Source organism: Pseudorasbora parva, chromosome 23 (assembly GCF_024679245.1).
Source record: "Pseudorasbora parva isolate DD20220531a chromosome 23, ASM2467924v1, whole genome shotgun sequence".
In the NCBI taxonomy this organism is placed as follows: Eukaryota; Metazoa; Chordata; class Actinopteri; order Cypriniformes; family Gobionidae; genus Pseudorasbora; species Pseudorasbora parva.
In genome coordinates this window covers 30,969,339-31,041,427 of record NC_090194.1, presented here as the reverse complement: position 1 = coordinate 31,041,427, position 72,089 = coordinate 30,969,339, and the positions used below count along the sequence as shown (strand labels likewise).

Here is a 72,089-nt window from a genome sequence, read left to right as displayed (position 1 = left end):
CATAAAGAGGCTGAATTTAGGACTGAAAACTTACAAGACACATCTACCCCAAAATAATATTACTTAAAAATATTTTTTTTATGATATTTGTTGCCCTGCCTTACTTTAATGTGAGTTAATTTGCCGTGTACACTGTACAGTAAAAAATATGACTTTCTTTAACAAGACAAAAAAGTAGATGCTGTTGACTATTTCAAGACAGTTAGCCTCATTTCTAATTATTATTATAATGCAAAAAATACATAATTTTAACATATTTATTATGATAGTATTTGCACTGCAAATGAAGAGATTTAATCCTATTTTAAGACTATTAAGATATTGGCATTGTTTTGTCATAATGTGACATTATTATCATGATAATTAAGCACATTTACCCCCATTTCTCATTATTGTAATGCAAAAAACATCTCATTATCATTTATATATTATGATAACATTTGTGTTTAATTTATATATTTATATATATATATATATATATAAACAGTTTTTAAAACAGTGAGTACGGAACAGTGGGTACTTGTGGGCCGTTTGCTAAAATCATTAGTAAAAAAGGTTTTTTTTTAAAACAAGTAAAAAAAAAAAAATCTCATTAATGTACACACAGCACCCCATATTGACAGAAAAACACAGAATTGTTGACATTTTTGCAGATTTATTTAAAAAGAAAAACTGAAATATCACATGCCCTAACTAAGTATTCAGACCATTTGCTCAGTTTTAGTAGAAGGACCCCTTTTGATCTAATACAGTCGTTGATCTAATGAGTCTTTTTGGGAAAGATGCAACAAGTTTTTCACACCTGGATTTGGGGATCCTCTGCCATTCCTCCATTATTGTATTTATTATTTTTTCATTTTTTTAACAAGACAGCACTCTAAAATGCTTTAAAAAGTATGCGGTGAAAATGTATATTGCATTTAACAATTGAATACATGAACTTGTTAAATCATATATTGAGAATAAGATCTTATTTGTAAAATATAATGGACCTTTCAAAAACGTAATCAAGAGACTGAAGATGTAGCTTTGACACAACGTGGCATTATTTTTAGGACAATTAAGCACATTTACTACCATTTTTCATTATTGCAATGCAACATTTTTTAATTTATTCTTTTTTTTTTTTACATTATTTAGATTGTAGTGTCTAAACAGAATGATTGTCAGTGCTGTATTACCTGCACAACTGAGCATTAAGTCTTTTCAGAGAATGCATTATGAATATAACTCTAATATTAGAGTAGATGAATTGCAGATTTATTTTGAGCAAAACCTTTCTAAATGTCATATTTTACAGCGATTTTGAAGTGTTAGCCTCTTTGTGATCTGTAGTCAGACAGACAGTGTGAGGTCACTCAGGAGGCCATTAGCTGTGACCGTATCACACAGTCTTGATGTGCACTCCTGGGGCGTAAACTTCACCTCGGTTCGGTCTGATACATTTCACAGGGGACTTTTACAACCTGTGGGCTGCGGTGGCCTAAACAACATTGTTTGCTTTGACTGTGGTTAGTGCAGTCGCCACAACGTTTAATGGTCTATTTGGTGTGCTGAGAGGAGGCTTTTTTGACAGAGTGGATGGGCTTTTTTTATTACGGTGAGAGTTTGTCCTAATAGTACCTCATTTCCTTTCCACACTCGGCTGACCAAAACAGAAGCAAACTGATGGCACGGTAAAGCCAAACACCTCAGATGACACCTCTGTTGTCCACATGTCCTACATAGGGGACAATTATAATCTTGAGTTATGCTGTAAAAATGGCTTTGGTAAATGTACTGTAAAAGTACTGTAGTATGTTAGTTAACGTAGTATGTTAGTTAACACAGTAAAATATATCAAATGTAACAATACAACATGTCCAGGTAACATATACTGTATATATATATATTAGTGCAGTCACATCGATTAATTGAGATTAATCTAGCATAAAAACATAAAATACACACACACACACACACACACACACACACACACACACACACACACACACACACACACACACACACACACACACACACACACACACACACACACACACACACACACACACACACAAAAGCTGATATGTGTTGATATATAAACATAGCTAAACCATAAAAAGAAAAGGCAACAATATTAATATTATAATATTTTATTTAACATTGTTAAATAATTGTAATATTGCTTTGACTGTTTATAATCATAGATATAATATTTTACGTTTTGTAAATAAAAATCCATATTCTGTGTTTATTGGGGTGGTTATCAGTTTAAGTAACCTTAAAGTAACAGTCATCGATGTTTATTTTAATTTTATTTTTTACAGAGAAATTCTGGCAACCACAAAATGTATGTTACTAAAAAATTATTTTGATTACTTTATATTATATATATCTAAATAACTTTAAAAATATATATATATTTCATTTAATATAGTTGAAACAGGCTATTGGTTGATTTTTTTATTTTATTTTGTTTTAATTCATTTAGCAAATAAAAAGCCATGTTATAATAGTCATTAGCATAACAAACATATTTTCTGGTAACCACAGCCATTTAAAAAAAAATATTCTCTGGATTTTGATAATAGGTAATATTTGATTTATAATAGATAATAATCTTATTATATACTATGATGTATGACTGGTTTTGTTATTGACATTTTTTTAATTATATTGACAATAATGCTTGAGAATGACATCAGATATCACATTCAGTAGAAATTCAGCAAATATTATTAATATTTACTTCAGGTTCTTTAAAGTTAATAATGCAGTCATATTTCATAATGACTCTTACTTGCGGTGTAATGGGATTGCAGTGATTATTGTCCACAGGGACATTTTTTCCAGTTCTCAGAGGGAAATCTAATGTGGGGATAAATCAAATCAAGCCTGAAGTGTGCTGGTGGTCAGACCTCTTGTCCATTGTTCGACTGACCCATTGATTCCCCAGGGAGCTCAACATGGGTGCAATTAGTCTGAACCCTTCCCCTCCCATCCATTAGTCAGTCCAAACAGCATCCAGCACACCAGGACTCCCCCGATCTCTTAATCATTAGTCTCTGGTTCAAACAGAAATCAAAGTCAGATCCTATACGCTTCCATTAGACAAGTCTATCTAGTTGTGTTTAGTGGCCTAAATCCACTTTAGAGTCATTCTGGAGAGCATTTGTTCCTTTACGACATTGTGAGGAACCCACTTGATCTGTGGCTTTCTTCAGGAGATCTGACACAACAAGTGGCCAACGCTATCCAAACAGGTTTATCACGCAGCAGCTTCGCAGGCACTCTCCAGCTGTTTGAAATACTGTGACACATCCTTCCGCCTTACCCCTTCTCTCAGTTTCCTTGAGGAACAAAAGAGGGATTTCCTCTTGGACTGATATATGGAGTGGCTGGATGAGTAGGAGGTGAAACGGCGGGAGATAGAATGTCTTTGCGTTATATGCTTGTCTCATCACATTAGCCCACTGACCACTGACAGACAAAAACGAAACAAGGTGATGGGGATTTACTTCGATATATCTTCGCCCTGATTGGATGAAATCATCCAATTTGTAATCTAATTGCAGTGATTCAGTCTCGTTTACCAAAAGTCCTGTACGAATAGAAAAGCTTTGTGGCTGGTTTAGTCTTTCCTTGTTCTCTGCAGGTCCGAAGGTCCAATGGAAGAGCTGAATCCGCACACAAAGAGCCAGGGAATGGAGCTTGTGGGGCCCCTCGGCCCCATCCTCCCCCAGCACCAAGACCAACTGCTACAGTCCACATAATTCCAATCCGGTTTTCACTTCCTGAAGGCTCTGCAAGGGATGGGTGGTCATTGCACAGACACTGACTTTTACACTAACAGGCTCATAAATATTGACCAGGGAACTCCTGACTGTGAATATTTCACAAGACAGAGACCACCTGTCAACTGCAGTGATGCTAATAGAATAAAAATTGTCTGTTGGAGCCTGTCCATGTGTAAATTAGTACCTAGTGTCGGATTAACTGGAATATATTCTGTTACACATTTATATTTGTGGCAGATTAGATTTTTATTGTGTTGCTAGGCTGTTTCTAAGTTGTTCTGAGTGGTTTAGTGTGTTGCTAGGCTGTTTCTAAGGTGTTCTGAGTGGTTTAGTGTGTTGCTAGGCTGTTTCTAAGGTGTTCTTAGTGGTTTAAGTGTGTTGCTATGGTGATCTGAGTGGTTTAGTGTGCAGCTATGCTGTTGCCATTGCATTCTGGGTGGTTTTAGTGTGTTGCCATGGTGTTTCTAAGGAGTTATGAGTGGTTTATGTGTTGCTCTGCTGTTGCTATGGTGATCTGAGTGGCCTTAGTATGTAGCTATGCTGTTGCTAATGCATTCTGGGTGGTCTTAGTGTGTTGATATGCTGATTCTAAAGCATTTTTGTGGTTTTAGTGTGTTGCTATGCTGTTGCTAAAGTATTTTGAGTGCTTTAAATGTGTTGCTGTGTTGTTACTAAGGCGTTCTAGGGGGTTTTATGCATTGCTATGGTGATCTGAGTGGTTTTAGTGTGTTGCTATGCTTTTATTAAGGTGTTCTAAGCAGTTGTTAAGTTGCTAAGGCGTTCTAGGTGGTTTTATGTGTTGCTATGCTGTTGCTATGGTGATCTGAGTGGTCTTAGTCTGTTGCGATGCTGTTGCCAAGGCATTCTGGGTAGTTTTGGTGTGTTGCTATGCTGTTGCTAAGGCATTTTGAGTGCTTTTAGTGTGTTGCTGTGTTGTTGCTAAGGGGTTCTAGGGAAGTTGGTGCATTGCTATGCTGTTTCTATGGTGATCTGAGTGCTTTTAGTGCGTTGCTATGCGTTTGCTATGGTAAAATTAGTGGTTTTATTGTTTTTTATGCTGTTGGGAGTTCTGAGTGGTTTTAGTGTATTGCTATGCTGTTGCTAAGGCATTTATTTTTGAGTGTTTTATGTGTTGCTATGCTGTTGCTAAGGCATTTGAGTGGTTTTAGTGTATTGCTCTTGCTAAGGTGTTCTAAGTGGTTTTATGCATTGCTTTGCTGTTGCTATGGTGATCTGAGTGGTTTTAGTGTGTTGCTGTTATATTCTACATAGCTGCCATGATAGTTGCTAGATACTGCAGTACACATTGGATGTTTTTCACTTTAAAAATGTTTGTGACAAGTTTTAGATTAATTGCAGTAAATAATGTTTACATTTGTGGCAGATCCTGGAAACGTATATTGCCATTTTTCTGATGTGGTTGACTATTTGTATCAAAATGCAAAGACATCATTATAAGCAAACCATAGCAGTGAAGTTTGTTTGAGTCATCTTTCTGCTAGTGGCACAAGTTTAGCCCACTGGAATGTGAGGTCAGCAAATGGAGAGGAAGGGATATGACTATGGCCTCCGCTGGGATAAACGGGGAAACAGAGGGTTTGTATTTATATACAATGGGCACTCACCAGCCGTTGCACGCTGGGACTGAGAGCTTTCACCACTGTGTGGGGTTAAAGGTTAATAGCCTCTTGGAGTTACATGCATAGAACACGGGTGAGAGGTCACAATAGGGAGATGAAGACAAACAGGTCCAAAGTTTCACTCAGATTGGAACGCTAGAAAGCTATAACCTGTGCCTTATAAGGATAGTTCACCCAAAAATTAAAATCATGTCATTAATTACTCACCTTCATGTCGTTCCAAATCTGTAAGACTTTTATTCATCTTCAGAACACAAATTCTTTTTGATGAAATCTGAAATCTTTCTGTCCCTCTGCTGAAATCTAAACAACTAAGTAATTGATATGAATTGAGTGGTTCAGTCAACATTTTCTGACAAGTCTTGATCGCTTTATATGATGAACAGATTTATTCAAAAAAATGTATCCACATAAACTTTCTTCAACTCACACATCAGATCGCTCAAGCATGTTCGATTGACATGCAAGAACCAATGAGGTTAATTCTCGTGTTATGCTGCATGTCCGAGTTTTCTCAAGAACCAATGAGGTTCCGTTGAGCTTCTGTTTATGTCTACTGCCTGGTCATGGTTTGAATGTTAATAAATTCCTAAATTCAATCTGTTCATCATATAAAGCGATCAAATCTCTTCAGAAAATTTGGACTAAACCGCTCAATTCATATGGATTAGTTTTATGATCTCTTTATGAACATCTTGAAGCGTCAAAGTGGTAGTTGCGTAGCTGTCAAAGGAGAGACAGAAATCGCTTAGATTTCATTAAAAAGATCTTAATTTCTGTTCTGAAGATGAACAAACGTAGCCTGGATGCCAGCCGAATTTAGCCCCGCCCACAACATATTTAGGACGTGCGGTTCGGTCTGGCCTTGCTCCATAGAGGAGTAATTATCCCCGAACAGAAACTGTTCGGACCAATGAGATCATCAGGGCGGGCTTTAGTCGATGACGGACAGATGATTAACAGTAACGTAATCATGCACGTCATCAAAGGGGCTTGGATTATATTTTTTCGAATCCTAAACGGAGAGCTTGTTTGTATATGCATTCACCTTCCCAATTTCTCTCAGAAATGATGATCATGTTGGGTAAGTACTCTGTGTATCATTAAATTATTTTATTTTTTTACAACACCGGCAAAGATCGTGTATTCCAGCCTGATACCAGAGCGCGTGCAGACAGGGTTGCCAAGTTTTTACAACAAAACCCGCCAACTACTAGCCCTAAACAATATATTCTCGGGGGGTTCTCCTGGGGGAAAATGGCATTTGGGGGGTAAAATGTGTGTTATTTTGGCAAGGTTGCCTGCTAAAATTCGCACTCATGGGTCTATATATCACATAATAGTCGCTTCAACCCGCGGACATAGAAAACAACCTGCGGGAGAAAAAAAAGTGGACTTGGCAACACAGTGCAGTTGAGCTATGTTGACATTTGACAATGCGTCGCTTCGCTGCTCTGATTGGTTGTAGGTCTGTCAAATTGATGTCTTTCCTGGTTCGGTTGAAACGCCCCATAATCACAGCCCAATGGAGCAGTTTCAGACTCATCTTCAGACTAGAATTGAGTATGACCACGTCAGGCTAGAACAAACGTCTTACAGGTTTGAAATGACACGAGGGTGAGTAATTCATTCTAGAATTTTCATTTGTTTTTGAATCCCTATAAGATGCATTTTTAGGTGTACACTTAGGCATGGTTTTTTATTACCTTGCAACACATTTTAGTAGTGCATTTTCAATTTTAAAGATGCAGTACAGCAAATTTTATCACAATTGCACTAAACATAAAATGACACACTACCATGTGTAACTGCAGGATCAAGCATACGCCTAAAGCGAGATGTTATGGCTTTACGGTCATGTCTCCTCTCCTATAGCTTCGTGTCAGTTAAGTTTTAATTTCCTGAAAGCTATAGAATCTGCACAGTAAATTCTGCTTTGATTATAGCCATTTGTATTGACGTCACTGCGTAGGCTGATCTTAAAATAAGAGCATTCGGATTTTATTAGTCAATGAACAGTCATTAGTCAAGATCAGCTGCTGTACAGGCTGCATAAAATGGCTTATTTTAGTTTAATGGGATGTAATGGTCACATATATTAAATCTATTGAAAACTGGGCTGTGCCGAGCTTTTTTTCCCCCGACCTAATTGCAGTCAAGTCATGTTAAAAAAATAAGTCAATCTTTGCTCTACACCCTTCCTTACTATTCCTTACGATTTAGAGATCTGTCAGTGCCCCTGCCGTAGTTAGCACCTTCCCTTTTCATGAATCATGAGTATGGGGTATCGAATGAGACTATGATGAAGGCTTAGTATTACATTTGTTTTAAGGAACCTCATTTTTTTGCCCATGTGGGTTCTTCCTTCTGCTTTTAGTCATCAACGAGTGAAACCACAAAGATTTTAATAGCTTCAAAATGTTCCATCAATCTTTGTCTTTAGCAGTTGGCTTTGAGTCTAGGTTAATGTCACTGCCTGTTTTGGTATGTGGTTATCCTCCCTATTTGGATGCACTTTTTGTGACAGCGAGCGAATTACTCAATGTAACATTCCAGATGTGAGTTTTGTCAAAATTTCCATATGCTTGTATGCGTTCAGTGCATAAAACTCACTCAGATTTGGCACTTTGGCTCTCAAGATGTACGACCACCGAGAAATGATCACAACAGACACTGCAGAAAACAATTAATCATTGCTGCCAAAACTGCATGATGCCGGTATAAGAGAATTGAACAGCAAAAATACAAAGACTGATTCTGGGATTCTGTATCGTCACTGAGGGGAGATTATCTGACCTGTAATTTCCACAATTCGTAACTGATATAATTCACAAAGTTTTATATACAAACCCGATTTCAAAAAAGTTGGGACACTCTACAAATTGTGAATAAAAACAGAATGCAATGATGTGGAAGTTTCAAATTTCAATATGTTATTCAGAATACAACATAGATGACATGAAATATTTAAAATGAGAAAATGTATGATTTTAAGGGAAAAATAAGTTGATTTTCTCAAAAAAAGTTGGGACAAGGCCATGTTTACCACTGTGTGGCATCCTCTCTTCTTTTTATAACAGTGAGGAGGAGACAAGTTGCTCAAGTTTAGGAATAGGAATGTTGTCCCATTATTGTCTAATACAGGCTTCTAGTTGTTCAGCTGTCTAAGGTCTTCTTTGTCGCATCTTCCTCTTTATGATGCGCCAACTGTTTTCTATGGGTGAAAGAGCTGGACTGCAGGCTGGCCATTTCAGTACTTGGATCCTTCTTCTACACAGCCATTATGTTGTGATTGATGCAGTATGTGGTCTAGCATTGTCATGTTAGAAAAATGCAAGGTCTTCCCTGAAAGACATGATGCCTGGATGGGAGCATATGTTGTTCTAGAACTTGGATATCCCTTTCAGCTTTGATGGTGCCTTTCCAGATGTGTAAGCTGCCCATGCCACACGCACTCGTGCAACACCATCAGAGATGAGGCTTTTGAACTGAGCTCTGATAACAACTTGGGTTGTCCTTGTCCTATTTAGCCTGGGTTACATGGCGTTCCAGTTTTCAGAATAGAACTTCAAATTTTAATTCGTCTGACCGCAGAACAGTTTTCCACTGTGCCACAGTCCATTTTAAATCAAGCTTGGCCCAGAGAAAAAATGCCTGCGCTTCTGGATCATGTTTTAGCCGGCATCGGCGAATGGCCTGGGGGATTGTATTTTGGAAGTATTCCTGAGCCCATGTTGTGATTTCCATTACAGTAGCATTCCTGTATGTGATGCAGTGCCGTCTAAGGGCCCGAAGATCACGGGCATACACTATGATTTTCCAGCCTTGACTCTTACGCACAGAGATTGTTCTAGATTCTCTGAATCTTTGGATGATATTATGCACTGTAGATGAGAACTATTTGCAATTTCTCCTTTCTGATATTGCTCCACTATTTTTCACCACAGCATTGGGGGAATTGGTGATCCTCTGCCCATCTTGATTTCTGAGAGACACTGCCACTCTGAGAGGCTCTTTTTATACCGTTGCCAATTGACCTAATAAGTTGCCAATTGGTCCTCCAGCTGTTCATTATATGCACATTTAACTTTTCCGGCCTCTTATTGCTACCTGTCACAACTTTTTTGGAAGGTGTTGCTCTTTTATGAAATCCAAAATGAGCCAATATTTGGCATGACATTTCAAAATGTCTCACTTTCAACATGTTATCTATATTCTATTGTGAATAAAATATAATTTTATGAGATTTGTAAATTATTGCATTCTTTTTTATTCACAATTTGTACAGTGTCCAAACTTTTTTGTTATCGGGTTTGTATTTTCCACCCCCTTGTGTGATGAAACAGAAGTAGCAACAGATCTTTTCATCAATATTATGACGTACATCTGAGTGTAGTAGATTATTGAAACCCCAAAAATGTAGGGCGGGAGTTTGCTCTATGCATTGGTTGTTGATTGGATGTTGAGATGTGGGTCTGGCACTCAAAACTGGAGGGAGATAATGATCTATAACATGCATTTAGAAGAAATTTAATACATTTTTATCCTGACTTTAAATTCAGACTATTTAAGCTAATTTGCTAATGCTTTTAGTTAGTGATATGAGTTGTAGTAGTCATTTCACTCGGCGGCCATCTTTGAAACGACACTCGGGCATGCAAATGCAGCTCCTATCTCTTTAAATTGGGAAACATCAAATTCTCCAACACTGTTCGCCCAACTTACGATTATATTTAATATTCGAAATCACCAATGAAATCTGACAGCAACTGTCTCATTAATGTTGTTTCTAAACACTCAAATCAGCCTGGACGAAGCTAATGCTAATGCTAATGAGTTTCTATAGCAACAGCTGCAGTAATGCGTTCAAATGGAGTTTAGCTGCTTTTAGTCCATAGGTCTATTTGTTAGCTGTGATGTCGTCAAGGTCTACGTATTTTCCACTCTGCTAAGGTGGTCCTAAAAGTTGACAAAATTTGGGCCTAATATTTTGGCAAAAAAATTTTTTTTAAATGGAGCTGCGTTTGATATCTCACTCACAACTTCCGGTTTCAGTAGGAAATACCTAAATATCTGCAAAATTCACCTTTTCTATTCTTAAATACATATTATAGATCTTATTGTGAATTAATCTGTGCATATTTTTCAAAAATATTATTACTCCCATGTATCTCGCAATACACAAGAAATTATCTGTGGCTACCTTTTTTTCGTAACTTTAAATTACATTAAAAATTAAATTACGTTACACAATTTTGCAGATTTTCCCATTTAAGTGCATAAAGCGTGGGGGAAAATGTCGCAAAGCATATCATGCATGCTATTCCTGTCTCACAGACTGGAAAACAACCCAGAATATGAAAATCTCCCGGCCAAACCAAGAAAATGGACATTACGATACTGTTCGAAAATTAATCACCACATGTTGTTCCATCTTCATGTAGGGTGCGGAGAGATTGTGTGGAAAAAATACCCTGAAGGATTAACATTCTCTTCTCACAATGTTTCTAAGCAGCTGTGGATTTGTGTAAAAAGAGCCGAACTGCAGCTGCATTATCCGTGCACGGATCCGCTGTGTTCTTAGAACAGAAATACCCACAATAATATGAAACAGACCGTTTGCATGGCTTGCATACTTTAATGGCCCCTAAAAAAACAGATCCATACTTTTGATTTGATGTAACTCGATAAGTGTGTGATAAGCAATCAGATGCGTCTCACTATCGGCACTGTTGTCTCATGAACAGGAAAAGTGTGTGTTTGTCTGCTTTACATTTGATCAGGTGTAGTTAATGATTCTCTACCCAGGCCTGAGCAGGATTATCTGTTAGCAGCTACTATTAAGATCAATGCTGTATATTTGTCAAGACATAAGGACTCCACATGTGGTGCTTTTGCAATATTTGTGTAATGTTGTGGCAACATGAATGTGACTGAAGAGCTTTATTTGAATGTCAAGTGTCGGTTGCATGGTGCCAATCTGTCTAGAGATGCGCTTCTAGCTAGAGAACATAATTTTCCCAGTGGGGGCGCGTTCTATGATAACCAATCAGATCTGGTCTGGAAGCACTGTTGAATACTGTACTGCATACATTAATGTGCGATTGCGAAATGTCACGTGTTCTAATCTGACAAGTATTTAAGAATTTATATCAAGAAACATGTTACAAATTCCCAAGTACTTAAGATAATAAATCAAGCCACACGAATAGGTCTACAAATCCCACAGGAACGTTTTATTGCTCAGAGGTTGCTTTTTATATAATTCATGAGTCTCTTTCAGTGTAGTCCAATTTCCAAACCAATGACTCTAATGAATCATTTCTTGAATTGTTTGTTTTAAACCTTTATTTAACCAGGGAATTAAACTCTTGAGATTTAATTTATCCTGTAATTGATTCTAATCAAATGGAGCAGCGGAAAACTTTTACCAATATTTGTGTGGATTTTCAGGATGTTTATAAGATAATAATCTTGAGAATGAAGATCATAATTCTTTACACCTTTTTGTATGATATACTGCTGTAAATAAGAGGGAAGCGAACCCAGAATAATTGCATATAAAAATGTACCAGTGCTTGAGTCTACGGAGTGACAGGGTGGGTCATCCAACCTGAGAGTGCAGTAAACAATGATGGGTAAGGGCTTTTGAATTAGTAATAAACCCTAATGCTCCTTGATAAACACAATCCAACGCCTGTAAACATTAAGTGCCTGCATATAGATAATATTGCAATAATCCAACAATGACAAGAAAGTAGCAGTTACCAAACTCTTTCTTGCTTCAAAACAAAGACAGGACTTTTTATTAATCATTGTTTAAAGCTACACTGTGTAACTTTTTTAGTTTATTCTTAGCTAAAAACACTAAGTTCTTTAAAAAAAGATGTGCTCATTAATGTATATTTACTTCTGTCAAGTAATAAAGTATTCTCGTAAGTTTATAATATGCCGTTGAAAATACATACGGGTGAGGGGTTCAAATGCCGGTCTCCATGTTGCCCCTCCATCTTGAAAGTACATTAGCCAAAGAGGGACATACCCGTAAATTCAAGCTTCGCTTTTCACGTTTTAACACTCGATGGCACCGTGTCGAATGTGAAGAGGAGGATTGCCATGTTAATATTGGACTAAATCGGCCACCGTAGGAGTTAAAACGAAATTGGAATTGAGAGGAACAGAAACTGGATGGTCATATACCTTTACACCGCTAGATGGGGGAAAATATCACACAGTGTAGCTTTAATAAAAAAAAAAACATACAGCGCAACCAGTCAGATTCCTGAATTGATGATTCTTATGAGCTGGTTATTTTTATAGAATCAGAAACACACAGCAAAACCAGTGCAGTCCAATTCGCAAACCAGACTTATGAGTCTGTTCTTTTCAGCGAATGGAAAATATTCCAAAGCCAAAGGTGCAGTCTGACTCCGGAATGAATGACTCTAACGAATCAAATTATTATATTATTATAATAATTTATAATTTTTACTGAATCAAAAATATTCAGTGCAACCAGTGTAGTCCATTTCCTGAACAAAATATCTTATGAGTCCCCCCCCCCACACACACACACACACACACACTAAATCAGAAAAATACAGCAAAACCAGCATAGTCAAATTCCCAAATGAATGAAACTTTTGATAACACTGTAAACTTTACAACTTTCGGTAACTACTTTAGTTAACATAAACTATGAATGAACAATACTTCTAAGGCAATTATTAATCTTAGTTTAAGTTAATTTCAGCATTAGGCTACATTATTGTGTTTTTTAACAGTTAATGCACTGTGAACTAACATGAGCAAACTATGAATTGAAACTATGACTGTATTTTTATTAAAAAACATTTTGGGACGTCTGCTTTTACATGCAAATGAACTTTAATGACATCTCATTCTTAATCCGTATAGGGTTTAATATGGAGTTGGTCCACCCTTTGCAGCTCTAACAGCTTCAACTCTTCTTGGTAAGCTTTCCACAAGGTTAAGAAGTGCGTTTATGGGTTTGGGATTTTTACCATTCTTCTAGAAGTGCATTTGTGAGGTCAGGCACTGATGTTGGACGAGAAGGCCTGGCTCACAGTCTCCGCTCTGATTCATCCCAAAGGTGTTCTATCGGGTTGAGGTCAGGACTCTGTGCAGGCCAGTCCAGTTCCTCCACCCCAAACTTGCTCATCCATGTCTTTATGGACCTTGCCTTGTGCACTGGTGTGCAGTCATGTTGGAACAGGAAGTTGTTGGAACATCCCCAAACTGTTCCCACAAAGATGGGAGCATGAAATTGTCCAAAATATCTTGGTATGCTGAAGTATTAAGGGTTTCTTTCACTGGAACTAAGAGGCCAAGCCCAACCCCTGAAAAACAACCCCACACCACAATCCCCCCTCCACCAAACTTTACACTGTACAAAGCAGTCAGCCAAGTACCAAACCCAAACTCGTCCATCAGATTGCCAGACAGAGAAGCATGATCACTCCAGAGAACACGTCTCCTCTGCTCTAGAGTCCAGTACTGTGTTTTACACCACTGCATCCAACGCTTTGCATTGCACTTTGTGTTGTAAGGCTTGGGTGCAGCTGCTCGGCTATGGAAACCCATTCCATGAAGCTCTCTGCGCTGACACTGCTCTGTGAGTTGCTTTTGTCCTCAATTGCTTCCACTTTGTTATAATACCACTAACAGTTGACTGTTGAATATTTAGTAGTGAGGAACGGACTTATTGCACAGGTTGCAACCTATCACGGTACCACGCTTGAATTCACGGAGCTCCTGAGAGGGACTCTTTCTTTTACAAATGTTTGTAGAAGCATCTGCATGTCAAGGTGCTTGATTTTATACACCTGTGTTCAGGAAATGATTGGAAAACATGAATTCAATGATTTAGATGGGTTTCCCAATACGTTTTGCAATAGTGTATATTGTGTAGTTAAATGAAGAAATGCTACCCCAGAGAAAAAAATTGAGAGATTAAAAAAAATCTAATTTGCATAATGTTCCTTCCACGCAATCAGCTGTCATTTTGTTTTAACCAGAGAGGAATATTTCAAATTTATGTAGCATTTTAATATGTGCAACACCCTAATGTTTTAACAGCTAGAAATAAAACCCAACGATGGAGTCTGAAGTCATGTTGTGCTGTTTCTTCTCCGTCTCATTAGAGTTTTTACTAGTGCCTGTGCAGAAAGCTGAAATAATGTTCACGTCTCTTCCGTGCCCAGAAACGTGCTGCGGTGTGCACAGGAGGGGCCTTTTCATGGATGTTAAATGCAGATTGTATTACAATTTTATTTCTGTGCTTTTAATGAGCTAGCATGTGAAAATAATAGCCAAATAGGCAAAATAACTATTCCTTTTTAATGCAATCAATTCTTTTTTTTTTGTCCTAACGACTGCAAAAAAAAGATTGAATCATTTTAATCTCATTATTTGTTCACAGTTATGCTAAACAGACCACCGTCGTTTGAAAGCAGCCATATCAGCTGGTCATGCTAATGGAAGTTTAAGGAAAACACATCTGTTGAATCAGGGCACCTACAGCGCTTCCCTCTTTGCAGGAAAATGTTTCTGTCTACGGCCCAGATGAGTAAAGTCTCCAAGCCACAACATGACATCCATCTCAGGATATTTAATGAGGATGTCCACCACTGGAGACGCTGGATTCATGTGAGGCCCACATCAGTGAGGACAAAGGGTGAATTCTTCCCCGGCCGAGCACGGCTAGAGGAAGTAGTGCAGATGCCAGTGGAGATAACTGAGTACTGTGGGTTCGAGTTTCCACCAGCTGGTCAGGCATACTTCTACCGTGCACAGAACTGGGTGTAATTGAGAGTGCGCGGACCAAAAAGTATTACGCAATTTATAAAATAAAATAAAAATTTAATGGCTACAATTTCATTAGTAGAGGGTAATGCTTAAAAATGGAATGAGTGTGTGTGTGTGGGCTGGTAATCCCACGTTATGGGGACAAAATGTCCCCATAAAGATGGCAATAGCCTAAATCCTTGTCCTTGTGGGAAATTTTTGGTCCCCATGAGGAAAATATCTTATAAATCACACAGAAGGAGTTTTTTTTTTTTTTTTTGAGAAAGTAAAAATGCAGAATGTTTCCTGTGATGGGTAGGTTTAGGGGCAGGGGCAGTGTAAGGGGATAGAAAATACGGTTTGCACAGTATAGAAACCATTACGCCTAAGGAAAGTCCCCATAAAACATGGAAACACTATGTGTGTGTGTGTGTCTGTGTGTGTGTGTGGGGGGGGGACAAAATGTCCCTACAAAGATGGCAATGTCCGGAATCCTTGTCCTTGGAGGGGTCCCCATGAGAAAAACATTAATAATACTAAGTGATGTATTTTTTTAAAATGGAGAATGTGTTCTGTGATGAGTTGGTTTAGGGTTAGAGGATAGAATATAGTATAAGTATAAACATCATTGTTTATTAAAGTAGCCATAAAACTGTGTGTGCGTGCATGTGCGTGTGCGTGTGTGTGAAGTCAAAAAGTCAAGTCCAGCATAGTATAAATCATCAAAAATCATCCGCCTTTATTCAAATATTATAAAAATAGTGTTAAAGATTTTGTAAGCATATTGCTTAAAGTCAATCGTTTTATTAATGATAACAGAAATAAAAACATAAACAGTGTGGACATCATTTTTGGCCAGTCTCTCATTCAAAGTTTTGAGAGCACGAAATTATCAGCACATGCAAAAATAAGAGAGAACCAGCAAAATATTCATAAATCTGTTTTTCTTTGCATTTTTTTTTTTTTTTTGCAAAGTAAAATAAAAACCTGTAGCTGTAGGTTGCATTTTTGGATGGATGGATGGATGGATGGATGGATGGATGGTAGTATTCCACAGATATGTAGATTCCTCATTAGTGCCTGCCTGATTCGGACGAATGGGGCCTCTATGTAAATATATCTATGATCGCGCCAGTATTTTGACCTTCTTCGGTGGAAGTAAAATTCCCCATCTAGTGCTGGGGAATACTAGATGAGATTCATCTGATAAGAGGTAAAAAATAATATAAATACTGTTCGGTTTCTGGCAGAACCTGCACTCGTTTTGTGTCTTAAAGGTCCCGTTCTTCACGATCCCATCTTTCAAAATTTAGTTAGTCTGTAATGTTGCTGTTAGAGCATAAATAATACTTGTAAAATTATAAAGCTCAAAGTTCAATGCCAAGCAAGATATTTTATTTAACAGAAGTTCCCTTTCAAAGCCTACAGCGAACGGCCGGTTTGGACTACAGCAGGAAGTGCAGGGATGTAATGACGTCACTAGAACCGTTTGTTGACTAACCCTCCGCCCACAAGAACACGCAATAAATGGGGCGTGGTCTTGTTGCTCTCCCACGTGGAGAACAGCGCACATTCAGCGCTTGCATCTCCCCGTTATGGTAAGAGGCGGGACCTTTCCGGGCAAAGTGTGCTAAGCTGCTGTCCATTCACAACACGGGAAGCGCTGGCCCAATCAGAACTCGTTACGTGTTTCTGAAGAAGGGACTTCGTAGAACAAGGAAATCATCAGGCCGTTTTTAGGACAGAGGAAACAGCGGTGTACAGATAAGTAAATTGTGTGAAAAATACTGTTTGTTGAACTCATGTTATATTGCACACTGTAAACATAATCAAAGCTTTGAAAACACTCTAAGAACGGGACCTTTAAGACATCGGTGTCGCCACGAGCCACAGGGTTTAATGTGGATTCGTATGTCTATGTGTTTTTTACTCTCATAGAATTACACCCCATTGACATGCATTATACGACTGGCACAGCAACGGTTGGAGTTAAAAGTCTTCATTTGTGTTCTACTGAAGAAACAAACACACCTACATCTTGGATGCCCTGGGGGTAAGCAGATAAACATCAAATTATCATTTTTGGGTGAACTATCCCTTTAAAATATGTCAATGTATAATTCAATAGGAGTGAGGGGTTATGCTATTCTAGTTCCTCTAAAAAGGTTTTAATCTACTTTTGGCAATCAGTTTGGACTTTACCCACCAATACAAGCCGTACTTTACAATCCATACAAGCAGATTAAAGTGAACCCATTGCAGTGCACTTTAACTGCTGACTAACATACCTAGCATACTTAACAGTTTAGGCAACATGACAGTACTTTGGCCAGTACTGTCCTCATAAAAACCATACTGGTTGAACACTGTACATACACTGGTTATATGCTGATTCATCATCTACCAGCATAAACCAACCTAGCATGGAAATGAGTTCAAGTCAAAGTAACAGTGACTGTCACCATGGCCAGTTAAAAAGACACCACATGGTACGTGAGATTAGTAAAGAGCGCTGAAGTGTAAACCAATCTGATATCATGACTAATTGTTTTAATAAGGCTTAGAATTCCTTAAACATTTTAATCCAATTCAAAGTAGACCACATGAGAACTGGAGCGCTGTAAAATACGCCAATGCCTTTGAACTTTAATCCATGGATTCAGATCATGTCTGTTGATTCGGAGGTTTCTCTGAGCCTGATTTCCTGCGAGGTGTGTCCTATAGGTCAGAAGTGAGTGTGAAATTCAACAATCAAACCTGACCCTGTTTACTTCCTTAATGCACATTCCTGTTCTCAGTGTGAATGAATCATCTGTGCACAATCTTTATAACCTTTCATCGAAATGTGTCATCGTGTTCTTGCTCCGTAATGACTTTATTATCCGCTGACATCACTTTACCCATTGGATGATGTGAACAAATTACACTGCAAAAATGATGGGCTATCAAACAATTACTCGCATTCAAAATAAAAGTTTGGGTTTACAAAGTATATGTGTGTACTGTCTATAATTCTTATTTATATAAAATACACACACACATGCATGTATATATTTAAGTTTTTTTTTCTGTTTTCTAATATGTAATACTTATGTGAAACACAATTTGTGGTGGATAAAAAAAAAAATCTCCTATATTCTTCATATTAAATATTATTTTATTTGGATATATATTCCATTACAAGTGATACTGATTTTGAATCAAATATTATACTTTTGTTATCCATACACTAAAAAAAACAAAGTATGTTGGATGTACATGATGTAATTGTGCACATCGGCCCACATAAATCAATTAAGTTAAACAAACATATTTTTTTCATGTAACTTCAACATCATGGATTTAATACATTAAAAGTCACTCAAGTAAGTAGTTTCAAAGTGAATTTCATATGGTTCTCTGACATGACTCAGGCATTCAAAATCATTTACTCATTCTACTTCAATTTCATATATTTTAATGTTACACAATTGAATTATAATACTGAACCAGCTTTTTTTTTTTTTTACAAACTTTTAGTTGCAACAGCACACACCACAATCCCCCTTCCACCAAACTTTACACAGTGCAATGCAGTCAGCCAAGTACCAAACCCATAGCACCATTTAAGATGCTAATCTTAACATTAGCATCTTAAATGCTAAGCATTAAAAGCTCTCAGCAAAGCTGTTATGATATTAGTTGTATTAGTCTGCAAATGCTCCACTCATCTCCACAATGGTAACACACAATAATTTTAATTATTCTAACAATTCCAACATAATTGAATATTAAAATGTTATATTATATATATATTATTCAAATTTTATATATATTTTTATATTAAATTATAACTCTATTAAACACAATGAAGAAAACATAAAATAACACTTTTACATATTTAATAACAACATTTACTCTCACTTGATTTAGCCATATGCAAAGAATGCTGGGCATTAACAAGCCCAACCCGGTTTCAGTCAATGCAACACAAGTCATTAATGTAATCTCAACACAAATGGATTAAGTTCGACTTCAATCTGATTTATAAGTGGATTGAACATAATCAGATTAAGTTAGGACAAAATGTATACAAATTGTGTTGCTTTAGCTAATTTTAATCAAGCAATTTGAACAAGCAGTAAAAAAATTCAGTGTACTTTTGCAACTGATGTTGTAAGGCCTGGCGTGTCATTCACTGCCTTAAAATAAATTCTTAAAATACTGTACATAAATACTCTATGATTACGCAAACACTGAAATCTTCGCTACGAAGCGGCCTAACCATAAAATATTATACTGCAGCATCCACAGAAGGTATATATATATTTATTTTTTTGCATCCTATAGCCGTTTTTGTGTCTTTTACAGCTTTGACTTTTTTTACATCCTGTCCAGGTGAAACTGCACTCTATTATTTATGGCTCATATAAAAATGTGCCTGTTCCCACGTGCTGTTGAAAGTTTTATTGTGTTAATTATACTTTGGCTCGAGTCTGGAGGCCTGCTTAGAAAGTGAAGGTAATTATGTCAAAGGGGAGATTCAACACGTGTGCAAACGCTTTAGAGTATTTGCATCTTTTCCCCGCTGTCTTACAGTTGCACGGATTGTGCATGACGAAACATGTCATGAGTGACGAACAGTTCTCATTGGTGGCTTTAATGGCTGGATAATGGGTACACAATGTCTCTATATTGAACTATTAGATCTGGAAATGGCCATTAAAGGGCCTGGAAGATGAATCTGTATTTAAACTGGGTCATCAATGTAGTAGAAATGTGAAATTATTTTTGAATTTGGTGCCTTCTAGACTGAGAAAAGACAGAAAATGTATTTTTGTCTCATGGGGATGAAAGACTACAATTCCCAGAATGCTTCGCTGCCCAGTGAGGCCATTCCCAAAGCCACCTACTGGATTATTGTGACTGAGTTGGAGAAGACACTACAATTAAAAACTGAACGTGTCTGTTCAATATAATGAGTGAGTCACCGCGCGAGTATCACAGCGATCAGCACTAACTGCAGGAGTCAGATAAATGAGCTGAATGAGCTCTCATGATGAGAGCTGAGATAATCGTGACTACACTCGCGGCATACATTCACAACGCGAGTTCAGTCTGGCGCGTTTCAGTTCATGCCTTTGCAAGCTTAACTTTCATAGAAATTAATTTGAGAAGTTTAAAGACTTACATTGCTCACCATAGCTCCGTTTAAATGAGTGCCTGTAGCTGTGAGCTGAGCTCTGAGTGTGATCTCCATCCCCCATGCGCCGGTTCAAAACATGCAGAAATGGCTTTCTCTGCTGGCTGTAGTCTTTAGCCTTTGGCCAAGCATTCCTCCTATGATGCAAATATCGTCATTTTGCATCATTGGAGGAATTTTTCCAAAAATAAAATGCATAATTCTCTTGTCTCAGGGGGATATGAGGGGGGAAAGCACAATCATTTGAATATACTTCAGGGTTTCTACTGATACAAAGCCATATGCTAATCGCTGAAGTAACCCTTTAACAGCAGAAGATAGAATACAGAACTGCAATGCCCAAAAATACATACAAAAATATGTTCAATACAGACACAGATTCACATTAATCTAACAGTAAATCTGAGAGCTCTGCCTGATGCAATAAGACTAGAAGTGGCATATAAATAAAGCGAAGCTTTTCTGATTGCAGGAATGTCACACCTTATTATGTTTTATCGTGATCGATTATTATGTTTTAAAGGGTCACATTTCAAGAAGTATTGCACTCAAAAACATTTATCATTATGTTCAGAAAAACAGAACTATATTTTTACATTTTCTGTAAAAATGTGTGTGGTGGTAACTACAATAGCAAACCTCCTAATACACTACTATTTATAAATATTTTGAATATAATTTAAATTGGTTGTTTTTAACCAGTTTTTATAATATGATTTATTATTTTTATACATATATATATATATATATATATATATATATATATATATATATATATATATATATAATATATATATATAACCAATATAGTCCCATCAGTGAAGCATGGTGGTGGCAGCATCATGCTATGGGGGTGTTTTTCAGCTGCAGGACCAGGACGACTGGTTGCAATCGAGGGAAAGATGAATGCGGCCAAGTACAGGGACATCCTGGACGAAAACCTTCTCTAGAGTGCTCAAGACCTCACACTGGGCCGAAAGTTCACCTTCCAACAAGAGAATGACCCTAAGCACACAGCTAAAATAACAAAGGAGTGGCTTCACAACAACTCTGTGACTGTTCCTGAATGGCCCAGCCAGAGCCCTGACTTAAACCTAATTGAGCATCTCTGGAGAGACCTGAAAATGGCTGCCCACCAACGTTTACCATCCAACCTGACAGAACTGGAGATGATCTGCAAGGATGAATGGCAGAGGATCCCCAAATCCAGGTGTGAAAAACCTGTTGCATCTTTTCCAAAAAAGACTATATATATATATATATATATATATATATATATATATATATATATATAAAATGAAAATATGTTTTTCATCATATGGGGATACATGATTTTTTTTAAATACTTGGGAATAGAGGTTTGTTCAAATCACTAGCCCTTAGTATGAGCAATGATATCTGTCTTAGTAAAATTATAACTGTATATCATGTGACAGATGAAACTGCAAAAGTTGATCATGTATTGTCATAAGGATGGGTCACAGAAGATAAAAGCAGAAGAAGCCAGCGGTGAACCTAGGATTGACCTCTCACATTTGCAGAATGAGGGAAAGCTTTGTTTCGGATTGTCTTAAAATAGGAACCAGTTCCTCATTTTTCTCTTGGATTATTCAAAATATAACAGTCAACAATTTGCTGGTGGGAAACAAATTTTGTCTGCCTTACAAAACCGAGAATCCTCATCACATTGGGTTTGGTTGATTTAATACAGCGCTGATGTGGCTCATCTCTTCTCATTTTGCTTTGATTACACAACAAAAGGAAAGAAATACACATTGAGGCAGAAGGTGTTAAAACATGAAAGCTCCCGAATTTTGTGGCACAAAAAGTAGGGTAGGATGAGAGAGAAGAAATTGCAGGTAATGCAATATTCATGCGCACAAGGCAGATTTCCCTTTAGTTCTCATGATTAGAGGAGGGGAATATGAGCCCAGCCCATCTTCTTAGTTCTCGGGGGAAGAGGACGGATGCATTAATGGCAAGTTGTTGTTTTTTTGTTTTTTTGTACTTTCAGAGAAGAGAGAAGATGTGGCTTAATCAAGGAGATGCACTTCTCCTTTCCCTGCTCTTTGATGTTGTGAAAAGACGTCCACGGTTAACCCTGAGTGTGCAGCCGCTGTGTACTTCTCTTTCAAACCTGAGATGATGAAAGTGACGGTGCTGTGGTGGTGCTGTATCAGGGGGTGTCCAGGTTCTCTTGAAAAAGAGATGTGACCCTGATTGAAATGAGGAACATATTTGATCTTGAAATGAAGTGCTTCCTTGCTTTGCACTAATGCACTCGTCTTTGATCATCAAAAGTAATTGATATTACCACATTGCCTTTAAAGCTCACTGAATGGCAACCAAGCATATTGTCCTATTGGAGAATATTGGTGTCATTGGCGGAAGGATGCTCATTTTGTATAGGCCATTTGCAAATGAGCTCAGTATCCGATATATGAAATAGACCAAATTGTGATTGCAAATTAAATGTAAAAAATATTGTTCTATATGTATTGAATAAAATAAAGATTATCAGAGTGTGTTTTAAAAGAAAATATAATTTATATTTCACATTTCAGGTTTAAGTCAATGAGTGTTCAAAATGGTTTCAAAGTAAATCCTACACCAATATTTTTCAGTATGTGTTTGTAAAATAATGATAACAGTTATATTTGCTAACATTAGTTAACATGACCTAAGAATGAACAATACTTGCAGCATTTAATCTTAATGTTTTTACCTTTACTAATACATTTTTAAAATCTGTTAAAAGTCAATGCACATAAACAAACAATGTTGTATTTTTATTAACCAAAGGTATGTTTACGACAATGATGTACTAAAAACCTAATCAGTTTTACTTAGCATTTTTGAAAAGATATGCGTACTGATGGCAATGCTGTCAAAATTCTTATTCACATGAATCTGTGAAAACAATTAAAATGCTGTATTGTTCATATCAGGCCAGTAGTTGGCGATGTCTCTTTGTAAAGAAATACTGCGCGAAACTAAACACATAATATGCATACACATGGCGTCAACGTTTTCACAAAATTCATTTTTCTAAAAGACATAGCCTCTACGCCATAGCTTCTACAACATAACCTCCACGCCATAACCTCTCCGCCATAGCCTCTACGCCATAGCCTCTACGCCATAACCTCTACGCCATAGCCTCTACACCATAGCCTCTACACCATAGCCTCTACACCATAGCCTCTACGCCATAGCCTCTACGCCATAGCCTCTACACCATAGCCTCTACGCCATAGCCTCTACGCCATAGCCTCTACACCATAGCCTCTACGCCATAGCCTCTACGCCATAGCCTCTACGCCATAGCCTCTACGCCATAGCCTCTACACCATAGCCTCTACGCCATTGCCTCTACGCCATAGCCTCTACACCATAGCCTCTACACCATAGCCTCTACGCCATAGCCTCTACGCCATAGCCTCTACACCATAGCCTCTACGCCATAGCCTCTACGCCATAGCCTCTACGCCATAGCCTCTACGCCATAACCTCTACGCCATAGCCTCTACACCATAGCCTCTACACCATAACCTCTACACCATAGCCTCTACACTAGAGCCTCTACGCCATAGCCTCTACGCCATAGCCTCTACACCATAGCCTCTACGCCATAACCTCTACGCCATAGCCTCTACACCATAGCCTCTACACCATAACCTCTACACCATAGCCTCTACGTCATAACCTCTACGCCATAGCCTCTACACCATAGCCTCTACACCATAGCCTCTACACCATAACCTCTACACCATAGCCTCTACGCCATAGCCTCTACGCCATAGCCTCTACACCATAGCCTCTACGCCATAACCTCTACACCATAGCCTCTACACCATAGCCTCTACATCATAGCCTCTACGCTGTAGCTTCTACGCTGTAGCCTCTACACCCCAGCCTCTTTACGCCGTAGCCTCTATGCCATATAGGCTCTACACCATAGCTTCCAAGCCGTAGCCTCTTTGCGCCGTAGCCTCTACGCCGTAGCTTCTACGCCGTAGCTTCTATGCCGCAGCTTCAACGCCATAGCCTCTAAACCGTAGCCTCTAAGAACAGGTAGAACAGATTTTGTATAATCCACAAGTGGAAATGTGGCAACATTGAAAAACCTGAGGGAGGGGGTTCTAGCAGACCATTCACAAAGCTTGTGGTCCGCATAAAATTGATTATATTTTTGGAGAGGTTTGGACACGCTACACACAACCTATGACATAAATTCAATGCAGAAGTGTAAATCAGCCTTTACTTGTTCAGGTTTTAGGTGTGTGGTGATTTTTGTTACAATGTGGCATTGCCACTTACTGACCTGGCAGCATTTTTTGTCATTTTTGTGGATCCAAGTTAACGAGGATCATTTTGATGGTGGTGTCGTTTGTATGCAAAAAAATGCAAAGGATAAACTTATGTTTTTAGTATACATCGTTGTCATGTAAATGCACCCTAATTTGCTCATAGTTAGTTTATGTTAATTAACTAATGTTAACAAATGAGACCTTATTGTACAGTATTTAATAATTTATGTCTTTTTAAGGTTGCTTGAGGTTATTCAGGATCTGGTATATTAAATTCATGAGTTCTGCCAGTCATTCAACTGTTTAACACGTACCTGTTCACTGTGCTCGTTTTGATTAACCTCTTTCGTTTTATTTATTTGGTTTCAAATCTATTCAAATTTTTTGGTTGGATGCAGAGATAAGGCTGAAGATGTGCTATTTATCCTTGGTCAACAGAGAAGAAATCTGAGCGTGAAATTCCCATGTCGCTGATAACCACTAAGTCAACAAGTCAATAATTCATTGCTCATATGATTTAATATATCAGCATTTGAATTATTCATTTTCTTGGTTTCTCTCTCTCTCTACCTGACAGTCTACATCTGACTCTCCCAGTATTTCATATTCATTTCAATCAGATTGCCGCTGAATGATTTATGGGCGGCTGACTTGGCCATGCACTACATGTAAAAGGCCATCCGTGTTGATGGAAAAAACAAACATGGACACAGTCTGGAGTATTTGAGCTGCTCTTACCGGGAGCCAATGAACACTCTAGATGGGCAGGAGGATATAGAAAACCACACAGGAGACTAAAAATATCATACAAGGCTAAATAGAGCTAAATCAGAGACAAACATGCAAAGATTGTACTCAGATAAAGCGAGGTTTAGCTCACAAACTCTTAAGCCACAGCGGGAGACAAAAACCCCGGAAGGTGGTCGAAGAACGGACTATAGCCCTAACCTGAACATAGGCTATAAGAGAAAGACTGACCCTCAAAACAGTCTGTTCAAAACCAGATGCAGTTTAAAGAGAATGTTAAATAAAGACAGAATATAACCTTGACAGCCACTGAAGTAGGCTAGTGCAGGTAAACAAAGTAGCTCGACCAGTTGCAAATCAGATGAAGCATTTTTTAAACTGTATGTTTCTATATAAAGTTTTGTTGTGTATTTCCATCCACCACCTTCTCCCCTATTTATCTGCCAACATGGAAAATGTCCCGTATTGTAGCCTATACCAGCACAAAACAAGACGTGGGCTGAGGCGGCCTTGGAGTTCCTGCAACATCTGAACAGACTAAGATCATCTCTTGATTAGAAATGATTATAAAATAATCTAAATTTAAACAGCTGAAATATGATAATGATTTATGATGATGTGTATATAGTGAAAAAAGTATGTTTGTTTAGATAGATAGATAGATAGATAGATAGATAGATAGATAGATAGATAGATAGATAGACAGACAGACAGACAGACAGACAGACAGACAGACAGATATATAGATAGATAGATAGATAGATAGATAGATAGATAGATAGATAGATAGATAGATAGATAGATAGATAGATAGATAGATAGATAGATAGATAGATAGATAGATAGATAGACCAGTGGATGGTTGGATGGACAGACAGATAATGCATTATGTTATATTGTTTAAATAAAGATTATTGTATTGAAACTTATTTGTTTCAATTCGTAAATATGCATATAATTATCACATAGCCTACCATTATTATTAGTATTTGTATATGGTTGCTGATGTTGTAATGAATCTTATTGTTTCAATCCAGGAGGTCTTTCTTTCAGAAGCGTTGACTGTCTCTTTAAGAGGGTTCGTCTTGTGAATAGAGTGTCGGTTTACATCTTAGACTCCTCCTCCTTCGTTCTGACGAGGGTGTTTCTTCCTTCTACCCCACTCCACTTCTATCATCCAGGGATACAAATGTTTCTTGATCCACATTCGAGTCTGTCATCGGAACTGAATTATAAATATTAAACATACAGTCGGGAAGTTCGCGCGTCTTCAATCAAACCATGGGGTTGACACACTGACACGCGGAGAGATTTGGAAGAAGAGCAACTCTGAGGCAACTGGACTGCCTGAAACTTTAAATCCGCACCTTTGTTTCGCGAAACTTTTTTCGTGCATGACTTCTCGTCCTGTGCAGGAGTATCGGGAGATTCCAAGCACGCGAATGGATATTAAATGATGGACTGTTTGGGGGTTTATTTCAGCGTGCTTTAGTAGGAAGAAAGCCCCAACCCACAGGCTTCTGATCTGATCATGGGAAAACTGGGAATGTCTTGTTTTTTCTAGCCTCGGCACATTCGCGCTTCTAAGATTTGAGGTTAGTTCGGATTACAGGTCTTGCGGAGAGACGAAAGTTTTGTTTTAATCAGACTTTTGGGTTTTTAAGTGCCAACATGCCTCAACTAAACGGAGGAGGAGGTGATGACCTGGGAGCAAATGATGAACTTATTTCCTTCAAAGATGAGGGCGAGCAAGAGGAGAAAATATCAGAGAATGTGTCGTCGGAGAGAGATCTGGACGAGGTGAAATCTTCTCTAGTGAACGAGTCCGAGAACAACAGCAGCTCGTCAGACTCCGAAGTAAGCAACTATCTGTACTATCATACATTATTAGTGCTCATTATTAGTGCTAAAACTAAACCGATGCTTTATTTCCCAAATGCAAGCAAACAGAAAGGCGACCTCGACCCAGACCAGACCTAGAAAGTTATGAGAAACAGAGAGAACACTTTGCGGAAGGTAAAAACACTTCGAAACGTATTCTTTGTTTTGAGTGTGAGTGATGTATGCCCAATAGTGACAATTTATTCTTTTGCTGTCGCCCCTAAAGCTTTGAGACGACAACAAGATGGAGGATTTTTCAAGGGACCCCATTATGCTGGTTATCCATTTCTTATGATCCCAGATATTACGAATCCATACCTCTCCAACGGATCGCTATCTCCCAGCACACGAACGGTATGTGCCATTTCGCTTTAAACGAAAATTTCGCCTTCGTGACGTCACGCTGTACTCTTTATTTTTTGTTGTTGCAAGACGCGCTTTCATAAGTCCCATTTTAGAGCGCCATATTCAACCTCAACCTTCAGTTATTCGCGTTTAGAATCACTTTTTAAGACTCCACCGCTGGTAAACACCCAAGCAAGCTTAATGTTTCAAGAGTTTTCCCTAGTTTGTTACCACTTGTTGAGTCTGGAGCATGCATGTATTAGGAGGCCATTCTGGTGCATTGCACAATAAGTCATTTACTTGGGCTCACCCGAGCACAAAAGAAGCCTTTATTTGCCGCCTCCAATGGCACGAAAATGGACTTTTCGCAGTGAGATGTCTGCACAATTAATTTAGTATTATCATAACAGGCGACAAACTGGAGGCAAGCCCAGGCAGATATAGGATTCATCCAGCTTTTGGTCTCAGGAATGTGTCTTTACTACCTTTGTTGTTGTATGATAGGATGTGGGTTAGAGAGTTACGTTTATGACTGGGCGCATTGCATGTTTTAACTTCTTATGTCATAAAGACCTTTGACTTCATTTGAGCCACATCAAGATTTTCTAGATAACCGCCATAGAAGTTCTTCCCCATCAGTGAAACTGTCTTTCAATTAGAGGGCAGTTAGGCAACTATTGTTATCATTAGTTACCGCTTGACGGCCCTGTCGGAGGTCTCTACTGGATGCCCATTATCTTAATGACATCTTCACCTAGGGGGGCGGTTTGGCTACCTGAGCAGCAAGCCCCCACCGAGGTGTTTGAATCGCAGGCAAATTGCTGCATATGTTTGCCTTCCTCCATTTAGCTCCATTGAAGGATGTCTGGAGTGTTTTTTTGTGCAGTGTTTGCCTGTTGCTCACTAAAGCAGCCATGTCAATGTATAAGTGATGAGGCATGCGAACGTAGGCTAACATGTCATTGTGGAAACATTTCTGCGAGCCTGTGGCGATAAACATTCGTTCATTGTGTCCATTGTGCTGCTAACTCACGAGAATGCTTGAATCTGTTGGTCATGCACTTGGATATTAGATGTGGCATTAGGTTTGCTTGTTTGCAAGACAATGGTTTTTTCAACTCGTCAAATAGCATTATAGCCAGAGAATGGCTGCTGCTGCATGAACGGTTTGACTAAGGAAAACAGGTTACCTTTAACAGCTGTAACAAAGAGCGACTGTGATTCTAGTAGATAAGATGGATAATAACATCTGACTTCTGGCCTGCTCGTGTGTATTTATGTGTGCGTGAGCCCGAAGGCGACTGAGTCAACCATGTCTTCCTCAGTGTACAATAGCAAGGTTGTGTATAGTTTTGGAGTACAAAAGTTAGTGAAGCGCCACTCAGTCTATGAGGGGAAAAAAACCATGTAATGTTACTGAACCGAAGCTGAAAATTGTTTACAGTAACTGTTGGCACTGGATCTCGAACGTAAACACAACCTGCTATGCAAAGATTTTTTTTGAGGGAACTTTATTTTCTCTCAGCCTTTTTGTTTTGTTTCAGTTTATGTGATGGAAAAACACGAAAGGGTTTCTTGAAGAGGAGTTATCTTCTCTCTTCCAGTTATAAAGGACCTTTATATGCTTTTTCTTAACTGAGTTAGCAGGCTTTAACAAGGTTTGCTTTGACCCCAGGTTGAAGTTTCTTAAGGTTTTATCATCCACAATGTCCTCTTTTCATAAATGCTAATTCAGCGCTTTTGTAGTTTTCAAAATCCCCATCAGTTTAACAGCATTGTTCTTTGTTCGCTCATTATCACTTCCTTATTTAATAATGTTTCTTAATTGATTTAATTATATTCTAGTGAGTGTAAACGGCAGGGTAAAAGTCCAAGGCTATTGTGTGCTGATTAGTCAGTAAATTGTTGTTAGCGCTGTGAGGCTAATCTTGTTTGTTTTTCTTACTTGGTTCTGACTGAAGTGTTTTGTGTATTAATTTGGTGTGCTGACGTTTGTTAGATGCTAACATATTTTATGATAGCTTAAATATTCCAAGGCTGCGTTCAAAATCGCCCCCGATACCCTCATTTACTATTCCCTACATTACTCCACTAATGTGGTTCACTTAAAGGAGTGAATGAAAACGAGTGAGTGAATTCGGACGCTTTTGCATAGCTTGTGTTTAGGGGTGTCCATGGTTAACCGATTGACCGATTAACCGTTAAAAATTGCGTAACCGAGTGAAACATTTTGCTCGGTTAAGTGGCGTCAATGACGTGCCTTGAATTTAGTTGTAATATATGTTTGCACCCCTAGAGACCGCCAGAGCGCTCCCAGACATTTGTAATATCCACAAGAAGAAGTCATGACCAGCTTTCTAAGCGGGCAATGAAGCGGGCAAAGAAAGCGTGGGAGCACTTTAAAAATGAGAGTGACGGGGCAAAATGCAAGTATTGCAATGCAGTGCTTACCACATTTTTCAGGCTATAAGTTGCTCCGGAGTATGAGTCGCATCAGTCAAAATATGCGTCATGAAGAGGAAAATAACATACGTCGCACTGGACTATAAGTCGCATTAGGGCAGAAGCAGAGCGGGAGCCGCGCGCGCTGTGCATAACGGATCAGAAGAAAGAAAGTTTGAAGTGAGAAACTTGTGAATGACTAGAAAAAAGCAGACGTTACTTTAACTGTAATGAAGAAAACAAAAAAGCTAATGGCGGACTGAACGCAAGATGGCCAGAGCTGAAGGGACGAGTCCACAGATGCTTGAACTCTCTGCTGGGAGAGGCTCAGCCGCGCGAGTCAAACGCTGTCTGTGTGAATCATTCTCGGCTGCATATTTTACTACATGCCCTAATCATGCAGGCGCCCTCGCGGCCACTCGCATTATTCGTGAACTGGAGAGCGCATCTCATCCTAATTTAACGAAACTCAGCGTAGGCCTCACAGACATGAAATATATCTTAAGAAACTTGAAATGTCTTTTAACAATTTAAAACGAAAAGAAATAGGCTACTCTGATTATGTAATCCATGATGTGCATTTCTCTATATAGGCGCGTTCACTACGGAGATGGTGGTCGTCAAATTAATAAGCTAAAAATAACCCTGACGCACACTATGGTTAACCGAGTATTAACCGCTAAGGGCCTCGGTTAGCGGTTAATGAAAAACTTGAAAACGTGCAGCCCTACTTGTGTTTGTGGTTTAATAATCATTTGAAAACTTAGAAAACTGCCAGCTCCAGTAGTAAAATGTGAAAAGGTTTATCTTGAACTCATGGAAACTAGCACCTTAATTAAACAATTTAATAATCAATAAACAAAAAAACATTTGGACCAATGGTTTGGAAAATGGCTGGATGATTTAGCTGCAGTTGCCATCTTTTTATTATTTATTATACCTTTATTTAACCAGAAAAGACTCATTGAGATTAAAAATCTCTTTTCCAAGAGTGTCCTGGCCAAGAGAGGCAGCAGCACATTTAACAAGGTTTCAGACATAAAAACATATAACATATGACATCAACATATAACAATTTGTACAAGTAATAAATAATTATAAAGTCATAAGAAATCAGAATTTCACATATTATCGCAAACGATAAACAACGGCAATGATCTTCCGTCATAATTGGGTCAATCATAACATCTACAGCCAGTATGTGTAGCTTCCATGTTTTTTAAAAGTAATTTAAAAGCAACCAATGAAACCGGCTCCTTAAGATTCAGCACATACAGCACATCTTCTGGTCATATGCGGGAATTCATTCAGCACGACCCTCACAGTGCGTTATGGGTATTCTCTTGCCATTGAGTGAACATCGGTTGTACACTTATTATTGCAGTGCATTATGGGATTGAATGAGTGCACTCAAACATCCTCTATGGTTTCGGACACCCCTACAAATGGCTGTCCCCTTAATAATGCCCTATTTAAGGGTATAGGGTTGATTTCAGACACTGTGCTAGTGTAGCCTAGCACAGTAGCTTACAAAGCTGGCTTTGCAAAAACTAGCTTGACAGGGTGTTACAGTTTGCTCACCATGAATGATAACTATATTAGCATCCACACCAAGGCATGATACCATTCTGTTTATTATAGATGCACTCTGCAGTTTTGTCGGACGGGTTCTGGTTGGCTGTCAGTATGGCTGTGCGATATTGAAGAAAAATTCAATATGCAATATCTTGTTAAATAATCTTTTTCGCAAGGTATTACGTTTAATAACTCTGTTTAACATCAAGCAAGTCACATAAGTAACAGTAGTCGTGTGCCCACTATATTCCCTGGTATATGCTGGCCCGACCTAAAACATACACTTTTCACAATGTTAACTAGCCTATTAAAATCGTTCATATATTGCGTGCCGTTGCGATTTGCGTATCGCGATATGTACATTTGCGATATTTTGATCATTTCTATATATTGCGCGGCCCTAGCTGTCAGTGTTCTTATTGAAAGTGATTCCAACGATATGGTTCCTCTGTGCCGTTAACGTTATAGTTGACTTCTCTAGTCTCAGAAGAGTTGTCTTTATGTGCCACAAACAACAACAGAGGTAAAAAGCGAGCAGATGAACAATTTTGAAGCGAAAGCATTGTTTTGAAAGCGCTTCCCACTTGTGTATCCACTTGTGTAGAGGGTCGATCCACGCTAACCCACCATATTAATTCGACTAAAGTGCACTTATTGCACAAAGTAGTACTAGCGAGCGAGTGGCAAGCCCTTGATCGCATAACTGCGCTGTCAGAGCATGTCAGGCCTTTTTGACTGGCGTTCTCTTCCCATCCATCTTTCTTCCACTCTTTAAACTCTCTCCTCTACAATGGTATTTTAAGACCTAGAAGACAATGTAAAGTAAACAGAGGAATTGTCCTGCGTACAAGAGGGCCTCATTTCACATAAACAAACAGTGCTCAGGAGAGCGGCCCTGTCAACAGCACAAGCCTTTTCCACACACTCAGCACTCAGAGACGGGGTGGGGGTAGATGGCGAGAGAGAAACCAGGCACCCCCCTCCAGCCCGTCCCACCTCCTCGTCTTCAGCTACAGAGGGGACATTGTCCAGGCCTTTAAGTTAAGACAGCATTCCTGTAGAGCAAGACGCTTCAGGAAACCTGAAAACGGGTGTTCGAATGTTTGCACAAATGACCGAATAAACACAGATTTTCAATTTTATCCTGAGTTAATGCGTTATGGGCTAGGATGTTTTTTCTCTCCTGTAAGGATAATCTAAACAAATCCAAATTAATTTAGAAATATTTCTTTCTCTCTTTTGCCATTGCACTATGAATGCTCTGTCTTGTTAGGAGGCCAGGAATTACATGAGACATAAACCAATTCTCCTTTTAATGTAACTCTTCAAGACTGAGTCAACCGTTTTAAAAACGTTCCTGCAGTTGGACGCGTTCCACTGAAGACCCTCTCTGGTAACTTGATTATTGACTGCGATTAAAACCAGAAAGTTCCTTAAAGAAAGAAATGTCAAGCCAAACATTATTTTCCTCTGGTTTTCCACACAAGCTTGGCGTCGCTCTAGACATCAGATTATACTTCTTTTTTTAGAACCATGCAAAATAAAGAGCTAATTTACAAACGTTCCTCCTGAAAGGAGAGCGGTTTATGGATCTGTACGTGAGGGCAAACCACAGGGGCTGAAGAAATGCTACAGGAAGTAGATAAAGGAATGCAGGGAGCCGTTCCCAAGGCCAGAGTCGTAACGCAGATCTCTTTCCTGTTGATCATATCACGTCCTGCGCTGGCCGAATTGTATCGTTCTGAATGTGCTGTATTTTTGTGATGACTTTATCTCTTTGGCCAATTATCTTCATAAAGCCTGGTGTTTACAGTAATGTAGATAGCAGGAGCTCCGTCATTACACTGTGTTTTTTTTTTAAAAAAAATGTTTGTTTTGGTTGTAATGAAGCAGAACTGAATGCATCTGCTATTTATTTTATTATTATTAATTTAACTATTTGCCCATTTTCCTCATACAGTCCTATTTTTTTTTATATAGTCTGTTTTTTATTTTGAGAAAACTGTAAGGAAGCTATCTGTAAGTAAAATGTAAACTCTTTAAGGTGCTGTGTGTAGTATTTATGAGGATCTATTGACAAAAATGCAATATAATATACATAACTGTTTTCAGTGGTGTATAAAGACCTTACACAATGAACCATTATGTTTTTATTACCTTAGAATGAGCCATTTCTATCTACACGCACTTCGGTCCCCTTACGGTGGAATCGCCATTTTGTGCCGCCATGTTTCTACTGTAGCCCTAAACGGACAAAGTTCTCTACAGAGCACTAGTCACTCTCTTTTCTCTCCGACGATGTCATTTTTGTCCTCTGTTGGCCACTGTAGCTTCTGTGCTTTGAAAGGGAGGGGTGAGCGATGGGTGATTGCAATTCACAACCTCACCACTAGATGCCGCTAAAATGTACACTGCAGCTTTGCTGCCCGCCACAGCAACATTGTTTCAGCCAATGGTGTGAGTTTGGGGTGGGGCTACTTTTCTGAATGACCAATGGCAGAAGGGGGGTAGTGAGTCATTTTTTTGCTTCAGAAATTACCTTTTAGACATTTTTATTTATCTAAAAAAAGAAAGTATTATTGTATAACTCAGAATGGTTGGCTTTATTCATACTTCATAATTTTAACTATTAATCTGAATTTTGCCATTATACTATCTTTTTTTTTTAAAATGCAGCTTGTTTGTAACTCACCTCAATATTCAGGTGTCTTTACTTTTTCTTCATTGTAAAGTAACTGTTTCATTTGTCTGCCATCACATTCATTTGTCCTCATGGGACTAACTATTCAGGAAACTGTGGGCCGTGAATCAAAATGATTACCAGTGTCCGCAGACAAATCAGGAATCTAAAACGAACGCCGTTAGTACGATCTTTTAGGGACGTGCTCCATTGGGAGCAATAAAACAGCATTTTATCATTCCAGGCAGAATGGATCGGAGCCTCGCTGGAGTTTCTGTGTTGGTTTAGTGAGTGTGTGTGAGCTGCTGACGTCATTCTCCATTGATAAGATTGCGCTGGCAGTGGTCAGTGCTCATCAAAACCCACTTCATGTTCGGTTGCATGTCCTGCAGTGAATTTCACACCCCCACGCACACACAAACACACACACACACACCCCTTTCAGTCGCAAAAAACAGCGAGCTCTCACTCAGAGCTGCGTACTGACTTCATGCATCACTCCATGCTAATAAAACTTGATTGTGCCGGGGATAAAGTTTAAGGGGGTGGGGGGGCTTCAGGCTTCATCAGTCTGGTATTTTTAACAGCTGTTTTCAGTTATTACCTCGCAGTCAGAGCTTCCTGGGGCCTCGGGAGGGGGAGGGAGGGAGCGGGGTGCAGGGGGGGTAGTTAGGGGTAAAGCATTATGGGAAAAACACGAATCAAGCTGTGGGGATGAGGGTGCCAGGTGGGTGAGAAAGTGGGCATGCGGCCAGGAAGCTTGTATGTGTATGCGTAAGTGTGTGTGCGTCCTGTTGGCTCGGTTGGAGCACGTGAACACTGCGATAGCTTATCTCATCGCAGCCCTCTTCGGTCTCACATGGCCTTGTTGTGCCCGCTGCTTCATGCCAGGCTGAAAAGGCCTAGGGGAGATCTGATATCGGCAGCATCAGGATTTTCTTGTAGGGTGAGGTGTACTTTAAGTTAATTCCTTGTGTGATCAGTTGCTTGTGATATGGTTAACATGATGCAGTCTTTCCCTCCATAATGTTACCTTTAGTACATGAGTAATGCATATCGTGTGACAGGCAAAACCTGATAAATAAGTGATTGGCTGATATGGAGTTTTTAAAGGCAGATTTCATCATTGTTGTTACGGTTTGTGAAATTCAGCTGGTGTAGCTAGAAGCATCTTCATTCACATACTCATTTAGTATGTTTCTTGTCTTAACTTTTTTGTTGGTGTGTAATTTATCAACTGATAGTGGAGATATATTGACCAGAAATATTATTTATTTAATTGTGCATGATGCCATTTTTACATTTTGATAACCATTGCATCATCTAATGCTCAATTAAAGTTAATTTACTAGCACTAATAATTTAATAACCCGTTTTAAACATAATCTTTAAAGGAACTGTATCTAAGAAATGTATTTCAATTAATCATAAAATGGTCTTCTCTTCCTTGTTTGTGTTCAAACCTCAAATAAAGATTCAACCGGTTGTGAATCAGTGAATCGATCAATGATTCGGATCGCCAATGTCACGTGATTTTTGGCTGTTTGGCATGCGATCTGAATCATTGATCAATTCACTGATTCACAACCGTTTGAATCTTTATTTGAGGTTTGAAAAAACAAGGAAGAGAAGACAATGCTGAATTAAGTTGTAGTTTTTGTTATTTTTGGACCAAAATGTATTTTCGATGCTTCAAGAGATTCTAATGAACTAACTGATGTCACATATGGACTACTTTGATGATGTTTTTATTCCCTTTCTGGACATGGACAGTATAGTGTGCATACACTTGGATATGCTGTCGGACTAAATATAAAATATCTTAAACTGTGTTCCAAAGATGAACAGAGGTCTTACATGTGTGGAACGACATTAGGGTGAGTCATTAATGACATCAATTTCATTTTTGGGTGAACTAACCATTTAAGAAATCATGTTAATTTCACATACTTATATCACTGACGGCAGTAGTCCGGCCAGGATATTGTCATTTAAAAGTTGTTGTTGCAGCCCTCAACTGATGTTGATGTTTTGGCCTGAAGCTCCACCCTCCACCTATCGACCAATTACAAAGTCAGTTGTGTTTCTGCATCCGGGTTGCCAGCTCTGCTCTAGTAACCACAGCTGCAGCGACAAATGTTTCTGCTGGATCCTGCAGCCTATCTGGCAACCTCGAGTCAGGGGGGAGGGGGAGAGGGGATACACCTGCAGTACCACACATGGCCACAATTTATATAGACTTCCTTTAACAAATTTCAAAAATAAAATCCATTTTAATACTGTACATTAACAATTAGGGTGGGACAAAATATCGATAGGGCAATATATCGTTGTCCTTCTCCGTGTGATACAAGAATCTAATACAATGGTGCAAAATATTGATATTTTAATTAATAAAAAATAAGGCACTCCCTGCTCCAAGCATTGCTACTTCGTGGCTCCTCGAGGTGCCGCTCAACACATGAATGAGGGAAATGTTAACTTTAAGTTAACTAACCTAAGAAAATGTTGATGTATCATTATAGGATTGTCTAGCAATATATTGATTATCACAGAATTTCTGTATCGCGATTTCGTGATATTATCGGTATCGTGAGCCATGAATCGTGTATCGTATCGTGATTCCCACCCCTACTAATAATATTGAATTCTAAACTCGATAGGATTTAAATATTGATTTTAGTTTTAGTAACACCAGAAAACATTTTAGAATTTCTGTTTTACAATTCGTGATATTATCGGTATCGTGAACCACGATTTGTGAATCGTATCGTGATTCCCACCCCTATTAATAACATTGTGAATCCTAAACTCAATAGAATTTAAATATTGATTGTAATTTATTTAGTTACTCTAGAAAACATTTTAGAATTTCTGTTTTGTATTATGCTGAGATGTCTCATATGGTTTTGTTAATTGTATATCTTGTATTATTTATCGTATTGTTAAGCCAATAAACAAACAAACAATCCATTTAATTTATTTAGACAAAATATAATATGATTTTATTATTGACCATGTGTTATTTATTGGACACAATGTGGAAAGTGTTATTGTTTTATTAGCATTGGGCATTTTAATATCAATTAATCGCTATTATTATTCAGTGACAATGCTTGTTGGTAGTTGGGCTGAAATTCCCTAGAGCTTTAGTAGTATCGACTCCCTCCAAAAATGGTTTTAACTTCAGTGTCTTCAAAACAACAATTAAGCTCACAAATAATTGTCCAAACATTGAAGGGCGTCGCTAGCATTAGTAATGAGTGTATGTATTATTGTCATGGTGTCAGCCGTAAGCTTCACCCATATTGAGCGCCTTTCCTTGTCTTAGGGAGTCATCGGCGGAGAAGCTCTTTGTGGGCAGGGGCTTGGGGGTGTGCAGGCAGCCCCGATTCTCGTGTGAAATGAGGGATGTTCTATAGTGACTCTTGGCCGAGGCGGTAGGGAGTGTATGGGAGCTTTTATGAATAGGGGCCTTTCAGTCGTTCAGTATGGCTCTGAAAGGCTGAACAAAAGCCTAGAGGGTGGCGACTGAGAGCTACACGGTAGATCCACAAAACACTTCACTTTGCAGCGGCATAGTCGTAATCCCTAAGACATCAGCCATTCCAAATGCACGCATTCAAGAAATGTCACGTAAACAAAGTGGACGGCTGACAAATCTTCGAGAAGTTTAATGCCATAATTGGCGTTCAATTGACCAGGCTTATGGTTGTCAGAATGCTGGATTTGTTGACGGTCTGGGAGTCTCATTCAAACACTGCGGCTGCTGATGTTTTTCTGGGAAGCTGTTTCCCTGTACACTAGATTGAGTTGGGTCGTTTTTCCATGCGTTTGACAGCGAGATGCATCTTCGCATTGTTTCAGTTAGGGGTGAGAGGTCAAAGTTCACAGGCTGTTGACGTGACTCACAGTTGAGTGGGCACCAAAGTTCCCAGATTCCAGCAGGGGGGTCATCGTTGCGCTCCAGGGCTGGCAGCTTTCTCCCGCCTCCTTCCCATCTAAACTCTCCATTCGGATTTGCTCGGAGCTGTCAGACAACATGTAGCGTAAAAACCAGCGGAGGCCTCACACACACCCTGCCGCTCACTTCCTCCCAAAAACGATGGTCCGTGGCGTGATGATTAATTAGAAAAGAAGAACAAAACAAAACCTTGCTTCGGTTCTTTTGGCTCCAGACATTCATTGGCCCGCCACAGTCTGGGTCATTCAGATTGGTGGAGTGGAAGTGACATAACCGCTGGTACAAAAGAGCAGCCATGCGATTGGAGGAGAATGCGCATTGTGTACCTTTGGGGGGTCCGCCACAGACGCAGCGCTTCTACCGCTCTCACCCTGACCACAAGGTTGAGAGCGGCTCCATTGTCACATGACATGTTCACACTGGACCACAAGCTTTTGTGTGTGTGCGTGTTTTTTTTTTTTTTTTGTTCGTACGTGAGAGTGTATGTCTTATCCAGCTGGGCCTTGTCGGTCGGGGCATGGGCCGCCCCTCCCCATGCACAGCTGCAGTTTGGACCCAGAGGCGCAGTTGAGAGTTTGTGAAAACCCCCTGAGCCTTCCTCATTTCTCCAGATGAGTACCTCATTGTAATCGACTGAACAGGAGTGCACTGAAATTTTTTTTCTGTTGGACTTTTTACTTTTTTGTTACTTGTCTAACAGTTACACCCTTTACCATTGTTGATGTAGTCACTCCCAACTTGTGTTAACAAAAAAGTTAAAGGGTTAGTTCATACAAAAATGAAAATTGTCATTAATTACTTCGGATACAAATGTTTTTGTTAAAATCTGATGGCTCAGAAATACTTCCATTGACAGTAATGTCATTTCTTCTCTCAACACCCATAAAGGCACTAAAGACGGCGTTACAAAGCCCATCTCACTACAGTGGCTCTACAATCCTTTTATGAAGTGACAAGAATAGTTTTTCTGCGCTAAAAAAACAACTAAATAACGACTGGTATAGTGATGGCCGATTTCAAAACACGGCTTCACGAAGCTTTGGTTCGGATCGCCAAAGTCACGTGGTTTCGACAGTCTGACGGTTTGACACGCGATCTGAATCATGAATCGATACGCTGATTCATTAAACTCCGAAGCTTCGTGTTTTGAAATCAGTCCATCACTATATAAGTCGTTATTTAGTTTTTAGCGCACAAAAACTGTTCTCGTCACTTCATAAAATGATTGTAGAGCCACTGTAGTGAGATGGACTTTGTAACACCGTCTTTAGTGCCTTTATGGGTCTTGAGAGAGGAAAGGACATTTGTGTCAATGAAGGCCTTTCTGAGCCATTGGATTTCAACAAAAATATCTTCATTTGTGTCCTGAAGACGAACGGAGGTCTTACGGGTGTTGAACGGCCTGAGGGTGAGTAATTAATAAAAGAATTTTCATTTTTGGGTGAACTACCCCTTTAAGGGATGTAACCATTTAAAGGTTTAGGGGGTGTAACTGTAGGTCACAACCTTTAACTTTTCCAATAGTTACATCCTCTAACTTTAAATTCTGTTGTCAACCCCCCCCCCCCAAAAAAATTGAGCTCTTATAGACTTGTCGAAAGTTGTTATCTTTCCAGTAGTTGCGTCTTCTACTTTTGTTGACATCGTAGTCAACCAATACTTCACTTCACATAAACTTGTTGAAATTGGTGACGCAGCAATTGTAATGGGTACCAGGTGCTCCCAGTTTGGGTCGGGTAAAAAGCTAAGGGATGTAACTGTTAAAACTTTTCCAGCAGTTACGTTTTCTAACTTTGTTGACTATGTTGTCAACCAAAACTCATTAGGAGACGTAACTGTTGGAACATTAACCAATTTTGACAAGTTTATAAGAAATGAAAAATGAGTTTTTGTTGACTACAATGTCAGCAAAGTTAGGGTATGTAACTGCTTGAAAGTTTATAGGATGAAACTGTAGAAAATGTTTCCAACAGCTTTTCCAACATTCACTTTTCCAACAGTTACGTCTTCTAAGTTTATTGATCCTGCAATCAAATCAAACGTGTACATCATTTAAGGTGTCTTTATATATTTGGAAGTTGTAACTTTTCTAATAGTCCTTTACCTTAGTTCTTGTGAAATTTAGTGAGGTGGCAGTTGGAATGGTTACCATCATCGAGTTTGTAGGGACTGGGACGGATTTATGCATGGGCCTACTGGGCATGTGCCCAGGGCATTATATCAAAGTGGGGGCCCTATTGGCCACCCAAAGGAATGTGAAATCAACCGAGGGGAACCCCTCTACCCCTCTAGGAACGCAATCTCAACCAAGGGGTCTGTGCCCAGGGCACAGCCTCGTCATAATCCATCCCTGGAAACTGAAGTATGGAGTTTGATGTAAAATGTCGGAGAAGCTGGGGGACGCTATTCTTTTGACATTGCCAACATAGTCATCAGCCACAACTCTTCCTCCATTGGTGACATTCAGTTGCAGTATGACGGTCATGATCAATATTCATGTTTTTTATTGTGCGACCCAGGCGCCAGTTAGCACATTGTTTAGGTTTTATACTGTTTGTCTGCGATTGTAAACAATTCCTAGGATCACATCTCGCCCTCTCTGAAACACTCCCACAGTTTGTCATGGCCAATGTCGTCGGTGCGTTCTCCTAAGCCGCCCGGCTCCTAGACCCAACCTCGTGAAAAACCACACAAACACGCTGTGTGTACTTTAGAGCCAGTTACAGCTGCGAGCAGTGAAATCTGGATTGTGTTAGCCCATGCACTGTGATTTATAAATTGTTTCTCAGGCCATAAATTCCCACTATAATTGCGCTCCAAGCCCCCTTCCACTCTCCTCACTCTTTCTTTCCCCCCTTCTTTCCCTCTCCATCTTTCGCCTCCTGCCCTTGCAGAGGCGCACACACGATCCGGAGGTACGTGGTCCGGCACTAATTGTTTGCAGGAGGGAACTGGTTTGACAAGGCAGAAAGTTTTTGAAATTAGGCAGGGCGGTCACCATTGTGAGTCAGGGCTGTACGTCGCAGGTATGTTGTGTCAGGGCTCTGTATCGTGCCCCCCACCCCCCGGACTAATATTGCACAATAGGAGTTGTAAATGTTCTAAAGATAACGCTTCAGTCATTTAGTGCAATTTCGCAAAAATCTGCATATTTCCTCTCCTGCATTAATTGCAGAGGGATTTTTTTTTTTCCCCTCCTGAATGCCAAATTCGCTCCCTCGGGCCTCTCTGTGGTAGATTCGAGTTTTTATCCTTCGCAGCCAACAGGTTATAAAAAATATCCCTGTTTATTTGTTGTGCCTCGAGTTAGGTCTCCATATGGAGGCAAGCTTATCAACAAATCCGCTTTAAACGAGCCAAACTGCAGTGGCTGCTGTGTGAAAGTTTTCCAGTTCTGTTGCAATTGGGTGACATGATCTTTTTTTTATGGTTTTGACACTGGTTGGACTGGTTGTGTTTTAGCAGGAGGGGTATACTGGGGAAGGGGTGACGTTTGAGGTGTGTGTGTGTGTGTGTGTGTGTGTGTGTGTGTGTGTGTGTGTGTGTGTGTGTGTGTGCGTGTGCGTGTGCGTGCGTGCATGCGTGCATGCGCGCTGGGGGGAGGTAGTCTACCAAGAGAACACAATAAGCTCTTTGTCTTCATTATGCACTTAGCATTTGAGAAAGACATGAAGGTTTCTCTTTTTTACTATCTTCAACTGTCTTTAGGGCTAGTTCATCTCTATTTTATTAGAAATATGTAATTTAGTCTTATTCACATACTCACAGTCTGCATTGTTTCAGTCAAATTACTTATGTTATTATTGCAAAATATAGTTCTTATCATAAGTTGGATGAAGTTGTAGATTACTATAGCGAGCACTTTTGGGTTATAAAATGGCTTTGTTATCCCTCTTGGCTGCTTGCGGGTTAACAAGGCCCAGGCTGTTCATCGTAAACCTGGGTAAGGTTTGGACTGCGGTGTTGTAACCAGATACCGAAATACTGGAAACCGCATAACTGACTTGTAATTGACTTTGAGGAGGGTGGCTGCCTTTCGCCTTTGCAGAAACAGAACTCTCAACAGACAGCTTATTACTTTCTCGTGGTCGTAATTATGTGTTGGGTTTTATTTGACCTACTGTTTTGTCTTGCGCCACAATGACACACTCATTCCTTATGTTGTCAAGGTTTGTGCTTTTCTGGCGAAACAATATAAAAGAGTAATGTATTGCACCTATTTGAAGTGTATGCATCTTTAGCGTGTACAATCATACATCTAAAGAGCTTTTTGTGATCCGAAACTGAAGGTGTCTCCCAAAGGTAGTTCCTTTTTTCTTCTGCAACCGCACGGTTGATGAATGCAAACTTGGTCTCTGTTGCCGTCCCCAAATGGGCCGCATTGCCATGGAAACCCCTGGTCTCCGGATGGCTGACCTCTGAACCAGTTCTTTAAGTAGGCAGTGAATGGAGGGAGTAGTGTTATCAGTGAGGTCACAATAGTATCCATGGGAACTCGGAGAGCAACTGTCAGTCATGAGTCTTGAAGCCCAGTTCTGTGTGGAAGCCACTGGCTTGATGAAAAGAGGCACTTTATCGCAACTAATGTAGGCAGGTCAGCCAGCGCCACTGAACTCCAGGAACAAACCACAAACATGTGCTCTGTTGCATTAGGATGATTTGTGCTTGGATCGGATTTATAAGTAAAGGGTGCACTGCATTTCGGCCTACATTTTCAACGCCAATAGCAGATCATTTGACTTGAATTATTCATGGTGTAGAAAAATAGTATACTATTTAAACTAAATTTAAGAAGCGATCATTTAATTACAAATATGGCCCATAATTGTTATAGTGGCTAATATTTTGTATATTGTGTTGCCAGTTTTAAAAAGTCACAATTTACAAGTGTAAAATAGTTCAGTAGTTTTATAACATAAATATACTATGATACTGATAATGGTTTGAAAATATGTATTTGTATTATTATTTCCAGTTTAAAGTAGATGTATATCTTATTTTTACATTTTATTTAAACATTTTTTTTATCTGCTTCAAAAATTTGGTCTAATAAAACTGATTTGCATCATTAATGATAATAATAATAATAATAATAATACATTTAATCTTGCACTATACCAAATTATATTGTGCATCTCTAATAAATAAAAATGCTGACTTGTTTGTCCTGAAATGACATTGCAGATGATTTTGATCAAGGTAATATTTTGTTTCAAGGAAATTGTATAATTTGGGTTGAATTCATTTTAAGCTCTGGCCGTTTATAAGCGCACGGATTTGAATCCAATTCACGAAACAAAATTAGCATCTGCTGATCTGATCCCTTTTACCTGAATGTTCCCAGAAATTACTTCCTAATGTGATCGGTGGATGAATGGGGGATTTGTTGGTTAAATGACTGCAGTCCAAACGATTATTGTTTCTCTAATAAGATAAGTCTGCTTTAATGAGCTGAGTTTAGCCTCTGAAATCAGACATCATAATTACATAATTATGATTATATGTTTTCCTTCCCATCAATAGAAAGGCTCAGATCTCTAATTCATATTTGGAGGCGGTTAAGAATTTCTGTCCTTCCCCTGCAAATTAATTTCCAATTAGCACAGATAGGGGTGTCGTTTGCCTATGAATTGTTTACTTAATTATCGGAAACTTTTGCAGCTCTTAAACTAACAATAGGCCTGAATACCAACCTACGGTGAGGGAGGGCTGTAAACCGCCGCCTCTATTGTCTTTTCCTCTGGCGGCAGTGAAAAGAGCAGCAAGAGGTGTCGCTCGCATAAATAAATGAGCCAGGTGATGTCAGACCCCTCTGGCTGCTTCAGGGCACTGCCCTATAGGCATACATGCACGTAATCCAGAGCCTTTGTCTGGCTTAACTGTTCCGATGCTGAGGTGTAATGGATTCCTTTGTGCTCCTCCAGCATTCTGCTCCATTCTAGTGGAGGGTTTGTGTGTGTGTGTGGAATGGGTGGAAACATCGGGAAGAAATGTAGGCCATGCTTTGAATGATTGACATGACCTACTTGCCCCCCCCCCCCCCCCCCACACACACACACACACACACACCTCCTTCCAAGAACGATGTACTGTTTTGTGGAAGCTCTTGCGGTTTGAGGTACAGTGTCTAAAATCCCCGGTATCCAAAACGAAGCCTGCGGTTGCAACAACACATGTCGAGGCTTCCAGATATCCCCTTAAAGAGGTGTCCTCTCTGTTTTGACAGAAGGATTCATTTCATCCAGCATATGACTGTCAAGAGTATATTTGTGAAGTTCTAAGTTGTCATAATCCTGTTAAAAATCCACATCATCTTTGCTCAGCGGCGCGGAAAGTATTTACGCAGCATTTCAATCTTTCTCTGTGACCTCTTGACATCAAGTAGACAGCTACAAACTCACTCCAGGTGTATTTAAGAAATTAAACCGCATGAATCTGGCTAGAAGTATGTCTGGGCTGAGCCTCCATAGGGTAATGAGTGAGTGACATTCATTTTTTTAATAATTCAGTATCTTATTTTACAATTCAGAATTTTTTTAATATTCAGATCAGTATGCATGTCAGCTAGACAGATTATTCTGCAGATATTTGGCCATTTTGAGATAATAGTTTTTTATGCATATGTATAAATATTAACAAAATTTAGATATAGATATATTTAAAAAAATATATAATCTCATTTTCTCTAAATTTAATTTTTCATGTACATATTTAGACATTTTTAGGAGTGTATTGATACACTCGTCACGATTCGATATATATCACGATACTGAACTCACGATACGATATGTATCCCGATATTTAAAGCTAACAAAAAGAAGAGGGTTTTTTATTATTATTATTAAAATATTATTATTATTTGTGTATTATTATTATTATTAGGACCCACAAATATTCCCCCATAGCATCATTATACATTATATTCAACATTGTTATATAGTCGTTTAAATGTAATAATGTCACTGAAACTTTTGACCTCTTCCAAAGCTTAAATTTTCCCCCCTCAGGCATTACTCGCACTTCCATCACAGTTCTAATCTCAAGAAAGCTTGTCAAAATGACCGCTCTCAAACTGTAAATGTTTAGCTTATCCAAGAATTTTAATTCTGCACTTACTCACTCTCATGTTGTTTCCGCCATAGACTGTAAAAAATATGGACGTAGTGTCCGTGACGTCACCTATAGGATTCCGATAAGCCGTTCTGAAGTTTAAAGTGGAGACGAGCTGGGCATCGCCATCTTGCAAGCGCGTCATTGCGTGTCACTACTGGAATAACAGAAAATGGGCAAAAAGGCAGGGTGTGGGCGGAGCTTGTGACGCTTTGCATATAGACGGCGGATAAATGGCTATTCACCTGTCATTCAAAGTAACCATGCCCTTAATTATGCAGAACTTAAATTCTTTATATAATGTAGAAAGGGGCGCCAGTGGCTCAGTGGTTCATGTAGGTTGTCTACAAGCCAGAAGGTTGGTGGTTCAATCCCTGGTTCCACCTGACCAAGTGTCGAGGTGTCCATGAGCAAGACACCTAACCCCAGCTGCTCCCGACAAGCTGGATGGCGCCTTACATGGCTGACATCGCCGTCGGTGTATGAATGGGTGAATGTGAGGCAAAAATGTAAAGCGCTTTGGATAAAAGCGCTATATAAATGCAGTCTATTTACCATATAATGTAAACGAATGAATTATAAAGAAATTCACCCCCCTCACAGTTGTCATGAAGGTCAAAATTAGCCGTATAGACCAAAACCACAATTTGTACCAGGCAGTTTTTTTCTGCTGTAAATTTGGGAATTTCAACATGGGGCTTAATGAGATTGTCTCTAGTGGCCAGTCGAGGAATTGCAGTTTGCATTACTTCCGTATTGGCTTCAAGAGAGATCGCGGGAGGTTGCCGCTTGGTTCATCATCACGCAATCATCTGAACGTCCGTGTTTACAACAGCATGTGCGTCGTTGTAAATTTGTTCATCATAAGCCATCGTTCGTGTCCCTTCAGAAGACTTGAATTTGGATTAGACATTCGATTAGTTATTTTTACGATGTGTTTATGATTTTTTTTGTATCTTTTAAGTTTGAGAGGAATAATGGACTTTAAATGGAAGGACCGAAATCCCTCAGGTTTCATAAAGTATATCATATTCATTTGTGTTGGGAAGTTAAACGAAGAACACCATGATGGTGGTGAGTAGGATGACAGTTTACATTTGTGGTAATACAGCAAGTTGAGCCTTGGATAAAACAACTCTATATCGCAAATCATATTGTTTCCATCAACGATACATATCGTCACATTTTATAATGCGATAAATTGTGTAACACCCCTAGACATTTTTTTCTCTAAATGATGGTATCAGCCTGTATAAAATCTTTTTTGCTGAACACATATTTTCAGGTTGCAGGTATAGAATGCATTTTTTTTTTTTTATTGTGATCAGGTTTTCTTACATAGCATTGTTTTTTGTTTCTTAGTGAGACTTTGATTTATCATGTTGTCACTGCATTTAACATGCATTTTGGGAGGGTTTATGTCTGCACACAGGTTCTTTTCTCAACAAGAAGTCAATGTTGCATCTTGCTAAGCATCTGCTCCTGGAGTTGTAGCTTTCAAATACAAATCCCCAGACCCCACGATTGTTTACTTTGGCCGATCTCCCTTTGTGTCTCCAGAAAAGCAGGGCACAGGTCCCTGCAGCCCGGTAGTCTGTGTGTTTGTGTGGGAAGGCAAAACTGAGATAGTATTTCAAGATAGTATGTTAAGTTTTCAGTCAAGTGATGGCGGTTATGATGAGGAAGGTAGATTGTATTTTTTCAGTCATCCGTCCACTTTAACTGCAGCTGCAAATACCAGAAACATGGTACGTCTTCCCGACAAGAACTAGATTTTTCTAAAGTGGTTCTTCTCAAGAATCTTGCAAAAGCTGACCACAGACATAAAGGAATAGCTCACCTAAAAATGTAAATTCTGTCATCATTTACTCACCCTTATATCAAAACCGCATGACTTCTTTTCTTCTGTGGAACATAAAAAAAAGATGTTGCTTGAATCCCAACATTCATCAAAATACCATATTTTATGTTCCACAGAAAACCAAGTCATACAGGTTTGGAACAACATGAGGGTTAGTTCATTTTTAGGTCAACTGTCCCTTTAAGGACATTCATTTTGACTGTCTGGACAAATTCGATGTTGAACTTACTGCTGTCGTTTATCAACTACACTACAGACAATAGAAGGTGAAAGTGAACCCAACATTTTTAATAAACAGGGCACAAGGTCTCAATTCATCCTGCCAGCTGTAAGGAAACTGTACCAGTCCCTGCTTATAAACTACTTTTGTTTTCCGCACCACCTAACCCTGCAACTCCGTCCAACGGACCATGATGTCTTTTCCATTTTTAGAACACAGTCTTATCCAAACTTCCTCACAACAATTCCGCTTGCGATGAATGAAGTTTAAAGGGAGGAAAGAAGACTTATTAACCCTGATGTACGATGATGGTTGGTTGTAGAACATGTTTGGGTTATTTAATATGATATCTGGTTGTTTTTTAGCAACACGCCACCGTTTTTAGAAATAAGGCTTATTCAACTTCTTTCCTACATTTAGATTTGTGGGCAAATGTATTTTTGTCTCAGTGCATGCATTGTTTAGTTTGGCAGGGTCGCCGTTAGCTTAGCTTAGCATAATGAATGGAATCCTATGTTGCCAGCTAGCATGTCCTGAGTAAAAGTGATCAAAAAAAAAAAACCCACCTAATTACTTCTTGTGGCCTGCGTATTCACAACAAGTACAAATAGCGATGCAGATTAAGACTAGGTGATTTCCTAGGCAGATATTGACTTTGGACTATATTATGGGGAAGCACAGGCGAAGCTCTGCTACTTGGGCGCAGAGATATCACGGCTCTCGTCCTCCAGCTGTTGAGCGATCACAATGTGTTGCGTGACATCTATAGTCAATATCTGCCTAGGGAATCGCCTAGTCTTAATCTGCATCGCTATTTGTACTCGTTGTGAATATGCAGGCCACAAGAAGTAATTAGGTGGGTTTTTTTATGACTTTAACTCGGGACATGCTAGCTGGCAACATAGGATTCCATTCATTATGCTAAGCTAAGCTAGCGGCAACCCTGCCAAACTAAAACAATGCATGCACTGTCAAAAATGCATTTGCCCACATATCTAAATGTAGGAAAGAAGTTGAATAAGCCCTATTTCTGAAAACGGTGGAGTGTTCCTTTAATGGTGGAATCTGCAGGAGTTTTGGTGTTGCAGTGTTGGATGATATCTAACATATACCTATATGCAGGATTACAGTGTTTTGGGATTGCAGTAGTGTTGACTGCACATTTGTGGAACCATTGTTGCCAAGCGTATTTTTTTAAATGATACTTAATCAAATTACGGTTTGCATTCATTAAGTTAAAAAGAATAGAAATGTTAGCATTCCTGCACTATTTTATCAATTGCATTTCAGGCAAAAATAACTGTATTTTGATATTCTGTTACTGTGAAACGAGATTTTGATCATATAGCCCACCCGTAGTATATGCGCTTTTATGTCGATGTATAAGGATTTGTCTACATTTGTGACCGTTAAGTAGAACTATAAATTTGAAAGAGTTCTTGAGGTATACATGTTCACTACAACCGCAGATGCTTTCAGCCCCTTGACTCAAGAGCTTAGATACAGGGATGATGACTCCACAGGAACATCTGATATGGTTTGACTTCTACACAAACCAGATGACCGAGCCAGACGGTGAAGCTCCGTGAAGGGATAAAAAACTCGATTTTATAAATCGCTCCTGAAAATCGTAAGCGCTGGATGCGAGGGGCCCCAGAAAAGCTGAAAGGCATCAAACTTTGACACGCGCACTGAGCAATGACGGCGTTCACAATAAATGTCTCCCTCTGTATAGGAAGTCCAGTCATTCATCACTGTGTCTCCTCCCTGCTCCTTCTCTCATTCCATACCACACTCGCCCTAACAGCATAGCATTTGTGTTCTCCATACAATCTCATTGATTTATAGAGGGGTAAAGTTAGAGAAAGGCAGATCTCTGCCTCTGCTCCATGCATTCTGTAAGGCCCCTTCCTATTCTCCCAGTGCGTTATGGGACTTCCTCCCAGCTGTTCCTCATACTAACATACACACATATTATCCATCCAGCTGGGCATTTACTATGCTGGGACCTGCAGTCCAAATCATATTTAACTTTCACGTTTCGCCCCCTCCCCTGGGCCTGACTGCTCTTGTCTCGGCCCTGCAAACTGTTCCAGCTAATGCTCCCAGGAGCTAAACGGCACCCGAAGTTCATCTCCACAGCTTTCGAATGAATTAAGACAAAGAACAGCTGGATTGCTGGAATACGTTGATGACTCAGAGCTCTATTCAATTGGTTTCTTCCATTGAATCTCATTACCTGAGAAAGGAATATTCCATGTTAAAAACAGATCTGTGTTTGCGTATAGAAATGCTATGTGCTACACTTAATAGTTAACTCTATGAAGTTTTTTTTTTTATTCAAGTACATAAATTGAAGGTCTGAGATTGAATTATTCCCTGTGGCAAATATATAACTTGATTTATTCATTTAATGCAGTACAAAACCTTGACTTTCAACCCGCTTGTTGAAGGTGAAAACTCAAAAAACTGGTTTTGGCTGCTGATTTTTTTGTTTTTGTTTTCAAGACAGACATTCTACAACATCACTATGTCCATTTGAAGTAATAGAAGTATTTTTGGGTATGCAATAATGTGTAGACCACCTGTCAAATGTGTTAATGATTGTTTGTGATTTTCTCTTTTGTCCTCTGCAGTATCTACAAATGAAATGGCCTCTTCTTGACATTCCTGGAACAGCAGCCCTCAAAGACTCCAGATCACCTACACCCGGGCACTTAGTAAGTCCACCAGCAACCTAATTTTCCGTATAGTTCACAATGCAATCAAAAAGCTCTTAAGATAAGTTTGGTATAGACTAACCATTCTTATGTTGTGCTCTTGCATGACATGTATGCCTAAGAAACAAATGTTTAAAAGGCAACATGTTGATCTGAAACCTTTAAAACAACAGTAAAATGTTGTAATATACTGATATTTCATTGACTAGGTTGGTTTAACTAGGTTTAAGAGCAAAGGTAACTTCTTTCGCAATGAACAACCGGGAATATTTTTGCCCACACAAGCACAACTAGCTTTTAGCTGAAGCCTGGCTTAGGCCGAGGGCTTAAACTTGTCGTACTAAGTGTCAACAAGCAACAGCCTTTTTTTCCTGCCATTCCACCCCCTCCGGCCACTCATGCGACCCAACTTTTGACCTGCTTCACCCTTTCCAGACACCACGGCGGAGAACCTCAGGAATGCTCGCTCCAAATGGCAGCTAATCCATTCCGGAGACAGGTTTTTTTTTCACCCTACAAACATGGAGGTAGTCAGTTCAGAACGAATGGGGTTCTGCCACAGCGACAAAGTGATCACTGACCGTGGTCCGAACGGGAAGATTAGAGCGTTTGCCCAAGAGATTCCCAAACAGACCTTCGGGTCAGTTCTGTCTAAATAAGAATCCAATTTCGAGTTCTCAGGCCAAAGATTACGATGACCTGATAATGGGACCGGTACACTGGGCCTGTTGTGTCTGCCGTCTTGTCTTTATTTACTTAGCACGTGTTTCATAAAGCACCTATTATCATGCTTGGGGACTCCAGACAGACTGCAAATATGCAGCGGGGGAATTTCAATCCAATTATACGGAGATGAGTTGACCACCGAAGCCTGTTGATGCTGACTTTGCTTTAACACTCAGTATTGTGTTGTCCTTACAAAATGTAGAAACACTGAATGCTACTGTTGTCCAGCCAGGAAAACAGACTTCGCTTCCTCATTAGATGTTGGCATTTGGGATTAATTTCTGGCATGTAGATCTGGGGGAATCTCTTGTGATTGGAGGATTAATTAGTCAGTAAATAATTAGGTGACATGCAAGAGGGTTTATTGTGTTTCTAATGAATGGCAGGGGCTGCTGAATTCACACCAGGCTGTCCGAGAGGGTGTGAGTGACCTGTGGAAACCGTTTCTGTGGCTGCACAGATTGGGTCCAGAAGGCACACATGCTAATAGGGTGAGCCAGAATGGTCCGAAAGGCTCAATTATTCAGGAACCGGGTTTGTTTAGCATTCCATTGGCATCCCTTTGAGCGTGTGTGAGTTTGATATTGCAGCACCGAGCCCACCTCTTCACATTGCTTTCCATACAATGCATCTGGACCCTGGCTGCATGAATAATACATCAAACCAGAACAGAGGGGCAGGTGATGTGTGAGGCATTGTGAGAACTTCAGATTTGTCAACTCCTCTGGGAGCTGTGTGTGAGAATTTTTTTGTTGTTGGTCAAAATCTTGCTAAAATCCTGTAGTTCATGTTTCAAATAGTAATACAGTAGTACTTTGAAGTATACCATTGTACAATTTGATTAGCATATTCATTTACCTCAGTACTGTTAAGTCCAAAAACCATAGTATTAGCATGATGTTTTCACAACGTGTCTGTTATGGTAAAAACATGGTACTTTTCTTAATACTCCCAGACTCCTTAAAGTGTCTTTTTGAGAGTCCGTACACTTTACAGACAGAATTGATCTTGATTTCTAAGTAGTTTGACTGGATGTCCTTTAGCATTTCTGGTTTTTCAAACTCAAACAGAAAAACATAACAGGTTTTTTTCAGATTATTTCAGATCAGACACAAAACACAAAACTCCCTGTGACTGGATTCCTGAAAATCTTCTTAAAGGGTTAGTTCACCCAAAAATTACAATTTTGTCAATAATAACTTACCCTAATGTCGTTCGACACCCGACATTTATACCTCAGGTAATCTACAAGCGAAAAGTTAAAAAAAAAGTTAAAAAAAACAGGCTTTGAGGTGTTTTTCATTGAGCGAGTCTTTAGCAATACCCACCTCTCAATCAAATAAACCTGTCATGTTCTAAAGAAAACATTTGAGAACTTCTAAAGATTTTTTAAGTAATTGTATTTAGGAATATTTTTACTAACTTCTAAACCTTTTTTAAAGGTGTAGTTCACCCAAAAATGAAAATTCTCTCATTAATGACTTTACTCTAATGTCGTTCGACACCTGTAAGAACGGCGGTCTTACAGGTGTCGAACGACACTATTTGTATTTTTATTTTTTTAAACTTTTGCCTGAAGATTACCGGAGTTATAAATGTCGGACTATTTTAGTTGCGACTGGTTTGATGGGAGTTAATCAGCGTTGCGTTTTAAATGTGCCGTACCAAATTTAAAAACTCTGAAGTGACACCTATCAATCATGAAAACAGTGATCGCTAGAGTAGTAATATGTATTAAATGTAACTTTAAATGCTTAATATTTGAAACAACCCAATAAATTCATTAAAACATAAATTTGGGTATTTAAGAATGGTTGGAGGCCATCCTAACTTGTTTACGATGATTTTTAAGAACATTCTTTCCAGCAATATGAATACTTCTTAAATTTTTAATCTTAAGAAAATATATATGAATATTTTATATTCCCAAAAACCTTTAAGAATGTCCCTATCTTTTTTCCTTAAGATTGTTCTTAAGTTGGAAAAGTTTTGTGAATCCGACCACTGGTTCTTAAAACCCACATTCAGTCACAGTGTTTAGCAAACACTTACATTAGCAACAGCCGACACCGCAATCGCACTTATAGCTAGCCCCCGCCTTAGCTGTTGTCTTGAGGCATGCACGCACATTAGGCCTAGTTAAGAATTTATGGTTTAAATAATTGATTATAAATGAATAAAGTTAATTAGTCATGAGTACACCAGTCATTTTCAAATCATTTTCAAAAATTGGATTACAAATGGAAATTCCATTTAAATTGCCCGCTAATGACATTGACAATTGATGTCTTTAGTGAAGGCATGATGTTTTTGCTGATGGGAAGTGTTGCATGTTCATGCAAAATCCAGATAGATGCGTCATATGATCATATTATGGCCTCCATTTACAATGCCTGGTAAATTATGAGTATGTAAACCTATGTGAAACAAGTTGTGGATTGTTAAAAATCAGAAAACGGTTAGTAATGGAGATGCTGAAATGTAATTCAAAGCCATGTGTACCCCTTAGACTAGATGGTGATTAGTGTAAATTGTGCCCCATTGTTAGGGATCATACTGTTTGGCTTATATTGCTAGTTTTGGCTTGTCCTCTCCCCTGCACTATTTCATTATCCTTCGTTTGAATCTGTGTTTAGCCTCTCATTCTTCCAGCGCTAAAGCGGTTCATTGTGTCTTGATCCCTCTTGCTCAAACGCCTGTTTGCTCAGTAACTCAAGTCAGAGATGGAGGAGGTGAAGCCAAAAGAAGAAGAAGGAGAAAAAAAACAACAGGCCACATTTGCTGCTTATGCCACAATGTGCTTGTTTTAGCAGAGCTCCAGTTTTAACAGCTCCATGTGGTGGCACCAGAAGTCGTCTTTGGGCGGATTCCTTCGCTAGCAGGCGGAGAAAAGCAACAGAATAATCAGCAGGTGTAGAGCACTGACCCTGCACTCCGTTTCGTACGGTTGCGACTTTTGACGTTTTCAAATGGTTGCAACACCTTGTGGTGCGTCACTCCAAATAACTCTGAAGATAGCATTGTACATCTTTGAGCTGTTTCGCTAACATTATTTTAACTTGAGTTCTGAGTGTCTCATAAAATAATAGCCGTTAAATGAAAGACTGACCTAGCACAATTGGTAAATATGTGCTTGAGAACTCTGGAGTCAAAGGTAATTTAACTGTGTAATACAAAAGGTGGAACAATGTTTACACAATGACTCACTTTTTCTGTTTGGAGAGGTGTTTTGTCAGCTGTTTTTCATTGTTTTGCTGGTCAGGCGTCTTCTCCTCCTACAAACCAACTTACAAAAGTGGATTTAGGGAGATTTATCAGGCTTCACCCTTGATGAACTGCAGGACTTGTTTGAACATAAGCTAAAAAAGCCAGGTACCTGTTGACAGACCACAATTGAAGAAGCACCCAATTCTGCCATCTAAAGGTTGATTCCTGCATATTGCAACCAGATTGCTTTGCTGAGAAAGCGTTATTGTTTCCGTATTATTCTTATGTTACCAAACCTGTGACTCAGCTTGCACATGTTTTCAATGCTCACCAATGCTGTGTTCCCCCCCAGTACCTCCTTTAAGACTCAAGTTGTGTTAATCTAGTGGACACTTTCATTCCGCTAGCTGCAAACAACAAATAGGAGTAGTCTGACCAGGTGTTGATATGGATCCTTGGGATGCTTGGAGTCGGCCAGTCCCATCCAGTCCATTTGTAAGGGAGGCGAGGGGCCCAGTCTGGCGGCACTTTACGCTTGGGATGGTGGTGTTGGAGGCAAAACGGCTGGCGTGTTGACACAGCAGGGATTCTTGGCAGAAGGATAGTGAGAACGAGAGACTATTAGCCTCAACAGCTAATATCATAGTGCAGTGGACAAACACCATCTTAGAGGATTCTCGTCCTTTCTCAATCGGCCTATTGACAGATCTTTAAAACTATCCTTTGGTGGACCTTGCAGGGTTTCCAGATGTCAAGCTCAGCTTGTCTCTGAAAATGCAATGCTAAATTATGTACAAACACCAAGACAGACAGTCAGACAGATAGATGGAACGAGAAGGGCGAGGGATAGAGAGGCAACCCAGAGATCTGGATGTGTTTGGACTGTGGGAAATGAGAGCCAGCCTTGTCTCAATGCAAGCCTTGTTCATGTTCACAGAGTGCTGGTTGGAGCAGAGGTCAAACCCACTGCCTACATAGAGGTGGGGGGAAGGTTAGCATGGAGGAAACAAGACGGCATTCTCCAGTCTTGCTCCCTTGTGACGTCCTGAGCCAACAAGTACCCCATTCAGTCTACATCTCACCACCTTGCATTGGCTTGTGTACACATCATAGCAGTGCTGCTTCTGATATTATTATTATTATTATAGTGCTACTGCTATATTTATGTAGTTGGGGTTTTGCTAGTAAATTATATGCTAATATAAGTTCCTCTATTCAGGAGGGGGTGGGCGATACCTTTATGCGTACTTAAAATTGATTCGTTGTAGTCAGACTAACTTAAACTACTTTTGTTCAGCAAACTGTTAGTATGCCATGAGCTGCAGCAGTTGACCTGAAAGAGAAAACTGACTAGACAGTTTATCCTAATGCAGCAAGCATTAGCATAGCGCACATCTTTGCTGGAACTCTTAGAATATTAAACATGAAATTGAGTTTGCTTAGCTTAGCATTTGCCTATTTTCCAGGTCTTAACATATGGGTATGTGTAAGAAAAAGCTGAAATGGTCTTTATGGCTGGTTTTGGCCAGAATATAGGGAACTTTTTAAGCAGCACTCCCCAGAAAGTCATTAGGCTTTAACTCAAAGGTCCCTTTAGGTAGCAAATACTGCTCCTAGAGGGCTTCCTTCCTGCAGACTTCAGTTCTATTCTTGCTCCAACATACCTGCCTGTTATTTTCAAGTAATCCTGAAGACCCTGATTAGCTGCTTATGGTGTATATGATTAAGTTTTGCTTCCACTGGCCTAGCAGTTTCCAATATATTGTGCCTTTTAAAACACTCTCAAATGTAGTCCTGATCTGTAACTTTTGCCACCTTGCCAAAAGAGAAGCATTGAAGTGTTTGTTACAACAGGTGCCTCTTGATTCCTAAGAGTGTAGTGACTGTCACTTCCCTTCAAATGCCAGGTCTGTCCTAGCGTCAATTATGACCAGTGGCAGCTGGAATTATCTCTCTTGTCGATAGTGTGCTAAACGAGAGAAACGCCGCCTGCTAGGGGTGTAAGGTGCGATTTCTCCCACCCTCCATACAGCCGGTCAAATGCCCAACTGGTGTTTATTTTCCTTTGGGAGAAGTAGGGGAAAGTAAACCCTGCTGCCGAGACCCATTGTTCTTTAAAACACTCTGGCGCCGCTCACGAGTAATGAGGTCTAATGGCGAGTTTCTTCTTTTCACTTGCCTTTTTGGTTGTTTAAACTAAACGTGCACACTCATCTCTTTCCGCCCGTCCCTCACCTCTTTCGCTTTCTCTTTTTGTTTTTCAGTCTAATAAGGTTCCCGTGGTACAACACCCCCATCACGTTCATCCCCTCACACCGCTGATCACCTACAGCAATGAACACTTCTCTCCAGGGACGCCTCCCTCTCACCTCTCGCCCGAGATTCTCGACCCAAAGACAGGTAAGCCCCACCAACTGCATTCCCTAAAGCTTTGAGTACAATCTTAGTTGTTTTGAATGGGGTTATTGCAACTATGTGGGTATAGCAGTAGTTACTGGTGAAGTGTGGGGGGGTTTTGTTCCCCTAGTGGCACTTAACGGAATTCCAACTAAACCAGTGGAGTGATTTTTTTTTTGTTGTTGTTTGTTTTCCCCCTTTAAAGACAGTCAATATATTTCCAATTCATTTGAGTGCCAATAGCAGCACAGAAGTTACACACTTCACCCTCAAATTGACTTGTGTTAATATTTGTCTTCGGTTTTCATAATCCACAACTGTTTCCTCAGGCATACCAAGGACCCCTCACCCTTCAGAGCTGTCCCCATATTACCCTCTCTCTCCTGGGGCAGTTGGACAGATCCCTCACCCTTTAGGATGGCTGGTTCCTCAGTAAGTTTGAATTCTGTGGCCTTAAAATGCATAACATGAACCTTATTTTACCCATGCAGATGGCATAAGCAAGTCAGTAGCTTTTTTTTGTTGCTGTAATTTCTCCTGGGAAAAGAGCATCTGTTTGTGCTTGATTTTGCTGTAGCAAGTTGTTTGAGTGCTGTTCTTCTATCTTCAGGCAAGGCCAGCATATGTACTCCATCCCTCCCGGGGGCTTCAGACACCCCTACCCTGCGCTCGCCATGAACGCCTCCATGTCTAGGTATGTAACGGGGGGCAGGACCTTCTTTTCTGCACCAACATGTTGATATAAAGTTAAACTCGCATCTATTATTAGACGTGAGAAGCAGACAGCGCGATTCCTCCCTGAAGGCTCAGAGAAGAGTTAGTACAGGAAACTGCTAATGTATTTTTTTGCTTGATAATGGCGCCTCAGTCCCTCTATTTCTCTTTCAACCTTGTGCAATGTTTTTTTTATGCAACACAATTTGGTTTTATCTCACTCGGATAAAAATGCCACTTAATTGCTAGTGCTCAGTGCTAAGAAGGCAGTTCAATTATTAGATAAAGCTGTAATGGTTTTAGCATTGGATTTTCAAAGTATACCATGGTGCTAAATGATTATCATATTTATGTATTGTGACTATTTAAAAAATACCATGGTGCTAATCAGATAAACATGGAACTTTTTGAGTCTGATGAAGGATAATTGTAATATTATGCAAATTTCACCAAACTCCCAACCAAGAGAAACTGACGAAACTTATTTTAGTTAGATAAAACCTGTACGCAACTAGAGTTACTGTCGCAGAAACTTAATCCCCCCCCCCCACAGTTTCTACCATATTACTGTAGATATGCTTGTCATTATATGAAAGTAGCAAATCCTAAAACTCATGCTGAATAGAAACTTCTCTAATGCATGATTTTATCATATCCTTTCCATTCCGATAATGCTTAGAATTTCCTCAGAATGCTGGATGAGTTCAGTTGTCGCACGTCAGCCTGAAATCCCGATCCCGCTAGTGCTTTCATGGCTGTCTTATGACTGTGCACCTTTTGTTGGTCTGTAGTAAGAGACAGAGCTTTTTCTGCTTGCGTTGATTTTGTGGTACAGTGAAGTGTTGAAGTCCAGTGGAAATATGCGTTTAACAAGAGTGTGCAAATCACAGATTGGAACAGTTTTTTTTCTCATCTGTTAAAATTACAATGCTGCTATTGTATTAGCTGTTATGAATGTGGAAGCTCAAATTGCTCAGTTTTCCAGATGCAGCTGCTAGAATAAGTGTGATCTAACATCTGTTCATCTGTCTGTCTGTCTATCTGTCTATCTGTTCATCCCTATGTCTGTCTGTCTGTCATATATCTGCTATGTATGTGGACTGTCTATCTGTCCAACCATATGTCTTTCTGTCTCTCATCTATCTCTGTCAGTCTGTCTGTCTGTCTGTTCATCCATCTGTCTGTCTGTCTGTCTATCTATCTATCTATCTATCTATCTATCTGTCTGTCTGTCTGTCTGTCTGTCTGTCTGTCTGTCTGTCTATTCATCCCTATGTCTGTCTGTCTGTTCATCCCTATGTCTGTCTGTCTGTCTATCCATCTATCTCTATCAGTCTGTCTGTCTGTCTGTTCATCTGTCTGTCTGTCTATCTATCCATCTATCTGTCTTTCTTTGTCATATATCTGCTATGTATGTGGACTGTCTATCTGTCCATCCATGTCTTTCTGTCTCTCATCTATCTCTGTCTGTCTATCTATCTATCTATCTATCTATCTATCTATCTATCTATCTATCTATCTATCTATCTATCTATCTATCTATCTATCTATCTATCTATCTATCTATCTATCTATCTATCTATCTATCTATCTATCTATCTATCGTTGTGTCTATCTGTATATCTGATTAGTGTCTGTTGCTGACTGTGAGTCTGTCTGTCTCTCTCTCTCTCTAGTCTGGTATCCAGTCGTTTCTCTCCTCACATGGTGCCTCATCATTCACCTCACGGCCTGCACCAAACGGGCATCCCTCACCCCGCCATTGTGTCGCCTGCCATCAAACAGGAGCCTAGCGGCGACAATGGCAGCAACTCGGCACACGGGTGAGTTCTCCATTACTCTCCTCCATTACTCTCTCCCAGTCATTCCTCTGCTCTTCTCCGACTGACATCATCTTTGCATTCATCTGTGTCCATACAGAAAGCCCTCGATGCCTGTGAAGAAAGAGGAAGATAAGAAGCCTCACATCAAGAAGCCCCTAAATGCCTTCATGCTCTACATGAAGGAAATGAGGGCCAAAGTAGTGGCCGAATGCACCCTGAAAGAGAGCGCAGCCATCAACCAGATCCTGGGCAGGAGGGTGAGTGCTTACAACCCCCATTATGAGAGGAGCTGAGATGCATTAGTGTGTTTCTCTTCATCTTGTCTTAAGGGGACGGATCGTCGAAAAATGAAAATTGGCATCATTTACTCGCACTCATGTCATTCCAAACTCGTATGAAGCACAAAAGGAGATATTCTGAAGAGTGTGCTGGTCGCTCTATTCCGTGCAATTACAACAAATGTGCATTTAAAGCTTTCAAATGTAAATAAAGGACACAAACATAAAAGTGGTCCACAGGACTCATATGAGTTTGTAATGACATCAGGGTGAGTAAATAATCAAATTTTAAATATCTTGGTGAACTATCCCTTTAAGGAATGGAAAAACAGAGGGACATTTGACCATATGTTTTTATTCCGCAGTGGCACTCTCTTTCACGTGAGGAACAAGCCAAATATTACGAACTCGCCAGGAAAGAACGGCAGCTGCACTCTCAGCTTTATCCGGGCTGGTCTGCGCGAGACAACTATGTAAGCGAGCCCAGAATACAGAGTTTAATGCAAATCATGTGGGGTTCGGATTCCTCCATTGTTTTTGGCAGCCAGGGGAGTTTTGCTTAATCAAACACATCTAATTTGCTCCAAATCATGTCTCTCCTCAGGGAAAGAGGAAGAAACGGAAGAGAGACAATAAACCTGATTCCCCACAAGAGAGTAAGTGTCACTGGCCATCTGTATTTCTTTCTCACTTTCTTTATGTGTAGTCTTTCGCTAGAACCGATTCTATTCCCAGCATCCCTGTTGGTCCAATCACTCGGCTCATACATTATGTTCAGTTCAGTTCTGACATTAGAAGGTAGATGATGTAGGTTTTGGGTTTCTTTGTATAATGGATTTCAAAGTAAAAGTTCATTTATTCACACTCGCTTTGTTTTAAACACTTTCTTCTAAATAATATTAGGTGTTTTGTAAATTTGGGTTTTTGTATTTTGTGAAAATATCCTTTACAGGAACAACACTTTATTTGAAAATAGGTTTTAAAAAATAGGATCTACTGGTCACTTTTAGCATAGCTTAGCATAATTAATTGAATCTGATTAGACCGTTAGCATATCGCTCAAAAATGACCAAAGACTTTCAATATTTTTCCTGTTTAAAACTGGACTCTTTTGTAGTTACATTGGCCCTCATTTATCAAAAGTGCGTACACCAAATTTCCAGCGTACACCTTGCGTACACCCAAACCCACGGTGACTTTGAGATTTATCAATATGGACGTTGGCGTACGGCACGCTCAAATCCTACGCTAGCTCAGGAGGTGGTGTACGCACGTTTGAGTTAGTGGGAAAATGCGCAGAAAAACAATTCCTAACACCACAAAACGCACTGACAAGATATGCTATATGACCCACTGTTAAAAACCACAACAACAACATTCAGTGTTTATTTTTGTGCAACATGAACGTCAATGTTTAATTTGTGTGACTTTACCAAAGCGTTTGATCTGTAGGCATATGTATTCCTCCAGTCGCGAGCCTGTGCACTTTATCTGACGTTTCAGGCCCGCCTGGCCCGGCAGCTGCGCACGGACTGGGACTAAAATAATTCAGACTGACAAAATAATAAAAATGGCCTTCTTCTTTTAAATAATAATAAAATCAATAAAAACGGCATTTTCTTCTAAATAACAAGCGTCATTAAGAATAATAATCATAATAATAAGAAGAAGAATCTTACAAATTGTCATGTAATTATTAATGTGAATGAATCTTACTCCACATCACATCATCATCACTATTGTACACCCCAATACATGTGCCGTGATACGAAATTAAATGCTAATTGTTTCAAAACGTGCTGTAAAATAATGCATTGTGATGGTAATTTATCATTCAAACAGCGATTTAAACTGCTGGAGTGCGCTTCTCAACCCCCACACTAACAGTAGCTACTCGTAATTTGGGTCCATATTTTGTTTTTGTGAGCGCCTTTAATCCCACTCTTTAAACTCCCAAATAAAACAATTTCGGGTTTTTTCCACTTCCCTGGTGATGGTCTCGATGGGCGCATCTCAATCATCTCAATAGTTCAGTAGTCAGAGCACTGATCAGGGAGTCAGCCCATTGACTTATGTCCTAATCAGTGCCCTGACTAGTGGACTAAAGAGATGATTGAGCGCGCCCGATCTCCACGTCGGAGAAGTTTCGTTTCTTTGCCGTCTTCTGTTTGTCCATGGCGTAAAATGAGGGCGTGGGGGAGGCGGAGACTTGAATATATAGGGGCGTGTTATTCTAATGACGCTCGTTTTCAGCCGCGGGATTTATCAAGGGCAAGTATTGCGTACACCTGAATTGCAAAGGTGCGCACAGTTTCATAAATCAGGCGGTGAGAGGAGTGTAAGCATAATCTTACGCCAACATATACACCCGTTTCTACGCAAGATTGATAAATGAGGGCCAGTGTGTACTAAGACCGAAAAGCTGCGGTTTTCCATACAGATATGGCTAGGAGCTTTGCTCTCATTTCTGCGTAATAATCAGGGAACTTTGCTGCTTTACCATGGGTGCAGCGGCTCAATGAAAATAGGATAACTTCCATCAATATAACCAACGTGACAACCTGCTTGCACAGAGAGCATGCTGGGACTATTTTCAGACGCTGTTTAATATCATTACACCGGTGCACCCATGTTACGGCAGCAAACTACTTAAATTAATATATATAAAATGTGTGTATATATAAAAATGCTCAAATAAATGAATTAAGTTAAATATTAAATATTCAAACATTTTATATATATTAATTTAAGTAGTATTTGTGTTTTGAACTAGCTTTTATTTTTTACGTTTTCAGTTCTATTTTTGTTTAAGTTTTAGTAATTTTGCTAAGTATTGTTGTTGTTTTCTTTTTTTTATATTTATATTTAGCTTTAATTTATGTTGGTTTTAGTTTGACATTTTTATCATTTTTAATTACCTATATAAATATAATATATATTTTGTAATAAAAAAGTAACTTTACCACTAAGTGAAATTAAAATTGATCTAATATTTATTTCATTTTTTCATTCAGCTTTATTTAAATCAACGGAAATGTAACGGTTTTAGTTGGCAATAATAACAGCAAAAAAATAACTTGTCATAACGCAGTCTGTTTTACTTAATCTAGTTTTAATTATCATCATAATGGCCATTTTTCGTCTCATTTTCATAATTGTGAAAAGGCCCTTTATTAGCAAACTCAATTTGGGAGTATATATAACCCTTCCCCCCTTCCTCATCTGCAGGTAACTTCTCGCCCCAGCCCAAGAAGCAGTGCATCCCGTACCTGCCGTCTGAGAAAATGTGCGACAGCCCTACCTCCTCGCATGGTAGCATGCTGGACTCGCCCGCCACGCCATCGGCCGCCCTGGCATCGCCAGCGGCCCCTGCGGCCACTCACTCGGAGCAGGCGCAGCCCCTGTCCCTCACCACCAAACCGGAGGGGAGAGCCCACTACCCACACTTCCCCCTGCCAGGGAAAGCCTCGGGCTCCAGCTCCAGCTCCACTTCCTCCTCCTCCTCGTCCTCCTCCACCACCTCCCATCCGAACATCTCTCTCCACAGCCAGTCGGCATCCCTCCTTTCCCGTCCCATCCCGTTCACTACCCTTCCTCCCTCCCTACTCTCCCCATCCTCACCTTTCCACCAAGCAGCCCTACATTCCCATCATGCCTTGCTGCAGACACAACCTCTCTCCCTGGTCACCAAATCAGTGGAGTGAAAAAATGACAAGACAAAAAAAACTTTTTACACCTGTATATTGCTTTGTTTTTACATTTTTATAGATATTAGACCATGTTTTTAAGATAGAATGAAAAGGATTAATTATTGGTCAATATTTGACCACCACTCTATTTTGCTTTTCTCTTTTAAACAAAAATGTATTTTTTTGTAAATTGCCTTTTTTTCAGTGTGATTCTCCAATGTTGCTACTTGTATAAAAGACAAATGTATAAAGGTTTCTCTTTTTTTTAAAGCCGTACTTGACAAAATACAATTTGTAGTTTTAGTTCAATTCAATCTAATGGTAGTTAGTTTATTTTTTCCTTCATTACTGCTTTCTTTCCTTCTCGTTTTTATTTTTATTTTTATTTTTCGACTTCTCTCTTTTGTTACCACCTCACCCTGTTCCTAACCCTGTTAGTGTGTCTCTCCTAAGACTCCATAGCTAATAAACCTCAAGTTATTTCTAAGGGCTGCATTGTGTTTTTTGGTGGGTGAGGACGCTGCATGTGATGACTGGCTGAATAATGCAACATAGATCTTCTGAATAGAGCCAGTATGACACACGCTGACAGTGTTCATTTATCTAATTAGGGCTCGTGAAGTGGTGTGTGTGAAATCCTGGCACTCATGATGTGAATTATATAATTTATTGTTGCGTAAAAGTCAGCCTCTTAAAGAAATAAGTAGACTGTGTTGTTAAACAATATGACATTATCCTGGTTCTCTGGGAGAGTAGTTTACCCAAAAGCAGACATTTAAGATCAACGTGACCTCAGACTTTATTTACTTTAACCCTATAAAGCCTACTGTATCATATTTGATATGCAAAGTTCTACGGCCTCTAAAATACATTGAACTGCTAAAAACTGTTGCAAACAATCTTCTATGTTTTCTGTCGTTTTGTAGATGGTTTATTTGGTCTTATTTATTTAAAAACTGACCCCTTCAGGTGTCTTTAGGGCTTTTTTACACTTGAAATACAGTTGTAACCCTGACTCATTATCTTGCTTCACGTTTTCAAACTGTTCATAATTTACCCGGGGTTAACAAATAATCCTGGCTATTCATAAGGTGACGTTTCACACTGTACATTCTTTGCATATTCGCGGTGCCAGGGTCACTGGAGGGACACACAGCATGTGGCCTATTTACATAAGCCTCTTGAATTGTGTCATCATATTACACATTGCTGACTTTAATATCAAGATTTTTTTTCTTAGTGACCTTTTCGAACTGTAAAGGTAAGAATGACATCATATTGTCACTTTTCCATTGCCGTTTTCCATTTTGCTGCCAAAACAGCCCTGACCCGTTGAGGCATGAACTCCACTAGACCCTTGAAGGTGTGCTGTGGTATCTGGCACCAAGATGTTAGCAGCAGATCCTTTAAGTCCTGTAAGCTGTGAGGTGGGGCCTCCATGGATCAGATTTGTCACATCCCGCAGATGCTCGATTGGATTGAGATCTGGGGAATTTGGAGGCTAGGTCAACACCTTAAACTTGTGCATCTCACCATGCTTTGTGACAGGGGGCATTATCCTGCTGAAAGAAGCCACAGCCACCAGGGACTACTGTGACCATGAAAGTGTGTATACGGTCTGCTACTTAAGTAGGTGATAAGTGTCAAAGTAACATTCACCTGGATAGCAGGACCCAAAGTTTCCCAGCAGAACATTGCCCAAAGCATCACACTGCCTCCGCTGGCTTGTCTTCTTCCCATAGTGCATCCTGGTGCCATGTGTTCCCCAGGTAAGCGACACACACACGCACCTGGCCATCCACGTGATGTAAAAGAAAACAGGATTCATTAGACCAGGCCACCTTCTTTCATTGTTCGGTGGTCCAGTTCTGATGCTCACAAGACCATTGTTGGCACTTTTGGCGGTGGACAGAGGTCAGCAAGGGCGTCCTGACAGGTCTGCAGCAAACTGTGATGCACTGTGTATTCCGACACAATTTTTATTTTTTTTTATCTAAACCATTATTAACTTATTGAGCAATTTGTGCTCTGTTTAATCAGACCACACACCCAGCCTTCACTCCCCACGTGCATCAGTGAGCCTTGGCCGCCCATGACCCTATCGCCGGTTCACCACTGTTCTTTCCTTGGACCACTTTTGCTAGATACTGACCACTGTAGACCGGGGGACGCCCAACAAGAGCTGCAGTTTTGGAGATGCTCTGACCCAGTCGTCTAGACATCACAATTTGGCCCTTGTCAAACTTGCTCACATCCTTACGCTTGCCCATTTTTGCTGCTACCAACTTTTATATCCCACCCACTAACAGGTGCCATGATAAAGAGTTAATCAATGTTATAATGGTCATAATGTTATGCCTGATCTCACAGTGTTTTCCGGACCGCCCAAAGCGCTTGAAAATAAGGCACGCGATCGGTTGTCAGTTGCTGTGCATCTAATGTTAATTGTAACATTCTAACACTGTACAAGTTTGGTGGTAACCCTGCTCCATAACGGGTTCATAAGCGGTGTTTAGAGCGTTGATAATCTGGGGTTAAGTGCCGTGTAAAAAGCCCAAATTTGCTGTCTTTACTGATTTTTATAAACTAAATATAAGAATAAGTTTTATATTTTCAGTTATGTCAAGACGGATACTTATACTGGACTGAAGCAAATTAGGTTTACCTGAAATTCTTCACAGTAAAATATGAGTATAAAATATGTCACATTAGGCTTTTGAGGAATGTTTCTTTGATCAATCTCAATCATTTTATTTTGTTGCATTCTATGTTTTGGCCCTTAACAACAAAAACTACAGAGCTTTGCTCATTAAACTAAGTATTAGAATATCATCTGACTTGTACAGAGAGGTGAACGTGATTTCACCAAGAACATGTCCCAGGATCAACATTCCAATCAACCAATTTGAGGGACAAATTTACAGTTTATGCCAAGTTTAGGCTTAAAACCAGGGTTAGGTAGCCTGACAAGCCAGTCCCACATCAAGATGTTTGGTCTGGAAACTCACCATTGACGGGGCTCAATCCGAGGGGTGGGATAAACGGTTGTCTTTCAAACTCCCTCTGCACGCGATAGGATAGCGCTACAACCAACCAGAGCAACGAAGGTGAAGCAGAGCTAGTTGAAAGATTAAACATTCGCCGCATCCGGTTGGCAAAACTCTGAACACATCTTCCCTTCTTAAGAATGATTTCAGTGCCGTTCTTTGTTCTTTTCTCAGAGAAAAGCTTAACTCCAAGTCTTCCAGAGTCGCAGTCAAAGCTGATTCAAAAGACCGCCGTTCGCCAGCTTCTGTGTTTACTAGAAGCACTAAAGTGCAATTCTGCAGTCATTATGTTAAGCCCCGCCCACTGACTCTATAAACGATGCTATTGGCCCGACCAGAGTTTGGCGTTTACAGCTCAGAAGTGAGAGTTGCTAGATGACACTCGTGAGCAGATTAGATTTGCTGCCGCTAGGGTGCGTCTAGATTTCTAGGCTAAGGATTAGGTGCTTCTATCAATATTATTCACCTATCGTTTCCCTCTGAGTTTAGGGATAACTTATGGGCAGGGTTACAACTACATTTTTGGACAGGAATGATGTTCCAGGATCAACAAAATATGTTGATCCAGGAACATGTCTTAGGCAAAATCACAGTGCTATTGGGAGATAATTGTGCAGTAAGTATTGAGTATGCCATTCCGAACTGTGGGATATTATTATTATGATTATGGCTGCTCTCGTGAAACCTCAGAACAGTTTATGTATGTGGTTTAGGAGCTTTTCTTTCTGAAATGTATACTGTGGTTTATATACTGTCGGTTATGTGCTTATCTGAACATTATTTGATTTCATTGTGGTTTACTTTATTGACAGGATTGAGGTAGAAAAGCAACCAAAGTCCCTATAAAGTGAAATTTGTGTGATGATAAGGACGCGGGAACATATTGTTTTCAGACGGCTGTAACTCGGTCACAAAAATGGTGGGTTAATAGCTGTGCCCAGAATTAAAATATTTCCACACGTTTACAGCACTATTATACATGTTTTTGACATACTGCCACTGTTTTTACGAAGAGGTTTGGAAAGTCGGTCCTCAGAGATCTCATTAGCTATTTCAATTAGCAAACGGCATGGAAGGTAGGTTACGGGATTCTGTGGCCCCTGGGATGCCGATGGCTGCCAGGAAGGAGCAATTAGGTCTCACGGAGGAGACAGAGTGACCCGACTTCACACATATATACACATTCCAGAGACTGCAAATATGAAGAAACGGAAATCAGTATGTGTTAGCCGTGCAGATGCTAACGTTTCCACCACTGTGATATATGGAGCGTTTGGAGAATCTTCTCAATTCCTCAAATGTTTAGGGTTTAAAGTATGGCTAGAAAGGGAACTCTTGAGATTGAGTATATTCTCAACGTACTGAAACATTCTTCAGTGAAAGTTTAGGTATTAAAGGGGACCTTTTAAAAAGATGTACCCTAATATAAGTCTCAGGTGTCCCTGGAATGTGTGTTTGAAGTTTCAGCTTAAATACCCCAATTTATGCCATTTTTGAGTGGATGGAAAAACATGCACGTTATCATGCATGTATCTTTAAATGCAAATGAGCTTATGATCCACTTTCTAGAAGAGGGCGGAGCCTATACAGCTTGTGCCTCGGATACTCTGCCAAAAACATTGTTTTTATTATCTTCTCTATCGCTCACACTCACGTGAAATTGCAGTTCTCCATCTTCGTGAAAGTGTATTATCTGCATGCGTTTAAAAGCCATATAAGTTCTGATAGGCTATATGATTGTCTGAGTGTGCACATCCAAAGCATGTGCACAGAAAGCTGGATGACAGATGGCGTGTCCAGTGAGAATTAGTTCTCTTTCATGTCTTAAAGGGTTAGTTCACCCAAAAATGAAATGCATGTCATTAATGACTCACCCTAATGTCGTTCCTCACATGTAAGACCTCCGTTCATCTTCGGAACACAGTTTAAGATATTTTATATGTACTCCGAGAGTGTATCTAAGTCTATGCACACTATACTGTCCATGTCCAGAAAGGGAATAAAAACATCATCAAAGTAGTCCATATGTAACATCAGTTAGTTTCATTCAAATACATTTTTGTCCAAAAATAACAAAAACTACGACTTTATTCAGCATTGTCTTCTCTTCCACATTTGTTTTCAATCCTCAAATAAAGATTCAAATGGTTTTGAATCAGTGTATAGATTCATGATTCGGATCGCCAATGTCACGTGATTTCAGCAGTTTGGCAGTTTGACACGTGATCATAATCATGAATCAATCCGCTGATTCATAACCGTTTGAACCTACATTGATCTATATCTATATTTGAATATTGTATATTAATATGCAGAATATGCTGTTAATATGAATCAAACAACAAAAGAAAAACAGAAAACCACTCATTGATCTTGATTGAATAAGTTTAGTAGCTTTAAGAAGAATACATTTCTTACTGTTAAAGGGTTACTTCAGCGATTAACATATGGCTTTGTATCAGTAGAAACCCTGGAGTATATTCAATTGATTGTGCTTTTCCCCCTCATATCCCCCTGAGACAAGAGATTTATGCATTTTATTTCTGGAAAAATTCCTCCCATGCTTTGGAATGTTTGGCCAAAGGCTAAAGACTACAGCCAGCAGAGGGAGCCATTTCCACATGTTTTCAACTCGCACATGGGGGATGGAGATCACACTCACAGCTCAGCTCAGCTGCAGGCATTAAACGTAGCTATGGTGAGCAATGTAAGTGTTTTAACTTCTCAAATCAATTTCTATTTTGCTTCCAAAGGCATGAACTGAAAACACGCCAGACTGAACACGCGTTGTGAATGTATGCCGCGAGTGTGGTTTGCGATTACCTCAGCTCTCATCACGAGAGCTCATTCAGCTCATTCATGACGTTAACTGACTCCTGCAGCTGCTGTGAGACTCACGCGGTGGCTCGATCATTATATTGAACAGAAACGTTCAGTTTTTTAATTGTAGTGTCTTCTCTAACTCAGCCACAGTAATCCAGTAGCGGTGGCTTTGGGATTGGCCTCACAGGACAGCGAAGCATTCTGGGAATTGTAGTCTTTCATCCCCATGAGACAAAAATACATTTTCTTTCTTTTCTCAGTCTAGAAGGCACCAAATTAAAAAAATATTTTCACATTTCTACTTATTTCTATTCACTGGTTATGATTTATGAGGAATAAAAAGAGTGGCTGGATATTTACCATTATAGGGTGGTTGTGTACACACTGCAGACACACATTTATGTTCAAACCACCATGTAAAAGGGAATTTTGCATAGGCCTAATCATATCTCCTTTAAAATAAATGTGCCTTGCAAGTAAACACGCAAGATTGAGCATATTCTGTAAATATTCAAACTTTTTTGGGTGAAATCATCTGGTTTGTTCATCCCCATTATTTACAATGATTGTTTAATACTGCTCAGATGTGCCATTCATTTACACAGTCATTTTTAAATGGATACTTTTATCAGGTTCTGAGCTGGGTCAGAGCAGGCATAATTTAATCTGTTTTTTTTTATGCTGCAGAACGTCTGTATACCAAATTTTGAGCAGATACAGTTTAGCCCTAACCTTTGCATTGCTCTTTTTGGTCTGCTCTCAAGGAAACTGCTGAAACAGTCACACCTATAATTACAAGATGACCAGGGCGATTCGTTCGTGGTGTTGTGGTGAGTAAAAATGACACATTCCAGACCAAAAGGACAGTCCACCAGGAATGGCTTAATGTGGTAGGCTATTCCGTCACTTTTGCGAGAAGTGTTTTATGTAATGAAATTGTCTCCTTGATTTTGTTTCATGGGTATATTTATGTGATAAATCTTTTAAAACTTTGATAGAGTCGCCAGATGGTAAAAACATGTTTTTTTGATAATGGTGCATAATATGTGTACCATGATACTTACAAAAGAAATAGGAGTACCACAGTACTTGATTTATTTTTATTTTTATAAAACAAGTGAAATATGTCTTTTAATTTATGAATGTAAGCTCAGAGTCCGCAACCTAAAACGTGTGTCAGAAAAGAATGTGTTTCCAGGAGAATATGTGAACATTTTATATTTAGGGCCCAAGCCCTGAAAGGGCGCAGAGCCCTATTGTTCTTCTAAGGACAATTTAGCTTTTTCGACTATTCGGGCACTTACGGGGCCCTTATCATGCTCGAAAACTCTTGAAACTTTGCACACACATCGGAATCTGCAGCCATCAGGGCCGGACCAAAGCTGGTACCTGGGCGTGGCAGGGGGGCTCGACAGCGCCCCCTAAAGTGGGGTCTGAAAACATGGTCTATAAATCAAACACACTTGCACGTACATGTATGAAACTCGGTACACATATAGGTCTCATTGGGCCAAACAACTTTCGTGCTCTAAGTTATGTGTCAGCCCAACAGGAAGTGAGCTATTATGGGTTGTTCGGAAAACGCATGCTCTGGAATTTAACATACTCCTCCTGGACGATTCACCCGATCAGCACCAAACTTGGTCAGCATGAAGTCAAGACATTGAGGATGCTAAATTGCGAGCAACTTTTTGATATCTCAAACGGTTAGGCTGTGGCGAGGAGACGAATTTATGGCGAGAAAAGGGAAACAGGGAGTGTGTTATAACTTCTGCATTCATTAATTAATTTTGATTAAACTTCAGCTGTGTGTTCGTTGTAAGAGGCTGATCACATGGATATGACTTTTGTGAGTCAAAGTTAAAGCGCCACCAACTGGCAGCAGGAAGTGTGTCACTTTCAAAATGCTTTGAAATCACCATCTTATTTTTACTCGATTTATTTCAAACTTCATCAGTATAATGGCAAAACATAGCAGATATAAAGCTGGTAAGCACTTCCTGATATTGTATATACGATTGCCATGGCAACACATAAAACTATAACATTGTTTTTCACTGCTTTTGAGACTCTTAAAATGCTTCAAATTATATGAAACTCAACACACACATCAGACATGCTGTCCAGTAGATATGGGCAAAGACTTAAAAACCGGCGTGGTGGAGGAGCTCAGTAGCGCCATCTTTTGACAAAAGTAATGCAATCTTTTAGTTAGTTTTATCTTCAGTCACCAAACTCTGTATATATATTGTTCTCTTTGAGCCGAACAATTTTCTAATTTACAGTCATTAGCTCCGACGAACAGGAACTCAGAAATTTAGGGCTTAAGGTGTGAGGACCTTATTGTAATTGCTCAAACCATCATTTTTCTTTTCCCAAATGAATTACATTTTTGAGGGCCTAAACATGCATGAAAACTCATGAAACTTTGCACACGCTTTAGAAGTGGTGAAAACATACATCTGATATGGGTTTCAGAATTAGGTGTGGCAAAATGTTTCGATAGCGCCGCCTACAAAATTTAAATTAAGCGTCATTCGTGCTACGTTTCATGTATGAGTATGAAAATTCGGTAGACACATTCAACAGCCCAATACCTACAAAAAAGACCTGGGTGCCAAATCTGAAAAACCAACAGGAAGTGAGATATTTTGAATTTTCTTTGGTAAATTGGTGCATGCAGTTTTTGCCATTGCCAGACGTTGTACTTTAACAAACTCCTCCTAGAGATTGAATCATATCAACATCGTATTTGCACAGTCTAATCTAAAGGCCTTTGTGGCGTTAAATTGGGAAGATCTTGAGTTTTCCCTGAAGGGTGTAACCGTGGCGGCCTCACAAATGTTGATGATTCGCCATGACACAGGAATTTGTTGTACCTCAGGCATACAATGTCCGATCTGCCTCAAACTTCACATGTTTGACAAGAGTCCTGGCCTGAAGACATCTACATTCCAATATTCAGTCAAAGTTATAGCGCCACCAACTGGCAGCAGGATGTGTCACTTTTTGAAATTTTTTTGAATCACTGTCTTACTTTCACCTGATTTACTTCAAACTTTATCAGTATAATGTGAAAACATGACAGATATAGACATACGAGTGGATTCCTGATATTTTAT

At 39.5% G+C, this 72,089-nt stretch overlaps 1 protein-coding gene across 1 annotated transcript; it reads left to right on the top strand.

Annotated features, from left to right (window-relative positions):
* The first annotated feature begins 26,612 nt into the window (after positions 1 to 26,612).
* Positions 26,613 to 63,584, top strand: tcf7l1a (transcription factor 7 like 1a). Its single transcript, XM_067433384.1, has 13 exons — positions 26,613 to 27,060; positions 27,130 to 27,322; positions 27,409 to 27,481; positions 27,573 to 27,700; positions 50,180 to 50,263; positions 56,461 to 56,596; positions 56,923 to 57,025; positions 57,204 to 57,287; positions 58,984 to 59,130; positions 59,228 to 59,387; positions 59,774 to 59,881; positions 60,013 to 60,064; positions 62,637 to 63,584. Exons 2-13 carry the CDS (start codon positions 27,137 to 27,139, stop codon positions 63,110 to 63,112), a joined length of 1,737 nt encoding a protein of 578 aa, XP_067289485.1. The 5' UTR covers positions 26,613 to 27,060; positions 27,130 to 27,136; the 3' UTR covers positions 63,113 to 63,584.
* The last annotated feature ends 8,505 nt before the right edge of the window (positions 63,585 to 72,089 follow it).

Coding starts and splice junctions, on each gene's coding strand:
- tcf7l1a (XM_067433384.1), top strand. CDS start 27,137: ATGCCTCAACTAAACGGAGGAGGAGGTGATGACCTGGGAGCAAATGAT. Junction 50,264..56,460: donor CACCTACACCCGGGCACTTA/GTAAGTCCACCA, acceptor TTTGTTTTTCAG/TCTAATAAGGTTCCCGTGGT. Junction 60,065..62,636: donor ACCTGATTCCCCACAAGAGA/GTAAGTGTCACT, acceptor CCTCATCTGCAG/GTAACTTCTCGCCCCAGCCC.